The sequence below is a fragment of the Callospermophilus lateralis genome, chromosome 18, assembly GCF_048772815.1.
Source record: "Callospermophilus lateralis isolate mCalLat2 chromosome 18, mCalLat2.hap1, whole genome shotgun sequence".
Classification (NCBI taxonomy): domain Eukaryota; kingdom Metazoa; phylum Chordata; class Mammalia; order Rodentia; family Sciuridae; genus Callospermophilus; species Callospermophilus lateralis.
Genome location: NC_135322.1, coordinates 33,724,686 through 33,796,774, shown reverse-complemented (window position 1 = coordinate 33,796,774; position 72,089 = coordinate 33,724,686).

Here is a 72,089-nt window from a genome sequence, read left to right as displayed (position 1 = left end):
TTTTTAGGGGACTCTATCAGAAAAAATAATAGAACACAAACATGTCCCTGGGCCACACTTGGAAGAATAGAGCTTTTAAAAACTATGACATTTATAATTCCATGACTGTGGAGATGTGTTTGTGTTGTTTGCTGCTATGAACGCAGTACCAGGCAAGAAAACAGGTAGTGCTCAGGATTTATTTGTTAAATGAACCAATAGTTTTATGCTGTGATAGTGAGCCATTGGGTTTCAGAAAGTGTAGTAGCTCATTTTGCTGTTTTTAGAATCACTCTGGCTGCATTATGCAGGTTGGATTAGAGCAGAAACGCTCACGTATGAGTCGATGGTTGTGGTTAAAGAGAAGGATGATAAAAGCCAATATTAATCCCCAAATAGATATAAGCAAAAGGATATGAGAAAAGGAAGAATATAGAATAACAGAAGCCTAGGCGGAAATGTAGATTTTTTTTTTTTTTTTGAGAAGAAGATTTACTTTGAGAGAGCTTTGTGTTTGAAGTGCCTGTGAAATATCACAGTGCAGGTAACCAAGGGACAATTGTTCTGGAGGCAGGCCAGAAGTCTGGGTGGGTGAATATAGATCTGTTTCTGGAAACAGTTATAGGCTTCATGGAGTCATTTAATCTTCCTCATGAGACAACTAACTGGAGTTTAAAATATAGAGAGAAGCAAATGAGGAAGAATAGCAAACTCCGATATCTGGATATCATGTCAATTGCACCTTGACAGACCTCTTTTCTCGCTTATAAAAAAAGGATGTTGGTTCAGGCTATATCTTTGTTCTTTCCAAATTTCATGTTCTCTGACTATTTAACTCAGGATTTAGAAAGCTAATGTCCTCAGAGACAAGGTTAAGTTTTTCTAAGTTGGAAAGGTAGCCAGGAAGGGACCCTGAAAATTTGGAAAGTATATGCTCTACTGGGGGGGGCACCCACTCCTTTTCTCTAGATAGCTATTGCCACATGAAAATCTAAACATGAGAACATGGTAAGGAGAGGAAGGTGCCATGTTTGATCCTCTTGGTTCAATTCTTTTTCAGCTATAGAAGACAGAGTCACATGTGTTCCTAGTCACTGTGTGATGACAACCTCCCATCATTCCGCCTCACGTTCTTCACCAAAGTGGTAGGATATACTGGTTTGCACATAAGTGAAGTCTAAAGATGCACGCAAGTTTGTGTCCCTTCAGGAACCATCAACCAGTGGGGTTGGGGGCTCTCGAATGAATTCTCTAGCCTCTCCTCTTTCTGTAACATCTGTATTATTTCCAGAGGTTAGGGAGGAATCTTTTTCCTCATGGCCTTCAGTTTATAAATTTCAGGAAGTCACCATGGGGGTTTTAAAATGACGCATCTCCTTTGGTTGAGATGGAATGCACAACCTCAGCACATGTCCTGTGATAGCAGGACCATCCTAGAGAAGAAGTAAGACCTTGAGGCATGGAGTTGGGACATTTGGGTTAATGTATCTATAAAATTTGTACCTGTGGATTTCCCTAAACCCTCTTGGGCAATAGAGACAGGCTATTTTCTCTGGTTAGAGGAGAATAGTTTTCCCCTCCAGCTGTTCTCCTGAGATGAGAAACCTTTCCTGAGATGGGTTTTGCTCAAAATGATGCTGTTTTCCTCATTATCTATCTCTCCCGGATTCATTGTTTTCATACCACTAACTGGACCATTTACATATCTAATCATATGTAAATTGAGTGAAAACAATCCTTTTCCAGAGAATCATAGCTTACTCACTAAAGGAATTTAAGACCAAGCTAATCCATACCAGCAGGAAAAATTCAAGAAATATATAGGGGAGAGAATCTTGATGGAGTTGCAGCAGGTGAGACAGAATACAAAGCTTGTATAAGAATGACTTTATTGATGTAAGAAACTTTTTTGTGGTTTAGGGTTTAGCGTTCTGGTAAAGACCCCTGGACAGGTCCTACAAAGCTTCTGGAAGGCTACTTGAAGCTTGGGCATGATGATTGACTACAATAAATAAGGTATGGGAGAGTATTGTGGAATGGGTAATAAGGCTGAGGGAAGAAAAAGTGTTGGGATGGAGTACCACTGAACACTCTGTTCTTCCTGCAGGAGGGATCAGAAGTCATGGCTTTCGGTGGGCAATTAGTAATGCTCTAGTGAGGGGGCACCAGCAGGGCTGAAAAGTTCAATAGTGGCTAACTGCTACAGATCAGGTGACACTGCCGTGTAACTGGGCTCCAGAGACGCACAAGCTAGCTGGCAGCACTTTACACTGGAGGAAAGGTGGTCATAATGACCACACTTGGCAGCAAGGGCTGGGATGACAACCAGAGTTCTCTGACTCACAGGGATCTGCCAGAATGACTGATAGATGATAATGTTCTTCGAGGTGAGATGATAGATGATAGATGATAGGAAGCTGACGAGGGGATTGCTTGTTTTGTATAATGGGAAGTAATTGAGAAGTGATGAGCAGGTACATCAGCTCCAGCCATGGAAAACTGCAGTTCTTTCCTTGATCTCTAGATTTGAGTCAGCAAATATGACTCAGGGCTTATTGGTTGACGAGAGGATGGTTCATCTTAAAGAAAGACCCTGAAATGCAACCATAGTGGCATTTTGTTTATTCAATATTTCCTTATTCCTTCCCACTAAAGGTTGTTGCAATTTATCAGAGTCAGTATAAAAAAAGAGAAAAGAAGGATTATCCATAGCTTAATCAGATCTATCACAGTTAACTAATTAATATTGCTATTGTATATGGAGTCAGAGATCATAGTAATGCTTGGGGAATAGAAACACCAGCAGGGCCTCTTGGTTAGAGTAAGAGGCTGGGAGGATAGATACTGAGACCTTGGCTCAAGTCTAACTTATACTGGATACAGTTGTCCATGGATCTACCCAATCTTGGAGCACATAGGTGGATGTATCTACTCAGCTATTGGTATAACTCTTGCATCAGTCTCTGATTTATAGAATAAGAGCCTATAAGAAGGAAAGGGAAAAACAGGAAAACATCCAAGTGAAAACCTATAAAACATTCCATCCTCCAGTCAAGATAGCACATCAGAAGAAATATCACATGGTAGGAGGAACTACAGTTCTTAGCTAGTGCATCTGACAGGCCCAAAGGGGTGAACCGTAGCTGACGATTAGTATTATGCCACATCTCCATGCTCTGCTTTTGATTTGAGCTGCAACTGTGGTGGCCAATTCCGGCTCACTTACCACTGACAACATCTCACTTTAAACTTGGGCTATACATCTTTCTCTTTTTAGCTAAAGATTGCTCTCCAGTCATGGGAGTCCGAACAGCCTACATGAAAATCTACCCAAGACTGTAAAAGCATGCAACAGATTGAGGAACTTAATGTTCAGGGGAGATGGACTCAAATATATAAATGTTTTAACTTCTTGTCCTTCAAGCCACTCGTTCCAGAAAGTATCATGTTTGTATGCCAGAAATCCTAGTGCAAGCAAGTCTCTGTTGCTTCTTCTGGAATGACTCTGATACCAGCTTTCCTTCTTGCCTGGTTCATATTCTGGCTTCTTCTGATTTCTGAGATTAACTTCCACGTGAGTGGCTTCCACCCACGTCTTTGTTTCAGGGTTGATTTTAGGGAAAATCAAGCAATGACATAGGCCTGTCGCTATCACATCTTCCTTTTAGATTTATTTTTTTTAATGAGAACCTGGAAATCTGAAGTTCTGTGAGAAAATCCTGCGTTTTAAATGGGGAAACAACTGACTAATTAAGAAAATCTCTGATGTTGGATAATCATAATATATCTGTTACTCCTTCTTTGAATTTACCAGCATGCAATTCTTTTCCATATAAAAAGTCTATAATGTCTAGAATTGAGACTGAGCAGCCCAAGTGATTAAGCTGATAGAATGGAATAAAGGGAATTGTGTCCATGGTCTTCTCTTCCTTTCAAGCAAGAAGGGAGCCAAAACCATGTACAATGTGATGCTTTGAAGTACGTATGCATTGTAAATGCTTACCACAAACCAGCTCACCTATTCAGCACCTCACTCTGCTATCTTTTTTTTTTTGGATGAGAATATTTAGGATCTATTTTTCTTAACAACTTTCTTCATAGTCACCATGCCCTGCATTAAATGCCAGAACCATTTATTAAAGAGACCACACTTCCCTCCCTTGTGTATCTTGGTGCCCTTGTCAAATACCCCTTGTCTGTGTTTATTGCTGCAGTGTCAGTTCTGTTCTGTTGGCTCATGTGTTGTTTTTATGCCGATGTCATCCTGCTTTGATGACGATAGCTTGGTAACATATTCAGAAATCATGAAGGGTGATATTTCCAGCTCATTTTTTTTTCCTTCCTCAAGATTGATCTGGCTCTCTAGGGCCCTTAATGGTTCCATTTTAAATTTTAGAATTTTTTTTTTCAGTTTGTGAAATGCTATTGGAATTTTGATAAGGATTCCACTGAAGCTACATATCACTTTTGGTGTAGGATGGACTCTAAAAGAGCATTAATCTCCTCGTCCATGAACACAGGATATTGCTTCATTTATTTTGTGCCTTCAGTGTACAGATCTCTCTCTTCCTTGGTTAAATATTATTTCCTAATATTTTATTGTTTGGGATGTTATCATAAAAGGGGTTGTTTTTCTTTATTTGTGTTTTAGAGTGTTCATTGTTGGTGTGTAGAAATGAAGCTGATTTTTATATCCTGCAAACTTGCTGAATTTATTAGTTCTAACAGCTTTTTTGGAGTCTCTAGGGTTTTCTGTGTATAAAACCATGTCATCTGCAAACATAGTTTCACTTTTCCAATTTGGATGTATTTTATTTCTTTTTCTTGCTTTCTTGCTCTCACTAGGACTTCTAGTATTAAGGTGAGTGGAACTGGAGAGAGTGGGCCTCCTTGTCTTGTTCCTGATCTTAGGGAAAAAGCTTTCAGCTTTTCACCATTGCGTAAGATGCTGTGGGCCTGTCATATGTGACCTTTATTATATTGAGGTACATTTCTTCTGCACCCTGTTTGTTCAGAGCTTTTCATCATGAGGGATGTTGGGTTTTTATCAAATGCATTTTCTGAATTTCCTGAGATAATGATATGATTTTTATGCTTTTGTCTGTCAATATTTAACATTTATTGATACACATATGTTGAGCCATTTTGTATCCCAAGGGTAAATCCCATTTGATCACGGTGATCTTAAGTGCTATTTAATTTGGTTTGCTACTATTTTGCTGAGGATTTATGCATCTACATTCATCAGGCATATTAGCTTCTAATTTTCTTTTCTTATAGTATTGTTTTAGTAATGAGATAATGCCAGATTTATAAAATGAGTTTGGAATTATTCCCTTCTCTTCAGTTTCCTGGAAGTTTAAGAAGCATTGATATTAATTCTTTAAGTTTGGTAGAATTCAACAACGAAGCTATCCATTCCTGGACTTTCCTTCGGTGGGGGGTTTTGATTCCAGATTCAATTTCTTTGCTCATTATTGGTCAGCTCAGAGGTCCTGTGTCTTCATAATTCACTCTTATATGTTGTGTGTGTCTAGGAGTTTATCCATTTCTCATAGGTGATCCAATCCATTAGCATACAGTTGTTCACTGTAGTCCTTTATCATTTGTATTTCTGTGGTAAGAAGTTGTAATGTCCCCTTCATTTATAATTTTGAGTCTTCGTCTTGATTAGTCCAGCTATAGATTTGTTGATTTTGTTTATCTTTACAAAAATAAAAACCTAATATCTTAGTTTTTAAAATCATTTCTATTGTTTTTCTAGTCTCTATTTCATTCATTGTCTAATCTTTTTATTTATTATAATTAGATATACATGTTAGTAGAATGCACTTTGATATATCATACATAGATGGAGTATAATTTCTCATTCTTCTGGTTGGGCATGACATAGAATCCCACTGGTCATGTACTCATATATGTACATAGGGTAATAATGTCTGACTCATTCTACTATCCTTCCTGCCCATCATCTCCCTCCCCTCCCCTCCCTTCACTCCCCTCTACCTAATATAAAGTAACTGCGTTCTTCCCTAGCCTCCCTGTCCTTATTGTTGAATAGTATCCAGATATCAGAGAAAACATTTGGCCTTTGGTTTTTTGGGATTGGCTTATTTCACTTAACATGACATTCTCCAGCTCCATCCATTTACTGGCAAATGCCATAATTTCATTCTTCTTTAGCTGAGTAATGTTCTATTGTGTATATAAACCACAGTTTCTTTACCCATTCATTTGTTGAAGGGCATCTGGGTTGGTTCCATAGTTTAACTATTGTGAATTGTGCTGCTATAAACATTGATGTGGCTGTGTCACTCTAACATGCTTCGTAAGTCCTTTGAGTATAAACCGAGGAGTGGAACAGCTGGGTCAAATGGTGGTTCCATTCCAAGTTTTCTGAGAAATCTCCATACTACTTTAATGGGCTAAGGAACTGAACAGACACTTCACAGAAGAAGAAATACAATGTTCAGCATCTTTGGTAATTAGAGAGATGCATATCAAAATTACTCTAAGATTTCATCTCATTCCAGTCAGAAGGGCAATAAACAAGAATACAAGCAACAGTAAATGTTGGTGAGGATGTGGGGGGAAAGGTACACTCATTCTCTAATCTTTAAAGTTCCCTTCTTCCTGCTTCCTCTGGGCTTAGTGTTTCTTTTTATACTTTTTCAAGTGTTAGGCTGTTTAAGTTATTCCTTTTTCTTAAAGTGAGTGTTGGTGACTTTGAACTCCTCATAGAACTTCTACCATTCCCCATAACTGTTAGTGTGATGTTTCCATTTTTGTTTGTTTCAAAGTGTTTTTTAAATCTTGCTTTCGATTTCTTCTTTGTCCCATTGATTTTCAGATGTGTTGTTTAACTCTCCTGTATTTGTAAATTTTCCAGCTTTCCTTCTGTTATTGACTCCTAGCTTCATAGCACTATTGTCAGGAAAGACACTTGATATGTCAATCTTCAATTGTTCAAGACTTGTGGCCTAACATGGTCTATTCTGAAAATGTCATGTGTGCGCTCAAGAAGAAGCGGCATTCTGCTTCTGCTGCATGGAATACTCTGTATATGTCTGTTAGAGCTTCTGGCCTATAGTGTCGTCCAAATCTGCTATTTCCTTATTGATTTCTGTCTAAATGATCTATCATTCTTGAGGGTGAAGTATTAACAGCCCTTGCTATTATTGTATTTCTGCCTACTTCTCTTTTCAGTATTATATTTGCTTTATATATTCGGGTACTCCAATGTTAGGCGCATAAATATTTACAGTTGTTACATCTTCTTGATGAATTAACCTGAAAAAAAATGTTTTTAGATTTGCATATTAGTTATGACTTGGTTCTGTGTACAGAGAGAATGAACCATTCAATTTTAGTCTGATCTCAACGGTAATCATACAATAAAATATCAATTAATATACAATGAAATCTTCTGTGTCCTGGAGCCCAAATGTTCCCTGAGCTTGAATGTAAACATTTAGTATGGGGGGTTGGGCACCTTGTCCACTGACACTTCCGGTCTGGCCCAGAGATCAAGCCACTGGCTGATTATCATTGTCATGACTACTTTAGAGAGTAAAAAAACATGCAGTTGGTACATGAGTCTTCAATACCCATGTCCCCTGGGAGAGTCTTGCTTGGTCATGTGTATCTAAGCACACAACCTTGGTTACCCGGGAAACCAAGGCCAAGAGAGTCTGGATGCTTTTTCTATGGCCCTCATGTTTAGCAGAGATATTGCCAGAGCAGCTCAGCTGTGAGCATCTTGTAGATGAGGGATTCATGTAGATTCCTCCACAAATTTGTGTGATGAGTGTCATCAGGGCCAGTTTGTCGTTACAAACACTGCTGAGCACTGGAACACATTGCTATTACTCTGAAGGTCTTGCGTCTAGTATCCAAAGTGAAGTAAACACTCATTCATTCAAAGATTTATTCAGTGCCAACTACGTGACAGGCAGGGTGCTAGGATCCAGGAGTAAAATGGTAGATGAGACATGCTTTGGTCCCCGATCTCATGACTTTATATTCTTTTGGGAAAGATAGATGTTAATGCATTTAATAACTAAATAAACAAGACAAGTTCAGGTACGGTAAGGGTTGGAAAGGATATGAAATGTGGAAGGAGGTGCTGGGCCTGTGTAAGGATATAAGAAAAGCCACTGCATCAAGGGAAGGCAGGGGGACCTCTGAGATATTAGATCAAGGTCTCTTGGTGCCAGGAGGGAGCCAGCCTCATTAACATGTGCAGGAGGAGCCTTCCAGACAGAGGGACTGTGTAGGACCTCAGGGCAGCCATGAAGAGTCCCAAAAGTGTAGAGGGCCTCTGCTACTTTAAGCAGATCCACTTTCCCACCTGAGATCAGACTGGAACTAGAGAGGAATTGGAGTGTTAGAAGAATTGGCAGACGGATCCCCGGGCCAGAGGGGAAAACCGCCAGGTCCCAGGGCTGTGTCTGCCCTCTGTCAGCTTTGGGCATGCCAATCTCTCTGGACCCTAGTCTCCTCATCTAGAACCCAGTTTTCCTATCCAGAAATGAGGACTTGGAATAGCTCAGTGGTTTCCTTTTGCATATATATATATATATATATATATATATATATATATATATATACAATTGAAACTTTGATTTAAAAGAAAGTTCATGTGCGGATACGAAACCTATTTGGCCAACCTTGGATAAAATGATAGTTAAGGAGGCTTCCTCCCCTCCAGCCCTGGAATTCTAGGGTTCCCAGGGTTCATGCCCCTTCTCAGATTCAAGAGGTCCTGTTCGTTTCTTCAAAGCCTTCCTGTCTAATTGTGACCCTAAATCTTGTTCAGTTGAGGCATGGCATCCCAGGGCTCCCTAGATGCCCCCATCTTGCTTATAAGGGGCCTGTTTGAAAAGCATCAGGTTTGCAAAGTCAAACTGAAAGGAGCTCTTTTAGTTCCAAGCACCAGGGAGACCAGGCCCCAGAGGAAAATTATGCCAAAAACCAGAGTTTTGCAGAGTCCAGGGCCCAGAACTACTGATGGGCAGAACTGGAGCCTCAGAGTCATCACCTGGATTAAACCAGGGAGTGGGAGTAGGCACCATTCCCTCAACAGTGTGAGGCGCATGTGCAGCTGGAGAAACCTCGCTATCCCTTCTCTTCTTGGACACCCCAGGGCAGCAGAAGTGGAGGTGAGGCATCTCCAATTTCTGGGCCTGCTCTTTCCTGCTTTTATCGCTGTCTGCTCTCTGACTTTGCAGGTATCAGCCAAGGAGAACACTGCCACAGGTTGCACTTAAGTGGGGCCTGCAGTTGTGCTGCATTGGCAACTTTGCTTTGCAAAGCACCTGGGAGAAAACTCCTCATCACTCCCTAGGACCCACGAGCTCCTAGGGGAGTGATGAAGAGCCCATTAAATGCTAAATGTGAAATATCGTGTAACTACATTTTCGAATTAGTTTCTCTGAGCACAGGGGGTGCAGAAATCTGATTATGTAAATAATGCATAAATCCCCAACGTAAAAGGTAAACTTTCATCTTCCTCAGTAACTCAGGTTGAGCTTTGGGCTGAGGATGTGAAGAGAAAGCTGATTTCTCGAAGCACGTTTGCTTGTTTCTTTTTAATTGCAATTGAGGAGAAGCAGAGCCGTCTGGTGCAGGATGACAGTGCGCTGGAGGGGGTGTCCAGAGCTCTGGGTCCCCCTCCTGGCCTAGCCCTTTGTGATCTTGTATAAGCCCTTTATTTTTCCAGGCCTCGGTTTCCTTATCTGATTCAGACAGGAAGCTAAGCCCCAATTTTCCTGGGGGTGTGCTGAAGAATGAGGCAATGGAAGAAGAGCTACTCTGCTCAAGGTGTGATACCACTCTCAACTGTTCGTTACCAGTCTGCATTACAGAAAGTTCGAGTAAGCATTTAGAAAACTTTATAGCAATTTGATATTGCAGTGACATCCAAATATGCAATCAGAGGACCGGCTCAGTTTATTCAATAGGTTATAGGGCAATCTGGGCGTTGTCAAATTCACACGATGACTCCCACCTGGCATGAGCCACACGCCAGTGGTCTGCGATGGATCAAGAATAAAACCAGCAAACGAACAATTAAAAAATAAAACTGGTCCTTTAACCCAAATACTTCATAAAACAACCACTTAAGACGTGCCCCCATATTACTCTGTAACCAAATAAGGTACGGCAGCTGTGCTGTTTATTTTCTCTGTGACCCCAGGGAAGTCACTTTCCTCTTTGGGCCCCGATATCCTACACTGTATCTACCCGAGGTTTTCTTGTTTGTGCAAAGATAAGTAGAAAACTAGGATTCTTCTTAAAAGTCTCCAAAATTGCTTGTTGGATTAGGCGAGGAGTTGGGAGTCGTGATTGATCGCAACAACGGCCCAATCCTCCACTCTTCCCTGTGTGCATGCTCTCTGTAATGTCACTTTATGGTTCTTTCCATGTAGAAGTAGAACCTGTTCCTCCCCCCCCCAATACAGGATAGTCTTGTGACAGTGCAGCAGAAGTGACGGGTTTTCAGTTCCCAGCAGAGACCCCAAGAGGATCGCACTGGCTCCCTTGCACCCGCCCAGCTGCGGTGTGAGCCAGTGAAGTACTCCTGCCCCGGTGGATGCCATCACAGATCACCTGACCCTCAGACAACTGAGCAGCCCACTTCAGTTCATGAGTGAGCTCAGCGAAGACCAGAAGAGCCATCCACCTTAGTCTAGGGGTCCAACTGGCTGACAGAATCATATGTTAAATAAATGCAAATCTGGGGTTGTTTGCTATGCAACAGAAGTTTGTTGATCCATGGATACAACGTGAGGCTGGTTGTCCCCTGATGTGCTGCTTGGCTTTCAAGCCAAATGAAAATAGAGGCTGCGTGATTTGATCGTACTCTGGTCTTCTTTCCAGCTTGAAGGTTGCTTCTGGTTTTCTGATCCCACTGAATAAGTTGCTCTTTCTGAATGTGCCTCCCCTGACCCGAGACCAGTGATCCTTCAACATTATAAATAATAGACCTCTTTGGGAACCTAATGAAAGCTGAGACTCTATACCTCAGGGAAAATGTGCAACTGCACAGATTATACTCCCCGTTCAACTTCAAGACCCTGGAGTTTAAGCTCCTGTGTCCAAGGTAAGAGTTCTAGCTATAGACCCAGGCACTCTCCCCATCTCCTCTCAAATCACTCTTCTCCTCTGTTGTTGAAATTCTCCAAAATTCTTAGCATCTCAGTTAAGGAAACTGAGCTTCATACCAAAGCATGCTATTTTATAAGATCACTCAGCCAGTAATGGGCAGCAGGGAGATCCTTAGTGCCAGCCCACCATGCATGTTCAGGGTAGCAGATCCAGATGGAGAATGCTAATCCTGTGTGAGGTGCATCAGGGAGACCTGTGTGGCTACATGGACAGCAGGAAGAGTGGTCAGAACTAAGGTCAATAAGCTGGAATGCCTAAGAAGTGTAGGGTCTTTCTCTTGGAAGCCTATGTCCCAGAGAAGACCAGGGGAGACCACGTGCAGGATTTTAAATTTGACCTCACTTCACATAATTCCATTATTAATTGCCTCAGTCTCTATATATCTTCCACTTCTCCCTTTTCCCAAAAAGGAAGGGATCTCAGAGTCTTTCACACGGTCCAAACTTAGAATGATTTGCACTTCATTTTAAACATGCCAGTCTATACCTTTCACAGCAAAACACAATCGTAGCATTTTGTTTTTTAAAATAACCAAGAAAGATGAGTCTGACTTGGAGATTTGATGTGCTTTGAAAAAATTCAACAAGCATTTATTGAGCACCTACCAGGTCCAATGTCTTATCCCAGGACCTGAGATTGGTGAGCATGAGAGAGGACTCCCATAAAATATTCTCTATGCATTTAGATACTTTGAAAAATGCATTGCCTGAATGGCACTATGTGTCCATGTGTGCACATAACCAAGGGAAGCCATATTCATCTTTAAAAAAAAATACCCAGGTGAATTGAGTATCTTGAATCTTTAAGAAGTGTGGTGGGAGCTGAGAACAATCTCACTCACCGTGTAGGCTCTTCTTTAACACCTAGAGATGAGCTTCATGTTCTTTTCTTTCCTACCCTTTCCCACCATAGGAGGAAACTTACCCTCATTTGTATCTACTTTCCACGGGGCTTGAAAATGTGGGAGCCCACATGTCACTCTTTTCCATTGTGCTGTGAGCTCCTCTGGGCAGAGGCATCTTATTTCCCTTCTGAGTACCATCTCCCCATCCCGGCTTCCAACGTCCACACCACAGGAGGCTGGTAAAGACAGATTGAATGGAGCTGGAAAACCGCAAAACACACAGAAAATGCAAAGTGTCCAAACAGCAGGGCTTTGGAGGCCTTCCGAGGCATGTGTTTGGAAAACTTTATCATGTCACATGACTTTTGTCTCTCTTAATAACACAGATGACCATTAAGAGAAAATATGAATCTTGGACACTGTAGTGCTAGACACACAGCAACTACCTAAAGCACTGATCTGTTATTATTACTCTTATTGCTATTGTTATAATAATATCACTCCCTCAGGCAGGAACGCTTCTGTGGAAGAGGAATCTAAAGCCATTAGAGATATCCTCTCTGATTTCTGGGGTCCAGAGGGCTGCATTGCCCATTCATTCACTTAGAGAAATTCTCCACCCCCCGGCCGCCCCTTCTTTTTTAATCCAAGAAAAATGTAGAATATCCTTGCCCGACATTGTTTGTCTTGGACTAGCCTGGGAGCCACGGGCTTCAATAAGCACATTTCTCTCCTCTAGGATTCAAGGTAACAGCGCACGTGCCTGCACGGTTACCATGGCTCCAATGGATTGTCTGGCATTCTGTGAGAGCATTTCCATCCTCAGATCCCTTGTATTTAAACATTGCTCTATTATCTGCTTGGGAGCTGGAGAAGAGGGCATGGCTGAGCATTGAGAGTCTTGGTAATGGAAATGAAGAGTCTGGGGACACTGCTCTGAGACCAACACACACAGCTCATTTGGTGCCCACTAATTCTGATATCGCAGGTCATTAATTTCTTATGGGCTACCCCATAGATAGATACGTCTGTTTCAAGTGTGGGTCAAAGCTGATGTTCATTTCTTATAGAAATGGATGCATGATATCTTAGTTAAGAATCTTTTGATTGAAAAGTATTACAAACCAATGCAAACCAGCTTAAATAGAAAAAGGAATTTGCAGAAAAGAAAGAGCTGGAGCAGGAATCTTGGAGGATGCTGAGTTATTGTTTTTGACTGTTCAACGTTCATTCTTCTTCTAACATCAGTCCTATTTCCTTTACAAAGGTATTATTTCCCTCTGGTGGGATCATAAGTGGGGTCCTCAGTTCAGGGAAGGCTGCATCACCCTAACTATGTTAATTAGAGGTTTGCTCCCTGGAATTTGAGTCTTGATTAGAAATTTAAAGAGGCCCAGACAGTTGGGATTCACCTCTTCTGGCTGTAGTGCCACAAGTAGACTAGCTTGTTCTTGCAATAAGATGAATCCTGAAGTTACCATTTCTTAAAGTTCCAGGGCTACCGTTAGCACAAAGAAAATTCTGAGCTTTTCCTTTTTTATTTTATTTTATTTTTTTAGCTTTCCCAGCTAAATACTTGTTCCAATATATAACTACAGTCTTTCTGCTGTCAATAAAAGAAGTCTGACCAATACATAGGCCACCTTGCTAGAAAGTCGCCTTTGACTTGAGTCAGCTTACCACCCTTACTTTCCACGTCTCACAACCCGAATCTTTCAAGAGAGAATCTGGTGCATGTTGAGTCAGGTGTTCCCTGGCTCTGATCAGGTGTCTCTAAGGGGCTGGGTCATATATTAGGAACATGCCCACTAGGGGCTATTTCCTGTGGGGGTAATGCAGTTCTTAAAGAGGACAGGCCTAGCAGACTAGACAGTCACTTCCTGCAAAGCAAATGAACTATGAACAGGAAACCCCTGCTGGCCAGGGAGGGTGTCACGTTGTGTCAAAGCAAACCTGCTTTTAGGAACCAGGAGTGAGCAAGTGCCATCATTAAGGCAGATATTGATTAAATCTAAAGAAGGTGGCTGATCCTGAAACCCACATTCCGAGCAGCAGTATGGTCTTGGATTAAAGCAGTTGAGAGGCTCTGGTTTGAGCCATATTTTCAGTGGTAAGAATGACTGTATTTTCAATCTGTCCAAACAGTAAGTCCAGCCTTTGAGAGTACCTACCAGATAAAAGAGATGATGCTCCAGTATCAGATCTCAGAACTTTGTTCTCCTTTTCCTAAAACTGTTTCTTTCCTTCTTTTATATGCCAACCCAGCCTACAATAGCAAGTATGAATTATCTAGAATTTGGGTTAATTTTCCATGCTCTGTAGGCAAGAATAGTCACAAGTTAGTGGCTGGATTATTAAGGCAAGGAGCCTTGCAAAATCCAAAATTCCAAGGATGTTTGCCTTCTCTGGTTTGTTTTACTCAAATATTTGCTCCTGCTCTCCAACAAATAAAATTTCTCTGCATGCTTGACTTGCACATCTTTAAGAGGCTACATTTCTAATATCTTTGGAATCAAAGGCCATACAAGCAGCTAATCAAAGTAGAAGCCCCATTTGCCTTTGAAGGGAATGTCCTGGGCATCCTTTCTCAGCTCAATTGGAACTGAAATTTCCAGCTCTTCTTATTTTCCTAGATAAATAAATATGATATGCAAAGATACAATCTTGAGGTCATTTTTGACTCTCTTTTCCCAAAGGATGCTAAGTCAACTTGAGCTACATCACTGGTTGGTGGCTGAAGGTTGTCAATATTGTACTGTAGGGACCCCAATTCCCTGTATTTTTAATGTTCCTGATCAGAAAACAGTGCTCCATTTATGTATTGTGACTGAGCTGCATAGTAACATGTTCAAAATCCTTAAAATATTAACATTCCTCAGCTAAAAATCTTCCTACTTTCAGAAGGAGTCAAATAACTAATTCTATTTTGTGGCGAGTCCTAAGCAATTTGAGGAGATAAAGGAAATCCAGTTCCTGCACTAAAGAGCCACCAGGAGTGGAACATTTACTAGGATCAGGCCCAGGTTTTAACTTGAGCAAGATAGGATGTTGTGGGGAAGTGGGGGGGGGGGGGTCAGACACAGCGCCTGGGTGTATGGGTGAGGAGGGAAAGACCTTGGTCTAGAGGAAAAAAAGTCTTTCTGGAGGAGACAGAGATTTCTGGATTTTTGATATGTGTTTTGAAAAATAATCAAATTGATACTTCATAAATAAGATTCATCAAATATTGATGGATTTGGCCGGGCACAGTGGTGTATACCTGTAGTCCCGGAGGCTTGGGAGGCTGAAGCAGGAGGGTCACAAGTTCAAAGCCAGCCTCAGCAATTTAGGAAGCCCTAAGAAACTTAGTGAGACTCTAAGTAAAATTTAAAAAAAAAAAAAAAAAAAAAAAAAAAAAGCTGGGGATGTGGCTCAGTGGTTGAGCTCAAACACTGGTACCAAACAAACAAACAACAAAAAACTATGGATTTATTTTGTCCCCTCAGGCTGCTATAACAAAGTCCTTCAGCCTGGGTGACTTAACACAAAACGAGTTTGTCACAGTTTAGGAGGCTGGGAAGTTGAAGGTCAAGGTGCTGGTGGTGTCTAGTGAGAGCTTCTAACTGGGATGGGGGGACACAGCTGCTCTCGGTCCTCTTTCATTAGGGCACTGATCTCATTCGTGAGGGCTCTTCCCTTGTGTCCCTATCACTTTCTAACACCATCACCTTGCGGGGGCTAAGATTGCAATGTTAATTTTGGGGAGAAAACACGTTCAGTCTACACACACCTACACATCAGGGGACCCAGAAAACCCCTTCTCCATGGTGACAACTGGTTGTCTGCCACTCTCTTGGGCTGCAGCACACATTGACCCTTCCTGCCTGGCCCCTCTAGGACTTAGGGACTCCCTAGTGCCTAAAGGGAATCTCAGGGTTTCCTCCTCCTCACCTTTCAGGCAAGAGAACAGCTAACTAATGATGGCTCAAGGTCAAAGGACAATGTTGGAGCCAGAGTGTCTGGTAATGTAATGGTTTGAATGTGAGTGTGGCTCCAAAATTCATACTGTTGGAATTTAAACCTCGAGGGGGATATACTAAAAAGTAGGGCTGCTTGAGGGTAATCAGGTCACAAGGGCTTTTGTGAGATTAATACCCAGTAGAGGAGGTTTCAGAGATGCCTGTCCCTTCCACATCTTCTGCAGCGTAAGAACACAGTAAATACATGCCCCTCCCCGATTCTGCCCCGTGAGGATGCAGTGGGTCCCACCTTGGACTCAGAGAGCAGCCCTCACCAGACAGTGCTGGTGCCTTGTCCTGGGCCCTCCCAGCTTCTGCCTCTGACTGGAGGAATTCCTCATCTTAAATCAGAATGTCTGAGTGCCTGTTTTCATGAGCAGGCCAGTGGTAAGATCAGGCAGATGGAGGTGAACGATCTTTAATTATTATATTAAAAACTTAAAAGTACACTTAACCAAGAGCTTCTCTCTCTCTCTCTCTCTCTCTCTCTCTTTTTTCTTTTTCTTTTTTTTTCCTTTTTGGTGCTATTTATCTTTTTGCAGTACCAGGAACTGAACCCAGGCCACATCCTCAGGCTGAACATATTGGTTTATTTTTGAGAACAAATGAATATGGGCCTTCTGTGAAATCACTGTCCTTGGAAAAAATGTTCATACCAATTCTGCCAACTGACCTGCTCCCTCCAATAATAACATCATACCCAAGCCCCTGAAAAAGTGCAGGTTTCTGGTCTCTCCCCTGGGTCAGAATCTCTGCAGGTCCCCTGGAGACCTACAGGCTCACTGAATTTAAGGACTCTCAGCTGCCTGGGCTCCTTTCTCCAAGGCATACCTCTGTCCAGACAGCACCTTCTTGTACTTGAGAAGGTCACCCTTGCTCTTTGCTCCACTCCAGCCGAGCTCTGCAGACTGATGAATTATTAAAGCCATTTTACAGGATCAGAAGGAATCTTCAAGAGCATGACCTTCAGCTCCTTATTTATCAGGAATGGGGAAACTGAGGCTCAGGAAGGGGACTGGCTTGACCCAGGGTACACAACTGGCCCTGGACCTTGCCTCCCCACCCTCTGTGCTGAGGGTCCCTTACTCTCTCTTGCCCTTTCTTTTCTCCTTTCTGGGGCAGATGCACCCTTCCTCACCCCAGCAAGATGGACTGAGAGTCCTATGCTTTTCTTTGGGGTTGGTATTTATAGAGACAGAAGAACACTCACAACAGAGTTCAGAAAGGCACGTGGCCTGTCTTGCACTTAAGGGGAGAGTTGTCACCTTGAGGGCATGCAGCCACAACATTTGCATTTGGGTTAAGGAGCCGACTCCACCTTCATCTGAACATTGAGCATTTCACCCACCTGGTCTCCCCCACGTCCCTCTGTGAGCCCTAAGCACCTCGATTCCTTTGCTCTGAGCAGCCTCTGCTTCAAACCTTTAAAAAAAAAACCCAAGAAACATCTTCAGGTGCTACTTCCTCCTGGCTTTGGGGTGGTTTCCTCCTCCCCCCTCTCACTTTTCCTCAGCTGTCTTCAAAACAGCCAGGAGAAGCCTCTATTTGGCTCTGACAACAACATCTCCCAGTGCAGATTTCGCCTTGTGTTTTACTTCTGTCATTGATCAATAGACTCAAATGCCAGGCCTCCATCACAGCTGCAGACTTTGATTGCCCAAACTGTCTTGGCCCAGCGGAGCTTGTCTGCTCGAGTTCTGAGGCTGAGAAATGTCACAGAAGGGAGGGGCCAGGAGCCTCTGTCAGCGTGCAGGGGAGGAGGGCCGGGACAGCTCATTCAGGCTCTCTGCAGGCATCCCTCAGGCCCGAGGTTACCTGGGCTGGAACTGGTCCTGTCTGGGCCCCTTGGTGGGCACAGTACGGGCACCGAGTGTGCGAGGCATTGCCAGGGTCTGTGGCCACCAAGCATCATTAACCTGTTTTTGTACCTTCCTCAAGTAAAATGGACACCCATAAGGAGTCCTCTGGATCCAGATGCCAGCTGGGACAATCACCAGCAGAATGCTCTTTGGCCTGTGCTGTGGTTTTGATATGTTTTCTCCCAAAAGCTCATATATTAGAGTCTTGGTCTCCAGTGGTGATTTTTGGGAAGTGGTTGAACTCTTAGGAAGTGGGGCCTAGTAGGTGGTCCTTTAAGTCATTAGGGGTTGTGCCCTTGAGGGGAATTGTGAAACCTCAGCCTTTTCTCCTCTCTCTCTCTCTCTCTCTCTCTCTCTCTCTCTCTCTCTTTTCTGGCTCATGAGGTGAGTGGTTTGCTCTACTTTTCATTTGTGCCATAAGGAGGCCCAAATCCATGCAACCACTTGGTCTTGGACTGGAGCCTCCAAGACCGAGAGCCATAATAAACCTTTTCTCTTTTATAAGTTAATTGCCTCAGCTACTTCATTATAGTGATGGAAAGCTGACTCCTCCATCCTGTCACTCATCTCCTCTGGGCCTCCGTTACCATAGCTCTAAAACACCATCCGCTCCTCACTGAAGTCTGATAAATTAACAAAGTAGATGCAAACGTGCTTGGGAAAGTGCAGAGCGCCCCAGGAGTGGGAAGTGTGCCATTCTTATCCTTGTTGAATACTAGTTAAACAAGGACTTTTTTCAAATGTCTGTACCCTTAATTGTCTCTCTCTACAAAAAAAGAATCCAGAGCTGTGTTGTTTGCAGAACAATTCTCACTTACTAATGTACTGTGAAAGTTAAAATTATAGGTAGATGTGGAAGAAAGAACTAGGCTCTTGCTAAATTATTCACAAATGCTCCTGTTCAACAATCACCTTTCAGTGATCTTCACCTCCATCTGCCCCTGGGTCTTAAAGCTCCCCTCCCACAAAAAACCCACTCGTGGAAGAGTTAGGACTTTGAGGGAAGGCAAGGGGCCACAGGTGGGGCCACCCACCTCATTTTCCTGGTTGGGCTATGGGTGTGGCCTTTCCCTTGTCCTATCCGCTGCCCAAAAGAAGCCGTCAGCTCTCAGCACACGGGGTCGGTGATTTCTACTCAAGTTTCATTAGAAGAAAACTCCATCACGGAGAACCATGAAGCCTGGTGTGGTGTCATGGGCTGGGCTCCGAGACTGGCTTTCCTCCTCAGGAAATGGCTCCGTGTCTGTTTGAGGGCAGAGCCACAACGCAGGTGAACCATTTCTCTCTGAGCACATACCCACCAGTTTTCTAACCACCAAAGCTGATGGTAGGACCCCTGGGCCTGGGAGTGGAAATAATCCATCTGGATGGGTGGGTTTGCTCGGAATCAGAGACTGTTTCTTTCACAGGGGAGAGGGGCTATTACTGAATAGCTGAGTAGCTCCAGCCCCTTTTTTTGCTAGGAGGTTGCAGGCTCAACCTGTTGTTAGGTCCCCTGATGTTTCAAGACAAGGCTAGAATGTGAGTTATGATGTAACCAGGCTTCCAAAACAAAAAACAAAACCCCAAGCATGTATACGGGACTCCAGTTTACCCCTTTTGGTCTAAGGTTACACTGGGGAAGGGAATGGGTAGGGGTCTAGAAGGTCAAGAAGTCCAATATCTTGCCTTGGAGCTTCCCAGATACCTGGACCAGGCAGCCCACCTTTGGCACAGACTGTGTGTTTCCCCCAGGCTGCCTCCTTGAGTTCACCAGAAACTCCTCATTCCCCTCCACACGGCAGGACCCTTGCCTAGAGTACCTGGGGCCCACGTTGTACCCTACACTGGCACTGTCTGCACACACAGACCGCACTGTGAACCTTCTGTGCAGCCAGAAACGAACACTGTAAATCACCCTGGTGGCCGGGGAAGGGGGATACGGTTATGATTTCCCGCAGCTTCCTGATCATTTACACCTAGGTCAGTGGAGCTGCAGCCTTTGGTAAGGAAACTTATCTATGCATCAAAAAAAGAAATTAGAAAGAAGACTCAAAAATCAATTCAAGTTGTTTCAGTGGTTCTCTTCAGGAGTGAGCGCATTGAGGGCTGCACAGGGGACTCAGGCGATGTTCACAAGCTATCCAGACTTGCCTCCATCTTACTCTAGAACCCAGCCTCTGGGGAGAGGGCCCAAACTTGAAGTTAGAGCCAATTCAGAAAATCGGAGCTAAGTTTTTCTTTTTTAATCATTTAGAGCCCATGGTTGTGTGAGAGCAGCCTTCACATCCCCTGTGGTCACAAAGCCTAGCCAGCATCAGGAAGGTACTCTCAGGGCGCTGGGAACCCACTGGATGCTAAGGACGCCCCGAGGGGGACTGTGGGCAGGGGCTGGAACAACAGCTGCCAAGTGTGTGTCAATCTGGAGATTGAAAAGCCAAGACCAGGGCCACTCCACACCTCCGACCCCTTTCTCCTCCCCCATCTTCGGACATACACTAGTCCAGATGGAGCCAAAGGCTCACTCTTCTATTCAGTTCTCTCCACTTCCCTCTGTCCCTCCCGGGGGCACGTTTTGTTAGAGCAGCACCCACCCCTTGACAGCTACCTTGCTCAACTGTAAAGAAATCTTGCCTGTGCGCCGGTCTGGGGTCTCCAGACCTCCAGGAGCCCCCCAAGATGCTCAGGTGTTCACCCACTAGCATCTGGACCTTTCCCCTCCACGTTGGCCACACTGCCCGGCTCGCCCATTACCTGACTGGTTTCTGCCAACCATTTCCCCAGAAGGATCCAGGCTCCCAGGTCTCCTTCACCTTTGCAGCTCCTCGCCTCCCCCACCCACTGCCTGGTACCCGACTCTGGGGCGTTGCTAGGCGATATTAGGATTCCGATTCCGTGTTTCCAGGCTGCTCACGTGGGTGGGGTCAATTCTCTCCTCCACCCAAACCTGGGGGTTTGAGTTAAGTAGCAGGTCCACCAGGAAACTGGACTCGGCTCCACCCTCCAGGAGGACTGGTCATAGGCCAGTTTACAGTTTAAACACATATTTGGGGGAATTTTAGGAAGGGGATCAGCCAGAGTTTGGCGGAGACATTCTTCTATCTTTGAGCAGATGTTTCTACAATTGGGGTTTCTTGAAACTTGCTTCACAGTCACTTGGGAACTTGTTAAACCATCGTACCTCGTGCCACACCTTGAGTCCGATTTGGTAATTAGACACAATCACTGCTTAAATTCTTCCAGGATGCCATTCTTCCTTTCATCCAACATCAATTTCTCTGAAGGCAAATTAATCTAACCCAGCGTTTCCTGAACCTTCCTTGACTTCGGACTACCCTGGTAAGGCTGATTAAAAGTGTGTCTACATGACCAATACGATTCTGCAAGACTTACACTCAGAAGAATGAGTTTATATCCCATCTATGTGTGATATATCAAAATGCATAAATGCATTCTACTATCATGTATAACTAATTAAAACAAATAAAAAATTTAAAAAAGTAGAAATAATCTCCAGGAGAGGTGGCACCTGTCAGCCCAGCAGCTCGAGAGGCTGAGGCAGGAGGATTGGCAAGTTCAAGGCCAGCTTAAGCAACTTAAAGAGACCCTGTCTCAAAATAAAATACTAAAAGGCTGGAGGTGCAGCTAAGTGGTACAGTGCCCCTGGGCTCAATCCTTAACACTGCAAACAAAACAACAAAACAAAATAGCCTTAGTTCCATCCCAGCCCCAGGGAATCTGAATTTCTAAACAAAGCTCCCGGGGGGAGGTGGATCTCACACACACACACACACACACACACACACACACACACACTTGTATATATGTAGTTTCTATATGTGTGATATTGGAGATTTAACCTAGGGTCATGCACATTCTGGGCAAGGGCTCTACCACTGAGCTACACCTCCAGCCCTAGAATATCCCAGTGGAATCTAATCAGCAAAGCTGGGAAATACTGATCTAATAAAAGTAACCTTTTCCCTCAATATTTTCTTATGAAAATTTCCGAACATACAGAAAAATTCAGAAGTTTCATGAATGTGAGTGAGCTCACTGTCTGGATTTTACCACTGACATTTAACTACTCTTATTTATTTTGTATTTATTCACTTATCCGTTCCTCTTTCCATACATCAATCCACCTTTGTTCTGGGGATTTTAACGTAAATCACAGGCACTAATACACTTTCCTATAAATTCTGCAGCAGTCCTGTTATTAGCTAGAGTCCCATCTTTGTTTATGGTCTCCCCCCACCCACCCCTTTGGAGGTTAGATTTACACAGAACAAAGGTCACAAATCTCAAGCTCATATTTGGAAATGGGAGTAGTTTTGAGGAGTGCATACAGCTACATATCCAAACCCTCTCAAAATACAGAGAATTTCATCACTCTAGAAAGTCCCCTCCACCTCTTCCCAGGCTATCTGTGCTCCCACCTCTCAAAAATAATTTTCTGAATTTTTCTCCACCATCATTTAGTTTTGCCTTCATGAAAGCAACTTTTAAAGGATGCAAATGAAAATTTTTTTCCGACAAACTCATATCAAAATCCCCAACATTTGAATGACCAAAGTGCAGATGCTGCAGTTAGAGCCATGTGGGATTGAGTCCTGGTGCCTTGGGTCCCCTCAGCACCACTGAGATGTCTCTGGTACCTGGCTGTTCAAGGGACCCTCTGAAACTGCTGCCCTGGAGTCCTGTCATGGCAATAATCGTCTTCCTTCAGTCCTTTCAATGTTGCTTTGTTTTAGGAAAACTTGCTTTCCTTCCAAGTGGAAAGAAGCATATAGGTTCTGGGCTAGCGCTTGCTGTAATAATTCTACCGAAGAAGAAAAAGAAAATAGCTTCAGTTATTGTTTGTTTGTTTGTTTGTTTGGGGCGAAAGTTTTTCCGTCCAAATTCAGGCACACGGGTAACACGGTTTCATTTCACAATTCTCAATAAAGCTACCTGAACTCTGTATCAGCATCCTCCGGCTACTTCCCCACCACACAGCCTGTAATATAAGCCTGTAATTTTCACTGTGCAGCAGGGGCAGGCTTTATGGGCTGGGGGATGCTGAGAGTCTCATCTCACTGCCTGGTTGCCACAGGCTAATCGTGTGTGGAAAGGAGCTCACCCGCAAAATGTCAGAGAGAATGAGAACTGCCCCCGCCCCTCCGTCACCCCATCTGGAACCTTAGATGAGAGAAGCAAGTGGTCTCCTAACCCTTCAGGGTAGAACCTCCAGCTCTGAGCTGGAGGCCAGACTTTTCAGCTTTCATTTCAACTTCCCAAACTCCCTGTCCTGGGGAGGTTACTGTTCCCAGTTTTCTACTTTCAAAGTTGCTTCAGCAAAGGAAGCTCCTAAATCGCAAATGGAAACCGGGGAACAGAGGTGAGGTCAGAGTAGGAGTCCCATCCGGATCTGGACCCAAGTTAGGGTGGCCACATAACTTAGGGTCCAAACCAGAGCCATTGTGAGAATGTGAGGGAATGCTATAATTATTGTTCTAAGTAACTGGCAAAACTGGGACAGAGTACCACTCCTGGGAGCCCAAGGATGCAGCCAGATTTGTTCCGGGTCAGACCGGGTTCCTGGTCTTGTTTGCATCTTGGTGGCTTTTCTCTTTGCTTAATTGGTCAGCCTAAGTCATGTTCCCAACTTCTGGCTTTGTTGATATGAATAGATTTGTTTGCTGAGAGGCAGGCTGCCATAGTTGTGCTTGAAAGTATAGTATTTCAAATTAAATGGAACTTGGATCAAGTGCTAGGTCTATATTATTAACCATAACATCCAAGAAAAGTCCCTTTGGTTCTCTGAACCTCAGTTTCCCCTTGTCTAATATAGAGATAGGTACACATCTCACAGAACTATGGCTAAATGAAATATGACAGTGCCTAGCAATTAATATGTGCTCAATAATTGTTACTTGCTACATTGGGAGACCAACCCCTAGTACTTCTCTCTCTTCCTCTCTCTCCTGTTCTCTTGAACTGTGTTGCTAGTGTTGACACACAAAGCAAGTTTTCAGTGATCTTACATAGGATTATTATGTAGGAGATTGGATACATTGTGACCTTCGCTCCTTATATTCTCCATCCCTCAGTCTCATGCCAGATCACTGTCATTCATTTAAGGCAGCCAGTTATTGCTTCCAGAGCTGAAGTGGGGACTTTCTTGACCCTAAACAGTGTGATTTTAATCAGCCACAGCAGAAGTCATAACCATTATAGGGACATCACTGTTTATTTTTGGACAGTGGTGTTACTAGTTAAGGTGGTCACGTGGGGAAAAAAATGAATGGATCAATGAATGGAACACTCTTCTGCTAAGAAGAATTGTCTTTTGTTAGCCTGTAGAAGATGTTATGCTTGATTATAATTATTCATTCATGGAGGTGTTGACTGAGCCTGAATCCCTGGAGTGAAATTCAAATGTGTTTTCTATGAGTCAGACATTTAACAGGTGTGAGACTCAGTCCTCGGAGGCCTGAGTGCAGGAACTATGTCTAACTCTTGTTTGCTCTGAACCCTGAGTTCCTATCTTCATAGGTCAGTGGGGAATTCAGTCTCAGCCAGGACAGAAAATATCCCACGCCTCAGAGTTTGCTGAATAGCTGGAACTTTACTCATTGAAGTTGTCATCCATACTGTTTGCCAAATAATCTTTTCCCCTTTCCCCTTTCTGGACTTTGGTATGATATCATTCCCCCAGTCCCTTGTGGTCGACTGGCACCTGCTGACTAGTTCTAACCCAGGAACTTTGTGTGGAAGTGACAAAGCTGGGGAGGGATTCTGAGAATCAGTTACTTTTCTGATTTTTGGTCCATGAGACAAAGTTTAGAAACCTGTCTGCACCTCGTGCTCCTAGAGCAGGAAAACACAACAAGGAAAACTTGGTCTTGAACTAAAATTCTGGCTCTGTAAGAAATCTTCCGTGGAACTTAGGGCAAGCAACCTAACATCCCAGAATCATTTTTTCCTCTAATAAAAGGGATCCAGAGCTGGGTGAGATCTTGTGCATAAATATTCTCGCAGAGCCCCTGAGATGTAGGAGGGGCTCGACAAGTATGGGTTACCTGTTGCCAGCCGTTGTGGTCTCCCAGTTGTCTCTCGGATGTCTTCAGAGAGATGTGGGTTTGCTGGGCTCTAGACTGATGATCTCTCCCTCAACGTCTGCTGGGTTCTGTTGCAGAGTCATGTCAGGACACAGAACCAAGTAAGACATTTATTGGGAAGGAAGCCAGTAGCTGCTGAAAATGCACTAGTTCTCCGCATCAGGTTTGCTCTGCAATGAACTGTTAAATGTCAAGTGAATGTTTTCCTCTAACTTTGAGACCTTACCGAGATCATCTTTCTGTGATCCCAGGGAGAAGGATTGGCAGTCCTGATTCACTAACAGGCTGAATGTTAGGACTTAGAGGAGGAGAGTTAACCATGTCTGTGTGTTAAGACAAACTCAAATCTCTAGCTTTGAAGAGCTGTACGGGTAATTTTATTAGAAATATGCATGTGGGGGATGGGGTGCTGGCTCAGTGGTAGAGCACTTGCCTGGCACGTGTGAGGCACTGGGTTTGATTCTCAGCTCCACATATAAACAAATAAAAATAAAGTTCTATCAACAACTAAAAAATAAGATTAAAAAATATGTTTGTATATGTATACATACATTCAATAATATTTATCAAGAATCTACTAAGTATCAGGTACGGCTCCAGAATCTAAGGGTAAAAATAAGCAAAAGAGATAACTATCTCTGTCAATAGGGAACTTTCTAGTGCAGAGACAGAAAATAAGCAAGGTAAATAAAATAGGAAGGTGGATCACAATTGATGTTAAGGAGGAAGACTAAAGCATGAAAGAGGAATAAGAAATTCCAAGGTGAGTCTGAAATTTTAGATTCAGTAGCCTGGGAAAGACCCATGGCAGAAAACATTTGAATATCTGGAAACAGTGATACCTGGATGCCAGCGGAAGTGCCCCCTGCCCTGGCCCCTCTCAGACCACCATTCCTCCATTATGGTTTGCATATGAGGGGCCTCCCAAACCTCCAGCAGGAAGATTCACAGGTGAAATGGTTATGAGAGCTGCTACCAAATCAGTCTGTTCTAGTTTGATGGACTAACTGGGTGGTAGCTGTAGGCAGATGGGGCATGAGAGGAGGTGAGTCCTACTGGGCATGCTCTGGAGGGTTTCATCTTCCCTGTGGCCCCTTCCCCTTGTTCTGTCTGACTCCTGGCTGCCGCCAGTGGAGCAGCAATCCTCTACCATGCCCTTCTGCCATGAGTTATGTTTCCCCTGGGGTCCAGAGCAATGGAGCTGGCCCACCACGGACTGAACCTGTGAAACCATGAGCCAAACAAACTTTTCCTCCTCTAAGTTGTCCTTGTCAAATATTTTGCTCACAATAATGAAAAGCTCACTTACTACAGATAAACTCAAAAGGATGATGATGATGATGATGATGATATTCATATGAATAGTATCAGGAACAGCCAGGGAAAGAGTGAGCAGAGAGGGATCCACTGAGGATGGAGTGGTGGGAGTACGGCATGTAGAGGGGACCTGTCAAATTGGGACCGTGCTTGTTCACTGGCTCGCTCATTCAACAAAGATTGATCTCTACTGATGCTATATATTTAGCTTGTAATCAGATTTTAAACATGTGTTTAGAAATATGACTAAGGAGGCAAACAAAAAGAATTAGAACTAAGTGCTTTATGCTGCGTTAGGCCCTGTCCATGGGTCTACAAGTCCTCAACTCAGAGACTCTAACATGAGGGAGTGCACAGTCTAACTGGGGAAGGGATCCGGATACGTACTAATAACTCACACAGTTGTGCTGCCTGTCAAGTTCTAGTCTAAAGTTTTGCCGATATTAAGTCATTTAGTTCTTACCACAACTCATGAGGTAAGAACCATTGTTATCCTGGTTTACGGATGAGGAAAGAAAGGAACAGAGAGTTTAGTTGCTTCCCTGAAGTCACTCACCCATCATCTGGCAGAGCCAGGAATTTGCCTTTGTGCAATCCCACTCCCAAATCTATGATCTCCATTACTAAACTGCCTTTGTATAAGCAAATAAAGTGAATGATTATTATACAGAATAATAAGTGCAAGATTCAACTTGTACATTTAAATTTTTTTTTTTTTTAGTTTTAGATGGACACACGATATCTTTCTTTATTTTTATGTGGTGCTGAGGATCAAACTCAGTGTCCCCCCCACGCAAGGCAAGCTCTCTACCCGTGAGCCCCAGCCCCAGCCCCAGCCCCAGCCTTGTACTTTTTTAACATCACTCATTTTGGCAGAGACTAACTGGACTGTGATGAAGTTCCAAGGATTCGCATGTGAGGAGGCTCACTTCTCACGGGCTCAGCCTGCGGGGCTGGGGAAGACCCAGCTTGCCAGGGAGAGAGGAGTTTGGAGTTTGAAGCCCGCCCGGCAGAAGCAGGAGAGGGAAGCAGCAGGGTCCCTTTTCACACATCAACTCTGTCCCCCGTGGGGACTTGAAGTGTGTCTAGGAGGAGCTGTGAACTGTGTTCGTTTCTGATAAGCACCTTTGTTCCTTGAGTTGACTATTTTTAAACTTTTCAAGCTGCGCTAACTTCAGGTGTGACATTTCATAGCAGTTGCCCAGTTTTCTCTTAGATAAGTGAGGGGTAAGAGATAAATGAATGGGGGAAGAGAACCTGAGAAAGTTTATTTAGATTAGAGGAATGGCAAGCTGAAAGTTTTGGAATGGTACTTCAGCCATCTGGTATACCTCTGATGGGGCTTCAGTGCCTCAGAGAGTGGAAGTAGGGTGAGGAGGAGTGTGACATCTTTTATATCCTCTTTCCTCAACTCAATAAATATTGTTGTGAATACTGACTCTTCATTCGAGTTTATGCTGGGTTTTTTTCCTTCACGATGCTTATGGTTATACTACTGAGTTAGAAATTTGGGATGTATATTCGTTTCCTGTACATCTTGTTTTCCTGATCAGTTTTGGGAGATCAAAGATGACTTTCTGAGACTATATTTATGTTGTCAAAAGAAACAGCGTTTTCCAAATTTCAAGAGTTGTCTTATTTATAAATAAATATTGTATTTATAAACAAATACAACTCACTGTCTTGTATCTTAGTAATTATGGACAGACAAAATTTAGGAGTTGGTATAAAGGGAGCTCATCTGGAAGGAAGAGAAGGAGGACTTCACGGGGAAACATGGAAGAAGGGCAGCAATGGTCAAAAGCTTGGGTTCTGGCTCTTTCCCTGTGGATAGGGGTTGTGGAGAGGCAAGTCAAACCAGAAATACATTCACATGTTTGAAGAACTTGTGGTTCTGGGAAATTGCTTCTTGGTTCTTGGGGCTGTGAGAGAAACCTTCAAGCTCACCATGGAACTGGGACAACATGCTTTTGTGTAGGTTTCCAAGGGGATCATGCATGAATCAAGAGGGTTGTCGTCGGCACCACCTCTCAGGTCTCCCTGACCCTGGTGAGTCATGGAGGAAGCACAAAGAGCCCCAAGCCCATCGAAGGGGAGGAAGCTGGTTGTCGAGTTGTGCATGGGGTTCTGTCAGGAGGGAAGTCTTGGTCCTTTGGGGCGGGGGAGTCTGTACATTTTGCCACCATGACTTCAGTTGTGTGAGTCAGACATGGCCATTTCAAAACCAAGCAGGCCAGATTCTCCTCCCCTCAAAGTCAAACCCACCCTTGGTCTTGAAATTCCTGCTGCATTTTCACTAGGCAACCACGCAAAATCTCCCTCAATCAGCATCAGCCTTTGATGCACAACAGCCAGAGAAGGTGGAGGAGAAAGGGCCCTCATTCAGTGTGGACTTTCCTTAAGGTTTATCCTGTAACACTAATAACCCTTTTGATGCTGAGGTATCCATTAGAAAGTTTCTATTCCTTACATCCCATCTCCATTCAGTAGGATGGGAGTCAGAGGAAATTTAGCCTCAGAATATTTTTAAATGCCACATTTTTTGCATATCTGAGTGCAGCATCTGAATTGTTGTTCTTATCCTTTAATCTAACTGAAGGGGTCAGAGGTGAAACAGAGAGTAAGGCAGAGAAAGTGTTGTAGAAGCCAAATGAGTGGGGCAGACCAAGGGCATCTTGGGAGGACTGAGAGCGGATCTGTGTGTCTAGTAAGCTGAAGGCAGGCCTGGAGGAGAAAGAGCTGAGCTGCCCGGAGGGTTGGTGGGAGGGTGGACAAGGCACATTCCATCTGCCCTCATGACCTCATGATTAGAAGCTGGGACATTTCTATCTGCCCAGATACACACACACACACACACACACACACACACACACACACACATATGTATATATTTATTTTTTTATTTAAAAAAAATAAAAATGTTTCAGCTGGCCTCTGAGTGTTTTGAATGCCTCCAGATGATTTCTCCCCTTTCCTGGTACTAAGAAGGGGTCATCTTTACTAGCTGATCTCTGAGCTTGGGACAAAAGATACCTGGACACACCACTTCACTGCTCCCTTCTGACATCCATGGGTTCACCATGAAACACCCCTTCTCAGCAACGGCAGGTAAACGTATCTCAGGCACTTGACACCCATGAAGGAGAAGAAGGTGGTGGGTGCTGGAGGGCTGGGGGTGGAGTCAGGGGCTGTGGAGAGCCCTCACATTTAGCATGTGGGCTGTGAAGGGGACAAGCTTCCTCCTGTGGACTTGTATAGTTTTATTTTAGAGCCTTCTGGGGTTATGTCTTGAGAACTCTGGACAGGCCTTTGGTGATGAGAATTGTTTTGAAGAAGCATTGACACTCTGGTCTCATGTGATCTTCCCATCAACCCTAGGAGGTAAAGAATAACATCTGTCAATCTCCGGAGGGTCAGGAAAGCGAGGTAGAGCAGGGATTTCCTCAGTGGTCCCTGGACTCTTATCTCCATTTTCTAAATCATAGAAAAATGTCAAACTTGGAGAAGGATACAGAAGATTCTTCTTAACATATATGCAATCAGCTCCAGAGAGGACAGATGTCTGCCCAGGTTTTAAAAAAAATGCATCATAGACACAAAGTTCACCTTTTCAAATCTTCAACAACTCTCTTTCTCTCTCTCCCTCCTCAGAGAGGACAACTATTATGAAGTTAGTGTTTGTTCTTCCTGTTCATATCTCTATCATTTGTGAATTCATAAACAAGGGTACAGTATTAATTTACATGTTTTAAGACTTTTAAGTAAATGATGGCATGCATAATTTCTTTCTGCAATTTGCTTTCTTCTCCCCACAATTTCTTTGTGATCTCTCAATGTTAAATCATGTAGTTAGACTCATAGACTGAACTGCATCCTCCTCCAATTCATCTGTTGAAGTCCTAGCCTCCTGTACCTCAGAATGTGACTATATTAGAACACAGGGTCTTTAAAGAGGCAATTAATTTAAAATAAGGTTGATAAGGTAGGATCTAATCAATATGACAGGTATCCTTCTAAAAAGAGGAAATTTGGACTTAGGTATACACAAAAGGATGACCAGGAAAAGATCAGGGAGAAGAGGCCTGGACCAGATCCCTCCTTCACAGACCTCAGAAGAAACCAACCCTATCAACGCCCTCATCTCAGACTCCCAGTCTTCGTAACTGTAAGAAATAAATTTCCATTGTCTAATGCACTCAGTCTGGTAACTTGTTATTGCAGCCTGAGCAAACTAATACAGACTCCACTCCACAAGGAAATAGTAATTGAGATACAGGGTCTGGTCATGTACCAGTATGTTGCTTCTCCCTGGGTTTTAGGAGGAAGCCTTACTACCACTGTCTTGTTAAGGTGGAGTTTTGGGCACTGTCACAGTTACTGGAGAAAAAGTTTTGTGACAAGGGATTGTTCCCAGTACCCCATAATTATCTTTAGGAAATCAATCTCCTATGATGAATAACAATGCCTGACACTAGAGACCACACATCATTGCCACTCCCAGTGAGCGTGAAGTGCTCAAAGGAAAAGGAAGCACTTGGGAGGTATTGTTTATAACGGGGAAAAGTTGGAAATATCCTGAATGCCCACAGAAGAGGATCTTTAAAAGTAAAATCCATTGAATAAAACAAAGTGCAGAATATTTACACCAATACAACTATTAAAATGATATATAATGACTTGGGAAGATATTGAAGAACAGAAATGATATTACTTGGATACAAAGGATATTTGTTTTAAAAGCAAGTGTACTGTAACTCCATTTCTATTTTAAAAACCTTTAAAAGGAATAAACTAAATTATTATATATAGGAAAATGATTTACTGGGTTACCTCTAGTAGGTTGACATTGCTCATATTTTCTTATCGGGTATCTCTTATCTATCTATCCATCTGTCTATCTATCTATCCATCCATCCATTCATCCACTCTGTATTTTAGATCCTCACCATGTAGTAAGAGAACTAAACTGGATGATCTTTAAGTTCCTTGTCAATTGTGACATTGCAAGACAACTATTCTGAAGAATGGGATATTAGTTTTACCCGGTGACATAAAATGTGATTATTAAAAGAACACTTGCATGCTTAAAAAAATTTAAAAAGCTGTTGGAGAACCTGGGGATGGCTGCTACACCCACACAGCCCATGATCTGTTGCTGTTTTGATTGTAAAGAGAAAATGATAGTTCACGGCCGCTAAACACATTATATACTTGGTCCTGGGCCCAGTGTTTTACATGGCTCATTTTATTTAACCCTCCCAATTACCCTCTGACGTAGGTGCTACCACTGAATACATTTTTCAGATGAGGAATCCGTGACTATAAAGGGGTCCGAATCAATGCCCAGTCAGTAACCCAAGAGAGAAAAGGGTGCATTTGAGGGCGATCTGGACCCACAACCTTAATCTTACTTTCTGCTGCTCCCTAGTGGAGCACTTCCCTTCCCGGGGAGGGGCCTGGGAAAACGTGGCCTCATTGGAGGAAATAAGGAGGCCAAGGTGAGTCTCTCAAGTCACTAAGCAATTGTAGGGAATGACCAAAGTGAGTCTTTCTAGGGCACATCAAGCTACTTGCAAACCCAACAACTGCCTTTGGTGAGAAATGAGTCCTGAGTCTCATCCCTAGGAAAGGTCAAGGTGGTGTTCTGGGAGACTGGAGTTCAGGAAGAATTGCTAGTAGTAATGGAGGAGAACTATATTTCTAGGTATTTGCTTTTCCTTAAAAGTATTATGTAAAGTTTCATATGGGAAATGAGTTAATTAATCTTGCTGTTACTTTAAAAAGTTTTGGAAGTGGGAGGCGTTAGATTGGGGCTGTGCTATTCGCCACTTCTGTCCTGATCTGCATCCCTGGGCAAGGTGTCCTGGTTCTCCAGCCAGCTGACCCAATCTGGGGTCAGCCAAAGGCAGCACTCAGGTGAATCAGCTGGCAGGAGGAAGACAGACACAGGGCATGCCCCTCCACTGCAGTCAGCTGTCACATCTCCTCTGAGTGCCAACTCTCGCTGGATGATCTACCACATTGCTAGCTTCTGCTGGGGTGACCCAAGATCTGGGCTCCTGGTGACCCCATATGCCCCAATGTTCTCCCTGCCTGGTGGTGGTAGATTCTTCCCGGCATTGCTAACCTTGCCATCCTTTGTGTTCTTCTTCCATGACTTGAGTAAAGAATTAAGTTCCTTCTGTTTGATATCAGAATTAATCTTGCTGACTTTTTTTCCTGCTTGGACTCTGCCTGGTGTGTTCCCTAGGTCATTAATTTCTAAGGTGTTCTACACTGTAGAGTAAAGCATGTCACACAGCAGAAGGAACTGCAAGGAAGCTTCCATGATAACATAAAGGTGGGTGATATTTAATTTGGCTACCAAAGAATGAAGGTGCTTCAGTGGTTCTAGGGGCAGTTGGATTAGAGAATATCTTTTAACGTCCTTCAGCACAGTAGGATAATTATGGTGACAGTGATGCATGGTCTATTTCCAAATAGATAATAGAGACGATTTTGAATATACCCACCACAAAGAAATGATATGTGCCCAAGGCAAGGGGTATGCCAATAATCTGGATCTGATCATCACACATTGTATATATGCATTGAATGTTGCACTCTACCCATAAATATGTGCAATTATCATGTGGCAATCAAAAAATATATATTTTAAAAAGAAAAACAATAAGGGAGTTGGGGGAGAGCAGCATTATGGGAAAGGTTCTGTATAAACAATGATATGATGAATAAGAATTCTGGTCTTATAAATAATGTGAATGAAATAAAAAAAAATATAATGAAAAGTGTTGAACATTGTGCATAGAAATTTCTCTTAAGTTGCGTTTGAGGGTGGGGATTTACATTGAGTATCAGAAAATTAAAGGGAGTAGAAGCTGGGCATGGTGGTGCATGCCTATAATCCCAGCTTCTTGAGAGGTCAAGGCAGGAGAATTGCAAATTCAAGGTCACCCTCCCCAACTTAGGGAGACCCCGTCTCAAAATATAAAAAATGCAACGTATTAGAGATGTAAATCATCAGATGTAGCTCAGTGGTAAACTATTTGCATGATGTCCTGGGTTTGATGCCCAATAACAAAAAAAAAAAAAAAAGAAAAGAAAGAGATAAAGAAAGAAAAAAGACAGTGGATATGTCTAGAAAGCAAGATTGGAGGTAGTTGGAAGAGATAAACCAGGAAGGGTGTATTGGGGTCTGTCTAAATGCCAGAATAATGATGTGGGTTTCATCTTAAGGCAACCATAATCACCAAAGACTTCTAGGGTCTGGCACATGCAAGCTGTTTAATTGATATTGTTAAATAAATGAGGAACTGCTGAAAATTTTGGTGAAAGGGAAGCATGCTCTGGCCCAGTTGCTCCAGCAGAACTCGCGGACTGGCTTGGAGCAGGGGAAGGGATCGGTTTGAAGTTTTTGCAATCCATTGTGGCTTTGGTAAAGACAAGAGTGGCTCAGAATTGTAGTTATTAAAAAAAAAATGGAATTTCAGATCTCAGATGTGGGGCACTGTTATGGCTCGGATCTGGAATGTTCCCAAGGCTCCTGGAAAGCTTGGTTCCCCCTGCATCCCTGTTCCGAGGTAGAAGCTTTTGAGTGGTGATTGGATCATGACAGCGCTAACCTCATCAATGGAAGAATTCCTAGCTGATCATACTGTTGCGAGGTGGTAGAAACTGTACGGGGTGGGGCACGAGTTAAAAGTAGGGAGCTCTTGGAGACACAGCTCTTAGGGATCACATCTTGTCCCTGGCCTCTTCCTCTTCCTCTTCCTCTCCGCTTTCTGGTTGGCAGGAGTTGAGCAGCTCTCCTCCGCCATGCCCTTCCACCATGATGCTCAGCCTTACCCCACACCCAAAGCAAGGGAGCCAAGGGATCATGAACTAAAATCTCTGAAGCACTGGGGCACAAATAAATCCTCCCCTCTTTAAGTTGACTTCCTCAGATATTTGGTCACAGTGATGAAAAGCAAACACAGAATTGATGGGAAGGGTGGCATTCAATGCTTCTGAGGCCCTGCACCCAAGAGATTGGGTGGATAAAAATACCACTATGAATATACCCATGTCAATCAATCAGGGACCCCAGGAGAGCAGGGATGAGGAGATGGGGCAGATGCATTTCTTGGGGTGTGTGACAATTATTTAATAAGCACCCTTGGATTTTCTGGCCTTTTCTCTCCTGTTATTGTAAAGACATTCATTTTTTCTTCAAACCCAATAAATTATTCTCTGTCAGCAAGCTGTGGGGGGGGGGGAGGGGAGGGGATGAAGAAAGATCCGGGTTTGCTCTTGGCTTTTCCTCTGTCTAGTCCAAACACTGGAAATGTCAAGTTTGCTCACTAATTAAACATGTCTGTCTTGGACCGCACTTGTATCTTTCACTGAGAAGGTGTAGATTTCCAGGGAGACATTACACATTCATGTTTCCAAATACAGCATTTTGAAATCTCCCCGTGTGACACAAATACCAACTTGGTCCAAGTGTCTCCTGGGAGAAAAGACACCTGAGTCAGGCAGCCTGCATCTGGGGAGAGTAAAGATGTGGTCATTGTGTACCCTGTAATTCATTTCCTGGGAGAGCTGTTCTGGGAGCCTGTGTAGGGCCCTTGCTGGGCTTTTCTGGATTTCTCCAAGTCCTAAAACAGTTATCTGCTAGGACTGGGTCATGGGACATCTTTCATGGTCAGGTTGAAACTGTCCCCACCAGTACCCTTGGTGTCTGGGTGGCAAGGAACTGATAGCTTCCAAGCATTTCTGTGGCCATAAATTTTCTGACTTCTAAAATTCTATGAGAGAAGGGTCACCATATTCCCTATGTTCCATTAAGAAAAAACAGGGGTTTGGTTTTAAAATCTTTATAGAATGAGATTCTTTATTACATATTTTCTGGGTACTGCTTATAGGCCTAACTCTGGGTTAAGTATTGCAAGTACAAATGTAAACCAAATTGGCATAGTCCCTGCCCAGAGAGTAAGTAAATAACCAGGTATTGGGGAACCAGAGAGGTGAGAGAATGTTATGGTTTGGATGTGAGGTATGCCCCAAAAGCTCACATGTAAGACAAAGCAAAAAGGTTTTGAGGAGAAATGATCGGGTTACAGCCTCAACCTCATCAGTGGGTTGATCCCTGATGGGATTAACTGAAGTGGTGGGGTGTGGCTGGAGGAGGTGAGTACTGGGGCACAGCTATGGAGTATGTAGCTTGTATCTGGAGAGTGGAGTCTCTCTCTCTCTCTCTCTCTCTCTCTCTCTCTCTCTCTCTCTCTCTCTGCTTTCTGATCATTATGTGAGCTGCTTCCCTCTGCCACATTCTTCCACCACGATGTTCAGCCTCACCTCAAGCTCTGAAGAATGCAGCGGCCTAAGACCTCTGAAACTGCGAGCCCTCAAATAAACTTTTGCTCCTCTACATTTGTTCTCGTCAGATCTTTTAGTCACAGCAGCGAAAAAGCTGACTCAAACAGGTAACTGGCCAAGGACAGGTCACTGCTGGTCAAGTGGCCATATCTGCCTGACTTAAAATCCCTGTTCAGTCTTTTTGGGCAGTAAAACATGGACCTTAAAAATGTGACGTGAAAATGTGAATGTCTTCTGAAGCTGGAGGGGAAAGGGTCTGAGTTGTATGTTACACTGTGCCCAGAGACCCAGGCACGGGATCTTCCTGGAGGAGGCTTTCTAGGGGACTCCTTGGTCCTCTCTCCCTATACCCTTGGTGACTAAGTGACAAGGCTATGGAAAGACACAGTTTTCAACCATCTTTGCTGGACGTGTTTTTAAATCTCTGAATCTCAGCTCCCTTATCTAAACATGGTCATTTTGACAAGTCACTAGACCGTGAGTTTCCAATCTCTGGGATTCCATGGAGCTATAATATTTTCTAAAGTACATATGTATGTGGTGAGGAAGGCATGAGTTCAGTTTAGGACATCATAACCTGGAGATGCTTTTAGAAACGTCTTAGCTTGTCTTGTGCTGCTATAACATGATACCTGATGTCAGATAATATGTAAAAAAAAAAAAAAAAGAAGTTTATTGGGTTTATGATTATAGTTGTTCCAAAATCCAAACAGCATGCGTTAGCTTTTTCACTGCTGTGACTAAATGACCCAATTAGAACAATTTTAGAGGAGGAAAAGTGTATTTGGGGGCTCATGGTTTCAGAGGTCTCAGTCCATAGACAGCAGGCTTCATTCCCTAGGGCTCAAGGAGAGGAAGATTGTTATGGAGGGAACCAGCTCACATGGTCAGAAAGGAGAGAGAGAGAAAGAGAGAGAGAGAGAGAGAGAGAGAGAGAGACTGACCCCACTCTCCAGATACAAAATAAATACCCCCAGCCACGTCCCCCAGTGACCACCTCCTCTAGCCACACCCCACTTGCCTCCAGTTACCACTCAGCTAATCCCAGGGATTAACCAACTGATTAGGTTAAGGCTATAACCCGATCATTTCTCCTTCAAACCTTCTTGGGTTGTCTCACACGTGAGCTTTTGGGGCACCTCACATCCAAATCATAATACAGTTGTATTCTGCTACCGTACAACAGTTACTATTATGGTATTATGTAAAAATGTGGATGTGTAACCGATGTGATTCTGAAATCTTTGTAATGTTTTGAATAACCAATAAAAAAATAAAATAAAAAAAATAAAACAAAAAAAAAAAACAAATCATAATACAGCATGAGGACAGCTGCAGTGAGGGTCCCCAACTGTACCCCAACATGGTAGAGGAGCGGAAAGGGAACTGGCCATGTGCAGAAGGGGTCATGGGTGTGGGGTGGTATCCCATTATAACAACCCACTCCCGAGAGAACCCACCCACTCCACAAGGGAAGCGTTGGTCTTTTCTGAGGGGAGCGGCCCCCTGACTCAGTTTACCTGCTGCTATATCCACCTCCTAGAGGTTCCACCATCTCAGCCTCAGCACACTGGGGACCAGGCTGTTAGCCCACAGACATCTGGAGGACACCCTCAAACCACATCCAAGCCCACAGCTGACATGAAAGATGTTGTTTAGGAAAAAAACCCAGCAAAAACCTTACTGTGTCCTAAGATAATCTCTTTTTAAAGGATGATTTTTACATGCAGTAAGGAAAGGAGGAGTCGCATAATTTACAATACAAAATCAAACGCAGTTCTTTAATGGACTTATTTTGGCTGTTCTAAACTCTCTTTGTTGTCAGGTTTCTCATTTCTCTGTGGACTGGGGGTGGGGGAATCACATTATGGATGAGCCCCCTCTTTGGACCCAGGCCCAGCAGCTGGGAAGACGGTCCCTGGGCCCCTTTCAACTGTGCAAGTTCTCTGCCTGAGATGTCCGTGCGGCCGTCTGGGGTCTGAAGCTCTTCTCCCTGGAAGCAAACACATCCTGGCTCCGTTCCCTTCCAGGGTCTCGTCTGGAAGCCTTGGTTTGGTCTGTGATGGTGGAAATGGCAGCTTCCTGCCAGAGCAGCTCACTCCAAGTCCTGCCAGATGGGGGCTGTATCTCCACCAGGTCTGGCAGTTCGTTCCCTCATAACATCAGTCCCCACTGATAGATTCGTCCCTGTCACACTATTTACTGAAACTAGGCCACTTAATTAAAAGCGGGAGCTTTTGCATAAACTCCAACAGTGGCTTTATAAATTCCAAGCATTGTAAAGGGACCAGATGGAAGAACGGGCCAATTACCATGGAAATCCATGTTCACACCCTTTCCAACGTTCTCCCCCATCGTGGAGGCGCCTGCCGTCCTTGGGGAGGGTGGCTGCTGCTTCCACTGTCGGCTCGCCATTGGCATGGAAAGGGGTCAACTGTGGCACAGATTTGCTTTCCTCAGATATTTGTGACTTGCTTTCCTCAGATATTTACATCAGAAAGCCAAGGGTTTGGACGACTTATTAGACAGGAGTCAAGTTAGCCACGTGGATGAAGGGGGTTAAGATGGGGCAGATGCCCTGTGAGAGGATGGGATTAGGGCACAAGATGTGGAAGAAGCATGAAGGAAACCAAGTAGATGTTCAGGACATGATTAGGCAAAGCCCCAGGGAACTGGGCAGCATCTGCCAGACCAGCCTTTGGTCTGTCACCATGGATTCCATTGGACCTTCCACAGGGAACTTCCACTGGCTCCTGCAGAGTCATTCTGAGCCTTCTGCACTCTGCTCCACGCCCAGAGGCTGAGCTCTATGAACTGCATCACCAGTTCCCAGCTGCTGGCTTCTGGTTGAGCTTGGTCAAGAGGATCTGCCAGTGGAGATAGGAGGGTGGGAGGGGAAAAATTTCAGGGTATTTATTGCACCCAGGGTTCTCTCCCTGCCAGGTCACTGTGGGCTGCCCCTGAAGGCCACGTCTCCCATCAAGTGGTCATTCCTCTGCATCCCTCTGTCTGGTTTGGGAAACTGCTCATTCCCCTTGATTCTTCAGGCCCATAGCTCTGGGGCCCTAGGGCTAGTGACTCCCTGGTGTGGTTAGCCCTGAATTCTGTGTCATCCTCTAATGGTTTCTTTAAGCCTCATAAACTAGTTCCTTATTAATACTCCTCAAATTACCCAGTCGGAGTGAGCAGTTTCTTCAGCACCAGGACTCTGACAGAAGTAGGGGTCTTCAGGAGGGTCAGGGATGAGCCAGACACAGCCCCTCCCCTCCAGGAGTTTACCTTGGAGTTGCACAAATAGAAAATGAAAAGACTTTCCTCCTAAGCCAAGTCTGCTCTGAGGCACACTAGAGGCGATTCTGTGGTTCAAAGAAAGGGTCAAATGGGTTGAAGCATCAAAGGAGGCTTCTGAGAGAAAGGGGTGATTTGAGTTGTGCCTCGGTAGAGCCAGCGTCTCAGGAAGAGGGAAAGAGGGAGTTGGCACGGCGGATGGGAGAACAGCCTGGGCAAAGAAGAGGGGTCAGGGCGCTCTGGGGCACTAGACTCCAACACTGGCCCTCGGTGACCTGATAGGAAAGTGGGGGAGGCAGAGACGTTTGAAGGGGTGGAGGAAGCATGATTATCCTGGGACCTGGTCCGAACGACAGAACCAGGGGATACTCAGATCTCTCCCTCGTCTGTCCAAGATGTAGGTGCTGCTTCTCTTGGGCTCATTGCCTGAAAGAGTTGGCAGCCATGGCGGAACTGTGACTTTCCCTTGTTCTTGAACTCCCAGATCAGATATCTGGTGGTAAGAAGTCTTCTGGGGTAGCCAGTCTCCAAGATGGCCCCGGGGATGCCCACCTCTTGGAATTCAGGCTTGTGTCTGCTTTCCCATCAAGTGGGGGGAGGTTGGACGGAGTGACCTTGGTCTGAAGAAAATAATAAGGTAGGGAGAATGTGTGTGTGTGTGTATGTGTATATATGTGCGTGCGTGTGTGTGTGTGTGTGTGTGTGTGTGTGATAAAAGGCGACACAGCATCTCTCTCCCGCTCCATGCCCAGCCTCCCCCAACTCTATAGGAGCTAGATGCCCTGCTGTGAGGATGTCCCAGTCCTATGGAGAGACCTGACTGCCCAGGAGCTGAAGTTTCAGGCCAGTTGCTGCATGCACAAGCTTGGAAGCAAACCCTCCAGCTGCAGTTGTTCTTCAGATGACCAAACCCCCAGCTTGACTGCAGCCTTGAGAGTCCCTGAGCCAGAACCACCCCAGGAAGTCACTTCCAGATTCCCAACCCGTAGAAACTGAGAAAGCAAACGTCTGTGGTTTTCAATTGCTCATTTGTGATGCAGAAATAGATAACCAACACACCTTCCCTGACCACGAACATTGAACCAGCGCCTCCTGCTCCATACAGTACTTCCTGTCACTGTTGTGCCATGTCCTAACCCTGGCCTGTTAGGGCCCACGCCACCTGGCTCTTGTTTTCTCCACGATCCCTCTGTCTCACTCTGCCCCTCACTAATCCAGCCACATAGACCTCCTGGCTCTGCCACATGCATCCACCTTTGCTTCTTTGCACTTAGTGCCCTCTCTTTCTAGAACATTTTTTTTTACAGTTATAGGCATGGCTTGTTTTCTGACTTCCATCAGATTTTGGCTCATAGGTAATTTCTCAGGGAGCCCTTCCCTGACCACACTATTTTAAACTATAACCACACCCCCCAGCTCCATCCTAGCCTCTTCCCTGATTTATTTTTCCCCATAGTACATGGCAACAGGTGATATAGTATATTTTAAATTTAATTTCAATTGATAGATTAAAAACACAAAAACTGTACATATTAGTAGGGGGCCACACAGCATTTCCACCCACGTATACATTGTGTCATGTTTAAATCAGGCTAAAGAGGTCTGTCTCCTCAAAAAGTTACCATTTCTTTATGATAAAAACATTCAAAATCCTTTCTAGTATTTTGAAATGTACATATGCTGTGGTTTTCTGTGGCACATTAGGACTCCTTGCTCCCATCCAGCTATTATTTAGTACTCATTGGTTAATCTCTCCCTGTCCCTCCCTAACCTGCTTCTCTCCCTGGTCTCTGGCAATTGCGATTCTTGTCCCAACATTTTTAAATTCCATGTATGAGTAGGAATAAGTGACATTTGTCTTTCTCTGCTTGTCTTTTTTTTTTTTTTTTTCACTCAATATAATGTCCTCCAGTTTCATCAAAGCCAGCCTCAGCAACAGCGAGGCACTAAGCAACTCAGTGAGACCCTGTCTCTAAATAAAATACAAAATAGGGCTGGGGATGTGGCTCAGTGGTCAAGTGCCTCTGGGTTCAATCCCCAGTACCAAAAAAAACAAAAAACAAAACAAAACAAAAAAACCCCAGAGAGTAGAGGCGGAAGAGGAAATCAGCAAGATTCAAAACACGAGAAGTAGCCAGTGAGAAGAAATGGGGGGTTACATGGAAAGAATATGGGCAGCCCCCAGCAGCTGAATGCCCTGCACAGACAGCCAGCAAGGAAGCAGGGACGTCAGTCCTACAACCATGGGCATTGCATAGTGCCGGCTGTCTGCATGAGCTTGGAAGAAGATTCTTCCCAGTGCTTTCTGATGAGAGCCCAGCTCACTGACACATTGATTTTGGTGAGCCCACCTTGGTAATCAATGAATGTTGTTTGAAGTTACTGAATTTGTGGTGATATATAATGGCAGCAAGAGAAAACTAATATAGACTCTTTTAAATATTGGATATTATGTAGCTAGTTTGCTTAGTGTGAGTTTGGAGCTGCTGTCTGTCTTAGAGCCCCAGTTCATACAATAGTGCCTGACACAGTATGTGAAAAAAAAAAATTAAATAATGGACCCTACTCTGCAGTGGGGTAGAAGCATCTGTAGGCTTATCTGGAGGGTCACTGGACCTGGAGACTCTCAGGAGTCAGAGCCAGTTGCATTGAGTTCTGGCCTCAGTGTCCTACAGCAGGAAACCTAGGACTGAGCTACACATGGAGGGCGCATGCCACTTGTTAAAGAGCTGGGCTCTGTGTGCAAAGTGCTCCTTCTCCCACTATCTAGAAATCAGGCTGGCTACACTGACCAGAGAGTATGAGGCAGGCTTTGGTATTAAGTCAAAACACAGTGTTTTATTACCAGCATGACCTTGGGTAACCAGGCTTTGCTTCTCTGGGCTTTAGTTTCCTCATCTGTTAAAAGTAGATAATCATAGGACCCACCTCTGAAGATTTGCTTGTGAAGATTAAGAAGCTGTGCACATAGAGGACTTTGCTCACAATAGGTGGTCACTAAGGGTGAGTCCTTACTATTTTGCCTCATGTTGAATATAGTACGTTGGTGTATTCTGGGAAAGCTTTGCAGGAATTTTAAAGTGAGCTTCCCTGGCAGCGGATGCAGATCTGGTCAGCACCGTCAGTTTAGCTCATGCCAGGAATTCTTCCAACCCAGCTCAGTCTTCGCTTCACATTCACACCAAAGGGGACCAGCCCCTTCCAGCCACAGTCATCCAGGGACCAGATTTACCCAAAGAAAATGTAACTGATTTTAATGGAAACAAAATGGTTACAAAGATGACAAAGTTGATTCATTTGGAAGTGATGGAATCAAATAGGTAGATTTTATACACACACACATATGTACACAAAAACACACGTTTATTTTCTCACATACACCTCACTGAAAAGGTTAAAGACAGTTAAACTATCATGGGAATGGATACAAAATATTGCATGGGGAGTTAGAGGCAAGAAATACAAGGAAACATAATGCACTGTAAATTAAAGTCATTTATAAAGTGTATCTGGCATCCAGATAGGAAGGAAAAAATGATTAGTCAGCAAAAGTGGGGTGTCCTTTTATTTATTTACAGAGTATTGCCATGGGACCAGAGAGGATGTATTTATTAAGGGTTTGCCGGTATACAAATACAAATATATTATTGCTGGGCACTGAGAATACCTAGCTAAATTATTTGCCTTGAAATGATTTTATTTGTTAGCTTTGAGCCCAGAAATCCCCTCTGCAATTCCTTAGAAAGTCTGTTCTCCCACAAGGTGTGGATCTCTCCAGCTCTGGGGCTGGCCCTGCTCACCTCTGTGGACACACAACATGGAAAATTTCCTCCTAGAGGTCACCGCAGCCTCCCTCTACTGGCATGGTGTCGCCGCCCTCTCACAGTGTGGCCTGTGTGTGTGAGGGCTGCTGGCTCCTGGTGTTTAAGGACCCCAAGGAGCTGTGGGTTTGGTACAATCCTTCCAAAGGAAGGAGTGTGTGATAGCTTGGGTCCAAGTGGGGGCTTTTTGTGATGTTAAAAAAGCAATAAACAAATCTGGAAGAAAAAAGCAGAGAAACCAGAGGAGAAGATAGGTACATATTAGAGAAGACAAGGTCTCAGGTGGAAAGGAATGAAAGGTGCTGTTGATGAGAGGAGAGGGGGAAAGAGACAAGAACTGGTGGGCAGAGACTTGAGAGAGGGCTCAGGAGGATTTGGAAAGGATAAAATGAGATTGTTTATGTAAAATACTTGGCACCTAGGAAATGCTTAAAAATGGATATTATTATTATTATTATTATTATTATTATTATTATTATTATTATTTAACACAGATGGTAGCAATAACTCATACCTTTTAAAATCTCTCATTATCTAGCAGCTTGCCTGAACTTTAGAAGCATGCAGGATGTTTATTGTCATTAAGATCATGCTTTCTAAAGCAGTACTACCTGTTCAAAGATTGGACCCCAACTAAGGCCCCCAGGGACAGTTACACAAAACAAAAACTTAAAACCAACACCAGCTGCAGATATTTAAAGGAGATCTCTCCTGAGAGCTAGGAGAAAAGCAACATGACACTAGCAGATGTGAGGTGATGTGAAAATTAGTCAGTCCATTTTCCCACTACGTAATAAGAACAGGACTATTGCATCTCTGCGTGCACAAAAGTCATCCGTGAGCTTTCCAATGGGTAGTACAGAAGGACCCTGGAAAGCACCTGAGTGGAAATACGCAAGCTTAAGATTCTAAAGACACATTTCCACAACAAAGAAATAGCAACCAAGAAAAAAAAAAAAGAAAGAAAGAAAAGAAAGACTTGCTGGCATCCCTAGAAATGATTAAAGCTGATTAAATGATTAAAGGTTTCCCAAATCCCAGATGAATTGACATCTAATTTGTTTCTGCCTGACCAGTTTTCTTTTTCCTTTCTGCCAACAACATCATCCCCGCCTTTCCTTACAGAACCTCACCTCTCTTATTTTTATTGCACATGTTTCAAATGCAACGGACTCTGCCCCAGCCCCAGAGGGAGGCCTGTGGCCCAGGCCTGGCCAGTCAGTGCCCGGTGCTCTGATGGAAGCAACTGGCTGAGGGATGAGCAAGTGACCCACGTGGAGTCAGTGAGCTTCAGTTATGGGACTTCTGGTGAAATTGCTGAAACTACACAATCCCCCTTTCTAAAGGGGTTGTCTGCAGGGGTGGGGGACCATAAAAAAGGAGAGGCTACTTGAGAATGGACACGACACAAGGACAACTGGAACTGAGAGACAGAGTGAGGTCAGACACGGACACTGTCATCTGAGGTCCCTGGGTCCAGCAGAGCTTGAAACCAGTCATCCTACTGGAGATAGACCGATGATAGATGATTGATTGATTGCCATGGAGAGAGATGGATATAGATACAGAGATAGATGATAGATTAGAGCTGGGTTATATAGATAGTTATAAAAGATAAATCAGTGCATGATACAGAGAGATAGATGATCAGAAGGTATATATATATATATATATATATATATATATATATATATACACACATATGATCTATAGGTATAAATACATATATTTGTATATATATTTGTATATATATATATATCTGTATAGATAGATGATAGCTATATGGATAGATATCTTATGCTGACTTGTGTTGAATTTATATCATTTGTAAGTGAAAAAATCTTAACTAACATTATCCATTCTTTTCCTGTTATACCACTCTGCCTCTTTAATGTCGCCCTTTTAGGAAATATTATAGTAACCACTAAGCACTTGAGCGTGTCTCCTCAGGGGAGCAGCCCCCATGTAAATGCAGCACCTGTGCTTGAAGGAGATGCTCATGATCTGTCCCATGCAGACAGACTTGGGGAGGAGAAAGGGTGCCGAGGAGCGGGGACGGGGAGTGCCTGTGACCAGTGACATAAGCAGACCTCCCTGCATGCCCAGCTCCCTGGCACTTCTGCAATGAGGGCTCTCGGGTGTCAGCTCAGGTGTCAGCTCTGCCACAACAGCCTCCGTCAGAGAAGGAATCTCAGCATTGGAACCACCTCTGGGGTGGCTGCTAGTGTCACGACTGAGATCCTGAGGAAGGACAGCAGCAGCGCAGGCAAAAGCAAGAAGCCTAAAGCCGCAAGATCCCAGGTCCAAGTTGGGGCACTTGTTTTCTTATTGAAGCTTGGAAAACTGCAGAGATTCAAAATAAGATTCAAGATACCTCCCTTCAAAAGGGGCTTTTCTGACGCCAAGGTGGTGGGTAGTAGCCAGACAAATGACATTCTGTGCTTAATTGATGTCTTGGCCACCATGGTGAGCACTGGGCCTCGCTATCCTAACAGAAACTCCACAGGATCCCTGTGAAGTAGGTAATAACGTGCATCTTGTGCAGATGAGACAACTAAGCTTGATCAAGTTTAATGGTTTTCCCAAGGTCATTCAACAAATGAGTGGCCAAGCCGGAATCAGAACTTGCAGTGTGACTCCAGGGCAGTACGTACTATTTCCTGATGCAGTCAAAGATACAGAAAGGCCCTGGAACATGCAGCCAGCAAGAAATCAAATGTTCAGAGTGGGCTGGAATGTGTTTGGGTTAACTTTGTCTATTTTCTGGTAGGTTTCTGTTATTAACACAACCACCCTTTTTTAAAAAAAAAACTTTTGATTTCCTGGGATAATTTACTATCTTAGACTAGGCAGGTGAATTGTTTTAATAAACAACCTGAAAATCTCAGTGGCCTAATGCACTAAAATTTTATTTCTCACTCATAATACACTGTGGGTGTTTGCTTGGTGGCCTTGCTGTGGTGATCCTGGGGCATGTAATCCTCCTATCTTGCAATGTTACCACCCTCTGTGGTCCTGGAGTACCCTGCTGCATCCTTTAAAATTCAGGGCAGACAGGAGGAGAGAGTGCGGATTGTACAAGCCGAGGTTTTATGGGCCAGGAAAAGAAGTATACAACTCCACTTTATATGCACATTTTATGCATGTTTCCTTGGCCAGAACTCAATTGCATGGCCACACATGACTGCAAAAAGCGGTGGTGGGAGGGGGCGGGGCGGTGTAAGCTACCCAGAAGAAAATGTTTTGTTGAACAAATAGATATCACTGCCCAAATAACCAAGCTTTTCTGGTTTATAGTCTTAGGTGATTTTCCTAAGCTTTTGTTTCCTATCTGAACAGACCAGGGAATGAATCAGGGCAAAAATTGTCTTTGGCTCAGGCCTCCAGATGGATACTTTGAATAAGATGTACGAGAAAGAAGAAAATAAACCTTCATTCCATTGAGACATCTGATACTCTCCTCTGTATGGACACAGTGGTGTGCCACCTGGCTTGCTTCTTCAGGACCAAGTCACTCATTCCCCAGATTCTGGGGAATAATCTGTCATTGGCTGAGATCTCAGCTGAGTATGAAGATGACCATCTCCCTCAAGGTCCTGGTCTCCTCACAGGGACAGCTCCCCGACAATGACTTGATGAAGTGAGAGGATAAACACCCACTTCCCTTGACTTAAGGCAGGACAAGGAGGTCAATTCCAGCTCCAGAGAACTTGTAGGATCCACTGAGAACTTTGCTAGGATTGTATCACAGTTCAATCCTATTTCTTCCAACTCCCCACCATATGTGGTCCTGAAGACAGTCCTCCATCAACTTCCCCTGGGGACACTCCATCTCAGAGAGTTTCCCTGGAAACCAACTGAAGACAATTGGTGCCAAGAGCATTTTAAAGAAGCCGACCCGGAGATGGGGGTTGGGGGGGCTGCATCACCTGCTAACAAGCCTGCAATGAGGGCACCACCCTGGATAGGGTGTAGAATGGATACATCAGGGTTCCCTAGTGGTGTGATTATTAACTTTCACCAGTGGTGAAAAGGAGAGTGATAATGGCAGAACATACCAGAAAGGATGCTATCTCAGAAAGTAGAAGAAGTAATTCAAATGCAGCCCCCTAGGGAAGCACATGATCCAGTCCTGGCCAGGCTCTTGTGATAATCCATTCACTGGAAAAATACAAAGCTAAGAGTGCTTAATTATAAAGTCTAAGTTGAAAGCCATATGGCATCTTTGGCTCAATGTAAAGAGTCTCTCATAAAAAAAAAAACAACAAAAAAAAAAACCTAAGTACCAGGCCCCATATTTAATCATCAGAATATCAAGGTCCAAAGGTGGTTGATTCTCAACTTCTGCAGATCAGCTCTACAAAGGTCAGGGTTAGGTAGGAACGGGACACTGAGTTAGGAGTATCTGGATTGATGCATTCAGAGGTCTTGAAACTACAAATCTATTAGAATAATCTGGGACTGAAAGACGTGGTCTACTCTTTGCCATTAAAGGTTAATGCCACCTGGGTATCAAAGCCCATCTTAGCTTGGGTTTCTATAACAAACTACCACAGGCTGGGTGGCTAAAAGAACAGAGATTTATTTTCTTACACTTGTGGAGGCTGAAAGTCCAAGATAAGGAACCAGCCTTGTTGGGTTCTGGTGAAGACTCTCTTCTTGGTTTGCAAATGGCCACTTTCTCACTATGATCTCACAGGGGGCAGAGGGAAGGAGGAAGGGGGCAGAAAGAAACAGAAAGAGAGGGATTTAGTTTCCTCTTTATATAATGATATCAATACTATCAGATTAGGGCCCCTGCCTTACGACTTTATTTAACCTGAATCACTGCAGGGGGAGGACTTCAACAGATGAATTTTTGGGGACACAATTCAATTCATAGCACCTTCCCCTTTGCTTGGTGACTATGTAGATGTTCCCTACTTAACACGAACACTTACATGGTCCCTCTCAAGATCTCTACTCACCCCATCCTTCAGCTGGCAGACAGACAACTAGGGTTAGGTGACAAAGGAAATGAGAGTCAGGTCAGGAAGCCTGGACCTCTGGAAGGAGCTGCAGGACCTAGCAAACATGTTCCTGCAGGGGACAGGGGGGTGTGAATGAGATGGAGACTGAGGGTCCTAGATCAAAAGAAGAGTTGGATAAGGGAGAAATTAATGAGGGTTCACAAAAGACAGTCACCCACTGACAGGGTGGCTCTTGGAAGCACAGAGCAAATGAGGGTCCAGGTTAAGGCAAAATGGCAGAATGTCTAGTGCAGTCCAGATGGAAGGGGTCAAAAGGCTTAGGGACGTTGGCAAGCTAGAGTGACCCGATTAAACAAGCCCCACACCCCATCAGTCAACTGAATTCTTCAGCAGGGGAGGGAAAAAAAATTGTTTATCAAAGTGATAAGGAATCCCTAAGTGAGCTGGGCACAAATATTATTGAGTCGTTCAGTCATGGCTGACCTCTGGGGCCCAGGAAAATGGTAGAAAATGCTATTTCTGAGCCGGGCTCCTTGATAGCAGTGGGGATGATAGAACATCCAAACAACAGAAGTGACGGGGTAGTGCCCCACCAGGCAGAAGCCAGATGATTGCAATCACTGTAAAAATGGGCAGGATCAGAGGGGAAAGGAAGAGGGCTTGGCCTTCAGAGAACTGGGGAGATGCTTCATGGATTCCACCATTCCTAGGGTTGTACTAGATGCACACTCAACAACTGTGTGGGGCTGGGGATGCAGCTCAGTGGTAGAGTCCTTGCCCATCCTGGGTGAGGTCCTGGGTTTGCTTCACAACCTTGAAACAAACAAGCAGACAAAAAAGAACTGTATTGCCCAATCTATACAAGCCAAAGAAAATCATTAATGGATAACCAGGAGGCTGGGAGCAGTTGTCTCAATAAAAAGTTATCATCTATATACCAGGTTTGCATCTAACTAGATTTTAGACCCATAAATGACTTGAGAGGCCAGGTCCCCAGGAAAAAGGATCCTGCAACACTACAGAAAATACGTGTGGAATAATTTACCCAGCTCTTCTGTAAAAGGATCTATGGTCAGGTAATGGTATGCTGAGGAAAAAGGAACATCCAAATTCTGATGTTGGACACAAGTTGAAGTTGACATGGCTCCAAGGACTCAAAGGACCACTATGACCCCTCTATGGGGATATTTGCTGGCTAAATACTAAACTGAGTTCTGTCTTACGTGTAGACCATATTGGTCTAGTGGGTTCACGGTCCCATACAGGAATTATTTTCCAAATTCCCAAATGTACACCGGGGTCTGACATGTTTGGTAATTAGAAGAATCACTGCACTGCTTCCCAGGCTTACAAGGCAAAAGTTGTTCTTGTGGAGAGGTCAAACAGAGGCTTCTGAAACATACCCCTCAAGATGACAAATCAAAAGACTATCACAAACCCAGTGAATGGCAGGAATCAGTTAAAGCCTGTTAACTGTTAAAGTATAAAGGATGCGAGTCAGGTGGTCCCCATCAGATTCTGATTGACAGTTCTTGCTCCTATAAAAACCAGACAAATCCCCGAGGGTGAAAATGCATAATGGAAACCTCAACCAGGAGCAATCGCAAGTGCAGCTGCTATCTTTGCCAAGCTTAACTTCAGATCCATTGAATGACCACACTCTTTCCCCATTCCAGTAGGTAAGAAGAATCAGAAACAGTTCATATTCACTTGGGGGCAAGGAAAACCATTTACTCTTGCTCCCATGTTGACTCTTCCACTTACTGTTATATCATCTGAAGGGATGCAGTTCATCCAGACACCCAGGGAATATCATATTGGCCCACTATGTTGATGACATCACGGTTATCCTACCAGGTGAACAAGAAGTGGCAAAACATTGGAGGCATAGGCACTGAAAAGGGTGGTAAATAAATCCTACAAAGATTTAGGACTTATAATAGTGATGAAAGTGTTGGAGTCCAGAGATGTGAATTATGCTTGGATATCCCATCCAACTATAGTGAAAAATATTAACTCCTTCACTTCTTACCATGAAGAAAGCATAAATCCTAATTGGTTCCTTTGGGTCCCGAGACAGCCAACTCCATCCTGGGAATGATGCTATGACCCATTTATTACCACTTATTAGGTAACATGAAAGGTTGCTAAATCTGAGTGGAGCCAAGATCAGGAAAGGGATCTTCAGAAGTTATAGGATGCAGTGTAAGAAGCCCTGCCAGTTGGGCCCCATGACTTAGCAGACCTAAGGTACTAGAGGTGTTGGAATGGCTCTGCGATTTCATATGAACTTTATGTCAAGTTCTAGAACAAGTCCATGACATCTGGAACAGAGAATGAAACACCATCCCAAAATTAAAATAAAAAATGTCAGGCCTCTGGTAGAGATGGAGCCCCACCATGAGCTATAGAGTAGCAGGACTGATCCTCATGAACCAGATTGTCAGACCCAACAGCTGCAAGGTGAAGTAGTCCCAGGAGTAATCTATCGTACAATTGAAGTGATCCATCCATCCATGATCCGGGACAGAGGCATGAGAAAGCTGCATAAGGGTGACCCAGACCCTTACACATCCTCCACCAACAACAGTTGGCACGGGCAGCTTTCCTGCAGGTCAGGTGTGTAGCCACATGGAAGACTCCTTGCAGCCAGTGGACAGAAGAGGAAAAGGCTATGCTGTACTTACTTAGTGGGTCAGTGGGAGTCTAAACAGAGTGCTGCTAAGCACACCCACCTGGGATGTTCACTTGAGACAGAAGTGAGGGGCACATATGGCCTGGTTTATCACTCTGAGTGGACAGAGAAGTGGCTTGCATTAAAAAGGTCTGTATGGACTGATGGACAGAGGCAATGGCTGGGCCAGAGATCTGGAAGCAGAAAAACTGGAAGGTTGAGTTAAGGAAATTGAGGGAAGAGACATGTGGCTGTAAATATGTAAATGCAAAGTGAGAATGTTCATAAGGGAGCATCATCCACTGTGGACGAGCCACTTAGTAGCCACCCATCACCTGCTCTCTGCAACCAGCCCAGCCCAGTCTTACCTTGAGACAGGAAAATCAAATTTGTGGCTCCAAAGCTCTGTGTAGGCATTCAGCACCTTCCTCTGTCTAATCCCACTGACTTCATTCTCCTGTAGGTGTTGGTCCTGAGGAGACTCCCCTCTCCACTTCCTGCATGCCTCTCTCTCTTTCTCGTCTACTAGCCAGAAAACCTGACCCAAGGCAGTTTCAGCTGTCAATCAATTCTGTGAAATCCACCTTTGCACGTCAGGAAGTGGAAGTCACTTTCTTAGGAGAGACAGGAAACCTTCCCCCTCATGACATTTCCCTTCTTTCTCTTCTTCTTTTGAGGTCAACATCTCATAGGACTTCACCTGCTAGCCTAGAACATGCAGGCATTCCTGAAAGTCTAAGACCCAAGGAGAAGGAGCTAAGAGATACCCTCAGTGCTAACATCAGTGGAACAAAATAATAGGAACTTCCATAAAGCCAATATACCATCTGGGGAAAGGTGAAAGCAAATTTTCAAAGTGGAAAAAAAAAGAATGGCATATTATTCAGAGGCTCTGGAAAAAACATTAAATAAATTCTGGAGTACATGGGAATAATAAAGACGTGATTGGATGCTAAATCAATATTTTGATTCACCCCCACCTAGGATCTTTTCCATCTCAGTTCTGATGGAAAATATTCATTATCTTCAAATGTTCTAATTTGAGCTCCAGGGCTCAGATAACTTTTTGTTCATTCTTTGTACCTTCATTTCCCCATTTCCCTCATGGGAGAGAAGGGGATTCTGGCATAGATAAGATCACTCCAAAGATAGATCTATCTATCTTTCTTTCTTTCTTTCTTTCTTTCTTTCTATCAGGATACAAGGTGAGCAAGGGTCAGAGATTTGACTTGAGAGTTGAGATTATCCATCTCTATGTTCTGGTGGGTTTGGGAACCCTTCTGCTCACAGATCAGGGAGAGTATTTTTTACCCCACAGTGATTCCTGGTAGATCTTTAGAGCTAGAAAATGCTGAATAAACCCACTAGACTTTTGTCACAAGAGTCCCTTGGGGACCTGGGCAGCTGTGGCTGCCCCTGGACTTTACATTGGTTTAACCTGGGACAGCAGTGACCTATAGAAGTAGAGGCACAGAGCGTTCAGGGATTCTTTTTCTTCTTGTCTAATCAGGGACATTAGTTATGAAGAGTCAGCCTTTTTCAGCATAAATGCCATTAGGTGCTATGTGGTGCTTTGAGATGCCTTGCAGTGTAATCAGGTAGGCAAGTACCCATGTCTTTATTTTATTTATGTTTTAATTTAAATTTTTAATATGAAAGGGAAAGAATTGCCTCATGTAACTAAAGCGTCCAGAGCCCTGGGCTGCAGCCAAGGTTGGATCCAGGTTCTCTAGTGATGCCACAGGAAGTTGCCTGCACCCCAGCTCAGTGCTGCTTGGCTCTGTGCTAGTCATACCCAGATGAGCCTCTCCCATGTGGAAACCCTCTGTTTCCATGGCCCACGGTGCCTACGGCTACTGGCTGTCTCCTGTTGCTTCCTACACCTGCCCAATTTCTGTTCTTTGGCTCCTTTTGAATAGCTCCGATCCTGTTCTTTCCCATTCTAGAGCTCAGAACTTCTCTTGACTTCACACTCTAACCCCAGTGACCCTCAGACCAGGTCTGATAGGTCCCTAGGGTATCTGTTTAACTGTGTTCCTTTGTTTTAAATAATATAAGTGGGACATTAATGATTGTAATTTCTTTTTGCAGGAGAAATTCCACCTTGTTCTTTCACCATGTTTGCTCAATTCAGGGAGAAATCCATATTCTCATACAGCATTATTCAAAGTGAGAATGGAAGGCAGATGGCTGGATTTTGAAGATGTGAAGGGGTGGCTGGTATTATACGGGTGCTGCCCTGGTCTCTGCTCTTCCAGTGGTGTGCCCTTTCCTATGCGGAAGCGATCATTGTCCGCTGGCTGCCAGATCAATGGGTGACATTGTGCAGGGATTGGTATTTGTTTAAGAGAAATCTCTCCGACTGACCCAATTCCTGTAATGCATAAAAAAATGACAGAAGTAATATTTTTGTTCTTGTTTCACTTTCATTCATCTTATTTGATCAGAGCTGAGCAAAACTGACATCTCATCAAACTCCAAAGTGTGTTTCCGCACTAGGTTCATCGGAGGGTGGCATTTAAAACACAGACATTGCAGGAACAAATGTATTTGCCAATCCCGTCCAGCAATGTAAACCTGACCTTTCTCCTGTAGATTTATTGACACTGGCCTGTTTTGTATCATATTTCATTATTGTGCGTGGAAGGATTGAAAGTTCTTCTCCTGGAAAACAACTCAGTTGGGGCTGGAGTGGCCAATATACCTTCTCTTCACAGAGAGAAAGAAGGAATTAGAAAGTCAGGTACTGACAGGATTAACACAATTCCTCTAAGAGTGTCTTTAATTAAAAACACCCGTTCCTAACAGTATGGGCTGGGAAGAAATTTCCATTTGGCATGTGGTGGGAGCAGAGGAAATTGCATCCAAGGTTACTTTCATTTCCTTGTTGGGGGATACATCACAGGTTCCCTGCGCCTGGGAGCCCTGAGATATGCCCCACCCACCAATGTAGACAACCTTTTCTGATAATGCTCCACACTGCCTGTCTTGTGACACACTTGGTGTCAGAACCACTACTTCACCAGGCCACACAGCTACAGAAACTATCCATTTGCATGTTTGTGCAACAAAGTATCTATTAGTTCAGAGATTTCCCTGGGCACTAGGAATAGAGCAGTGAACAATAGAAGCAGGATTCCTGTTTGCAGGAGTTTCAAGTCTTGAGGGAGAAGACAGTTTATAAATAAGTAAATGTTAGAAAGTGATGACTATCCAATATCGTACACAAAAAGGAAAAGTAATAGAGAAAGGCTGTGGGGTGGCTGGGGCTGATGGGGAGTGTCCTTTACACAGGCTCTTCAGGGACACTCCCCTGAAGAAGAGATGTGATTAATGGATGGAGCTGAGTGATGTGGGAGCTAGACCAGAGTCTGTTTGGGGTAGAGCATATTGCGAGTGCAAAGGCCCCGAGGTGGAAATGTGCTTGGCATCTTTGAGAAACAGAGAGAAAGCTAGTACAGTTGAAGCTTCAGGAACTTCTGGATGAGCCCAAGAGGTGAACAGCGCAGATTGGACAAGCCTATCTTAGGAGGTTAAAAAGGTCACAAAGGGGAAAGGTGGAGGTTGTTAGTCAGGTGAATGACAGAGGATTATTTACACATATCAGTAGTCACTGTGGCTGAGGGTAGGGACTAAACTGTAAGGGGACATGGAGGATAATATCAGAAACCAGTTATGTGGTTGTCGGAGCCAGACCTAGCAAGAGGTGGTAGTGGCTTGGCATCCTGTGATCTACTGAGCTGAACATGTGTGTGTGTGTGTGTGTGTGTGTGTGTGTGTGTGTAAATCAGTTCTGCCCTCCCCCCTTCACCATGACCCACAGAAACAGTGGATCCACACTTCTTTGAGCACCTCAGGCACTAGGTGACAGCACCCATGATGTTCCTGTGCCCGTCTCTCCTCTGGACAGGACAGCTCCGTTTCTTCCAACCTCTCCTTCATTGGTTAAGATTTCTGGATTTCCCCCACCACCCTGACCACTCTTTCCCACTCTGTTCCAGTTCCTACGTGTTTCTCATTAAACACAGGGTCCAGCATTGAGCAAAACACCGGGCCTGGGGCTTGCCATTTTATATCCCATCTCAGTCCTACAGAGACTCCCCTCTGCCCACTACAAAACCCTGGGCATCAGGTAGAGTGGACTCCCTTGGCTGAGGAGAAGACATGACTGGAAGCCAGTGAGTGCGTCTCATCACCCCTGCACACGTGGGTCCAGGCAGGGCCACCTGGGCCTAGCTGAGTCCATGAGGTGCAAGGGACCCTGGCTGGGACTGCTGGCCGGAGACTCTCACTCTCTGTTGCTAATTCAATTAGAAATACGGAGTCTTGGGAGTATTCAGCAGAGAGAGAATACAGGTATGTCATTTGCAGATTGGGTCAGGCAATGTCTAAAATCTAATTCTGGATAAGTAGGTGAGTCAATATATTTCCCTTTTTCTGCTTACACCAGTGGGTTGGGTTTTTCTGACACTTGGAAAGAATCCCCGCTGACAGACCAATTGGAGAAGAGGAGGCCATCACCTCCCTTGAATGGGTCACTCTACCTCCATGGATGCAGCCTTAAGTTGTCAGGTTTGTCAGAAGCTCTACGGTTTCATCAATGTCTATTGTTCGAGCTCAGAGCCAATGAGAGCTCACTCTTTCCTATTCAGCAGTTTCCTTCTCACTTTCGGAGACATCCTCCGAGGGCTTATGTAAAGCCCTTTTATGAATTTAGTATTTATTAGGCCTCCCTCTTGCGCTTGACACGTAACCATTTTTGCTTGAAATGCAAACTCCCGAGAACCCAATATTATGACCCATTTGGGGTGGGGAACAGCAAAGAGAACCAATAAAACCTAACAGACCTAAGTCTAATCATGGCCCAAACACACCCCTTTGGCTGCCTAATGGCCCAAGGGGGAGGGGCTGTGAGATCTCGGTGCTTCTGCCTTCCACAGTCATTCCCGACCCTGGAAATCTCTCTGTTAAGCTGCACAGCGAGGCCTTTCTTCGCGGGCCTCTGAGAGTCCTGCCTGCGATGTGGGTTTTGCAGCTTAACTGGCTGAAGTTGAAGAGCCGGCAGCTCAGGGCTGGGCCACCTGCCACGAGGAAGAAGTCCAGCTCTCCACCCAGTGACAAAGTGAGGGTCATTGCAGATGGAGGGAGAAATCGGCCTTTTGACCTTAGAGGAGGCTTAGGAGAGACCTGGGGATGGTGCCAGGAACTGGCTTCCAGCGTCCCAGAATGGAGAACTAGAGGAGCCCTTGCGGGGAAACCAAAGCCTGGGGAGGACAGAAACTTGCTATTGGGGGGACCTAGTGAGTTAGTGCCGGAGGGACCCTGGAGGAGAGTCAAGGTCGTCTGTTACTCTTCTAGTCACCGCTTTTCTCAGGACTCCGACAGGGTAGCAGACGGTTAAGAGCCACGGATTTAGCTACTTGCCATTTGGGACATCTGATCCATGTTTGGGTTTCCTGGATTGGTGAGCTGGGCCATTCTAGAGAGGAGGAGACTCTGGGGATCAGAATGCTAGAGAGTTGATGGCAGGGGGCGGAGGTGGCTTCTGGCTCAGGAGACAGATCAATGCTCTAATCTTGACACCGGTGATTTGCTGAGCAGCTCAGAGCGAATCACATTCCCAAACCTCATTTTATCCATCTGTAAAACGTGCATAAATAATAGAGTGCTTAAGTGTTGAGCACTCCTCTATCACTTTCTGTTATGAGCTCACTTAGCCCTTGTGATATTTCTGTGAGCTGTTCGCCATTATCTCTCATCTAAAGATGGGGGACACTGAGGCACAGACAAGTAATTGGGACAAAGTAAGTCAATTCGAACCCAAGCAGTCTAGATTCAGAAACTACTCGTAACCTCTGTGGTCATTGCCAAAGGATAACAATCATCGACAATAAAATAAAATTGGTCAATGATAAAATGTAAATTGTAATAATGAAGTAATAATAATAATAATAATAGTAATAGTAATGATAATAATTCATCTCACATTTTTCTTAGGATTTTTTAAAAAAATTTTTTTTGTTTTAATTAGTTATACATGACAGTAGAAGGCACTTATGTACTTTGATGTATCATACATAGATGGGATATAATTTCTCATTTTTCTGAGTATATATATTGTAGAATCACATTGGTCCTACAGTCTCATACAAACATGAAGTAATGATGTCTGTTTCATTCTACTGTCTTTCTTCTTAGGAATTTTTTTTGATGAAATGACATAATAGTATTAACCAGGTCTTTTATTCTCAGATGCTTTGATATCTGGGCAACAATTCGCCTGGGGGAAAATGCTCTTTAAATAAAACCCAACCCATCCAGAGCCCATGCCCCTAGCCACCTCCTTGACCAGGTCCTCACTCTGTATTGCTGCCCTTCTGTCTTAATCATGCCAGGACTAGGTACCAGACAATTAGGGACAGTCCCATGCCCCAGAGGCAGCTGCAATACTTCAAACTAGTCCCTCCTAGACCTGCCGACCCTGCCTTGCTTCCTCTTCCCTGAAGAAACCACAATCAAGACGCTGGCCACAAGCCCCCTCACCGTCCACCTCCTGACCAGCCTGGAGCTTCCCAAGGTGGTCCCATGCCATGGCAGGCTTCCTCCTTTTGTCAACTGTGAGCAACACACTCTTTGCAGTGCAGTCATCTCCTGATCTGTTGGCCTCAGCATCCCTCAAATTTTCTATTAGTTCCCTGCATCTTAAAAGAGTAAGTGGAAGCTCTTTGACAAACAGAGCTGAAAGAAATCTAAGTTATTATCCATCTCCCCATGGAGAGAGAAATAGGCATGTGTCAGATCCTTGCCAGCTGGGCACCAGATGTTTTACATATATGATTTCACTGAATCCTCGTTGCTGTGAACACCAGGAGTTAAAATCCCCACTTTATAGATAGGAAAAACTGAGGCCCAGAAGATTCGGGGAAGGATCTTTGTGGAGTCACCCAGTTAGTAGATGGTAGTTGACTTCTGGTGTGTCTGATCTGAATGCTTCTCTCCTCTGTGCCACCCAAGAAGGCACTGGAAGGAGGTGCTGTGAATTTGGAATTCACAGAATTTTTGAAAACCAAAAATTTTCAAAAGCAGTCTTCTCCTTTTCTCGCCCATTGTCTCTACTTTCTTCTGTGTCTTAAGGAGATTCTTTTCTACTAAGCACTTTTTCCGTGTGCCTCATAACAGCCCCTGCTTCTTCGTTTATTAATTCATTCTCCAGCTCATTGTCAACACAGAGGGGAAAGTTTGGCTTCTAAATAACACACGCTTTAATTTTGCCATGGCCTGGATCGATATTCCCACTTGTTCCCAACTGGCAACTTGTGCTCTGCTGCCATTTCTACGGCCTCTGATTTCTTTCATTGCACTTCTCTTGGCAAAGACAGATGGCTAGGCTCGACTGACAGTCCTGGCCCAGGGACTGACCATTAGACAGGGTACCCCCACCTTCCATCTCCATGACAGGGCACTACTTCACAAGGGGCCATTCTCTTAAGTGTGAGCAGAAACGCTGGGTGTCAGAACTCTCAGAGTTAACCCTTTCAGGGGCAGAAGGCACGAAGGGAAGGAGGGCTCAGGTTTCCAGAAAAGAAAGAAAGGGATGTCCTGTGGAGTTGCCAAACATTTCTACTCACAATAGAGAAGCATAATATTTCGCACATAGAGGGTCATGGTCATAGCTGATAATTGGTGTGTTTATCTGCTCTGAATCCTCTCTGGGGTCTCAGCAGCCACCTCCTCCTCCTCCTCCTCTTGGGGGAACCATCCCCAATGATGTGACACCGGTGGGGTTGAGACCATCCCCTTTCCCAGTGTCAGAACTGAATAACTGAATGGGAGTATTGTGATTTCTCTGGGGTGGGCCCATGACCAACTCAAGTCAATGAGCATTAACCCTGAGGTTGCGAATGAGATCACTGGGGAAGCGGTGTCCTTCTGGGGGGAGGCCCAGCTGGTAGGAGGGAGTCATGGAGTTGCTGGTGACCATATTGCTACCACATGGGCATAGCTTGCCTGAGTACAAAGCCAATGTTGTGGGAAAACAGAGAGGAGGTGGGAGACCATCATTCCGTTGGCCTAGTTTAGACACCCAGAACCAGTTGAGCCTCAAATTAGATCCTCTGCTTGACTCTCAGTTGTGTGAGCCAATGCTGTCTCTTCTCTTTGTAAGCCAGTTTGAATCGAGTCCTGTCCCTTGCAGCCAAAATAGGCTGTATTAATGCACAGCAAGCCCCCCTCTGAGCGGCACAGAACAGACCCTACATTTGCTCTAGTCATGCTGGTCCTGGTCTGTCCTTTGTTGACTGTTCCGGTCTTGTCTCTTGAGGTTACCTTTATTGGAAATGCTCTCCTCCTCTCCTGTTTTGCTTGGATGACTTCTATTCAATCTCTGCTCAGATAACCTGCCCACCAGACCAATGCAAGCCCTTCTGTTACACACTCTATACACTTTATCTTTCCTTCTGAGCATTTAGCACAGTTTGTAATTATGCATTTATTTTGGTAATTTTTCTCATTTTCCATTTTCCACACTAGAATGACAAACCCATGAGGGCCGAGATTCTGTTTTGTTCCTTAATAGATGGATCCCCAAACTCTTGGCATAGTGCCTGACTCACAGTGGGTCCTCAATGAATCTTTATTGAAGCATTGTATATGTGAAATAAGCACTTTCCCTCTGTGGGCACCACACAGTAGTGAGGGACACTGGACAACATGGGTGTGGGGCCAGCGAAGAAAATCCAGTGGGTGTCTCAATACTTAAGTCCCCCACCAAAAAAGTAGAACTCAGGACTAGGGGAACTACTACCATCAAATATCCAAAGGGTGTCCACTTGGATGGAGGGAGGCAATCCTGCTTCTGTTCTCCTCACAGACAATAGGCACAGGAGCAAGGAGGCAGCATTAATTTGGTATGAAAAACATCTTAGTCTATGTTTTGTTGCCATAATAAAATACCACAGACCAGGGAATTTATTTCTCGCAGTTCTGGAGACTGGGAAGTCCAATGTCAAGTTGCTGGCATCTGTTGAGGGCCCTCTTACTGTACCACTCACAGAAAAGGCGAGAAGATAAGACAGGGCAAGAGAGAGAAAGAGGTCCAACTTGCACCTCAAGCCTGTTTATGTCAGCATTCAAGAGGTTAAAAGCTCTGATGACTAGCCCCCCACCCAAATCTGTCCCACTTGGGATTGAGTTTGCAACATGTGAACAACGGGGGGGGGCACATTCAAACCATTACATTCTGCCCTGGCTCCCAAAATTCATGTCCTTCTCACATTCAAAATACATTCCCTCCCTCCCGATAGCTCCAAAAGGCTTAACTTGTTCCAGCATCAACACAGAAGCCCAAAGTCTCATCTAGATCAAATATGAGTGAGACTCCAGGCATAAACCTCTGCAGCAAATTTATTTCCAACCATGAGCCTGTGAACTTAGCAAGTAATGTGCTCCCCAAACACAATGGTGGGGCATAGACAAGACATTCCCATTCTAAAAAGAAGAAATAGGCAAGAAGAAAACTAAATGATTCCCAGAGTCAAAACCCAACAGAGAAAACAAAATTAAGTCATAAAACTCAAGAATAATCTTTGACTCCATGTCTGGCATCCTGGATACACTGGGCAAGGGGGTGTTGAGTCCCTAAGGTTTCAGGCCCTATGGATTTTCTGGGCTCAGTCCACCTAGAAGCTCTTATAGATTGGAGTCTCGTGCCTACAGCTTTCCCAGACTGGAGTTGTACATTGGTGGCTTATAATTCTACAGTGTTGGGGACTCTAGTCAAAACTCTGGGGCATTCCTTAGTGAGAACTCTGTGGTGGCCTATTTCCTAAAGCTCCACTAGGCTTTATTCGGGGTGGGGGGGCTATGCAATGGTTCCACCCCACCCTGGTGATAAGTCTTCGCCTGGGTCACCAGGCAGTCCACATATCCTTTGAAATCTAGAGCTGCTACCATGTCCTCACTGCTCTTGCAATTTTTGCGCCTGCAGAACAGCACCCTGTGGATCCTGCCAGGTTTACAGCTTGTACTTCCAGAGCTGAGGGTCTGACTGCACCTGGCCCACTTGAGCCACAGCTAGGGTGGCCAAGAGGCACTGTGCTGGAATTTGGAGAGTAGAGTCCAGAGGTAGACTTGGACAGCACATGCTGAGATTTCTCTGGGGCCTTTCTGGAAACCCTGCCCTCAATATACCAGCATGCTTCTGAAATGCAGTCAGTCTTTCCTCCACTATCTGGATGAATAGAACATGGCTTCCTTCTATCCATATTAATCTTCCTAGCAGAGTCCCTTGGGCACATCTTTAGCATTTTCTTCCCACCAGGCTTAACCTGCCCCATTCTTTTAAATTTTCCAATTTTTTTCTGTTCTTCTTCTGCTTAATTATAAATTCCACTTTCAAATTATGTCTCTATTCTCTCATTTTACTTTCAGAGGCCAAAAGAAACCTTAAAGCTTCTTGAACACTTGGTTGCTTCGCTATTTCTCCTGTTTTGTCTTCCACCAAGTTCTAGACGTGGACAATTTCACAATGTTCTTTACTCTGGTTTCCAATACCTTGTTCCGCGCTCCCATCTGAGACTTCATCAGAATGGCCTTGACTGCCTATGTTCCTCCAGTATTCTGCTCTTGGCCACATAAATGGTGCCTATAATCCCTAAGATTTGGACTCTCCCTGGAGCCCTCTTCATTATGGCCCCACATGCTCCATTTACAGTGGTCTAGGCTTTGTCTAATCTGCTCCTCCAAACTCTTTCCATCTCTACCCATCACCAGCCCAAAGCTGCATCCATGTTTTCAGGTATTCGTTTTAGCAACAAATAGCCTCACTTCTTGGTACCAAGTTTCTGTCTTAGTGTATTTTGTGCTGCTATAATAGCACAAAATACCTGTGACTGAGTAATTTATAAAGTAAAAAGACTTATTTCTCACAATTTTGGAGACTAGGAAGTTGAAGTTTAAAGTCAAGGGCTCACAAATGGCAGGGGTCTTCTTGCTGTGCCATCCCATGGCAAAAGGGCAGCAGGACAAAAGAGCATGTAAGAGACGGAGAGCAAGCGATCCAACTCACAGACTCCAGCACTTTTATAATCAGCATTAATCCATGAATGAGGGTGGAGCCTGTGACCTAAACACCTCTCCCTAGGCCCCACCTTCCAACCCTGCTGCTGGGGATCAAGTTTCCAATGCATTGACTTTACATACATATAATAGCAAGGAAGGAATAGGTAGGGGCCAACTGAGAATTTTAAAGATAGATGGAAATCTATACGATTTTATACATTTATTAAAGTTTTCATAAGGAAACTTTGGGTTTTGTGGGCTTTTGGCTATATTTTCAAAACTCAGAATCAACCAGATTCTTTATGTCACAGGATTGCTTTAGGATCATCATGTAGATTCAACTTCTATCCTCTATAGGATGACCCAGTGGTGGGGTTCTCCTGGCGTGGACCCTGTAATGAGGCCCCACTACCTTGTCTAAAGTGTGGGTTCTCCTCCACTCTTTCTCGGTGCCCCTGGAGCAGGCTGCCGTGTCTTCAGAGCCTGCTGACTGGTCTCTCCATGGTCAACAAGCCACAGGGTGTCAATATGTACCTTATAGCTAATATTGCACAGAAATAGGATTTTTGATGAGAGGTGTAGTTGCTAATAAAGATGGGCCTGCTGGCAAACTAGCTAATATCTTGACTTCCGTCAGGCCCTTGCCACTTCCACACAGATGACTCCAATGAGGTAAATTACTTTTCCACCAGTATAAACATGACTGCAATCAATACAGTTAGTAAATAACATGCTTTTCAGAAGAAGAGAAAATACCAATATTAAATACAACTATATCGACATGAAGCCGGTTGGTTGGTCTGAGGGTGTGTGTGTGTGTGTGTGTGTGTGTGTGTGTGTGTGTGTGGTGTGTCTGTGATCCTCAAAAAAAGAACCTCAGAGTTGAGCATCCGCCCATGCCCCAAGGTGGCTGAGGACACACGCTCTGCACTGACCTAGATGTAGGTTCTGGGGAAAGCAAAGTGAGAATCATGCAAACAGAGTTAACTTTTTCTAGAAAAATATTTTTTAGTGACTCTGATCTCCTTTGGTTGGAGGCTTGAGTTCCCTACTTATCTTTCCTTAGGCTGCAGAATCCTTTGTCAAATGTCGCTGCTTTGGTTTCATTTACATCACCTACTAGGAGGGAATAATCTCCCCCATGGTTGTACCCCCTAGGTGAATCTGAAAGGATCTGATGACAACATTGGCGCAACCTTGACCAGGAAGGGAGGTCTTTCTATCTTGGCTGCCCTTGACTTTGTAGAACTACTGGAATAGGCGGGGCTCCCACTCAGACTTTCCACCAGCCCCTTGGGATTAAATTAAGCCAGAGCAAAAACTGCTGAAGAAAGGTGACTGGAAGAATAGAAAATGTAATCACATCAACACTATCCAATATTTATTGAATACTCATTATGGATCGGCCCTGGGTTAAGCATTTTGTATCAATTATCTCATTTAATTCTTGGAACCATTATGTACTCTTAAGATCTCTAATTTACAGAGCAGTAAAGACAGAGCTGAATGAGAATAGAACGGTGAGTGTTCTTTTAGAAGGGTGCAGGAATGGCCTCTCTGAGAAACTGCGTTTGAGCTAAGAAGTGAATCAGAGGTGGGCTGTGAACCCTGTGGATAGTCATCTGAGAGAGGGTGTTCCAGACAGAGGGTGAGCATGTGCTAAGGTCTGGATTTGGGGCTTGTTCAGTGTGCTTGACATACACCAGAGGGACAGTGTGTCCGCCAAGGTCAGGGCTGGAGGAAAAGTTGTAGGATGTGCCAGAGAGACTTATCTGAAGATCACCAAGGTGAGATTTTTGGGCTTTTGAGGACTATGGCAAGAAGTTGAATTTTATTCTAGTGTGAATGTGGTGGCTATAAAAATTAAATAATGGGTTCAAAGTGGTTTATGAGCTATAAAACATTCCACATGTTATTTTAATCGTTCATTAGTTCATTCATTCATCACTCCCTCCCCATGTCGGTCCCTACCCAGGAGGAGGCTTTATCCAAGGGGATCAGATTCAAAGCAGGTGGAGCTATTTCCTGGATTCCATATAGGCTGCTAATGGACCAACCCTGTCCTCTAAAACTTGTGTGTTGAGAATTGATTAGGTGGGAGAAGACCAGAATAAGGCAGTCCCTCGGAACCACCTTCTGATTCCTTCCCCAGTGACTCAGACGTTATCAGAAGACTGTTTCCTTGCATGGGGAGCTGTGTAATGGGCCATGGCAAGATGAGCCATGACCACTCTGAAGATGAGTTGGAGTAGTTCCAGGGAGAGAGTTTCATTTTTAGTCACCCAGAGATTCCTTCTGGGTGAAAGTTAGTGTAGCCTTGAAGAAAATATCATTAAATATCCTTCTCCTGCACTCACAGGAAAAATGCAAAACACTGAATTTCCAAACTTGCTAAGCAGAGATGGAGGATTTGCATAGTCGCACGTCGGTTTCCAGGCCCTAAATTTGGATTCACTCTATGCGTATACATAAGGAATAAAGCAATAAAGCACACAAAAGCAGGAAGTAATTCACAGCTGATGTGTCTGAGACATGTCCACGCTAGGATGCAATTACTGGGCAGTCACCCAAATCTGGAATCCTCTATACCTAAAAAGTAGGGGACAAGAATATGCTTTCATATATTCTTGGTCTAAGACTTGTATTTTTTTGCCAATTTGATGGATTTAATAGTTTTTTACTATTGTCTTAATTTTAGTTTTCTTTGTCACGATTAAAGCACTTTTAAAAAAAGAAAAGGATGGGGAGCCATCCAAGATGTTGTGGGCGTGGTGGTTAAGAGGGTGCATGCTGGTCTCAGATTGTCTGGGAGTGAGCTCTAACTCTGCCATTTCTAAGATGGGTGACCTTGCACAGCTTATTCACAGTCTCGTTAATGCTCAGTTTCCATGGCTATAAAACGAGGATGATACCTCACAGGGTTGTTAGGAGACTCAATGAGATAATAGATACGTGACATTTAGCATGGTATCTAGTTTTCACTAAATGTCCAATGAGTGCTGTTATTATGTATTATTAATTAGAAGGCATAAGACAAAAACTGAATTCTTCAGCCAAATCAAGGACCAACACAAATTCAAATATCTGGATATTTGAAGACAATTAAAATAATTTGTGGATTTATTTCCAGTGCAATTCAGGTGCTTAGAAATGTTTAGGCATCAATCCAGAGAAGTAACCACATTGGTCCATTGTCTGCCTTCCCCAAAGGGGAATCTTTGAACATACTGTTGATACAGGGGATAATTTAACTCTTATCTTAATCCAAGTCTGCAAAAATCTTACGGTTGAAATGTAATGTTCCTAATTACATTTCATTATAACTTTATTTTTCTTTTGCCTAACAAAATCCTGGATCAGTCTCTGTTCATTTGGAAAGGCCTTGTGGTTCATTCAAGGAAAGGGGTGGGGGTGCTTCCCTTTCCTCTCCAAAGCCACCCATCCTCAGGCCCTGAGAGGGCTGAATCCTGCACACAGTTGCAGCTCCTGACACGCCCCTCCATCCTGTACCACCCCCAGAGCAGCCCCACTCAAACTAAGGTCCCTTCTGATCTCTCCTAAGGTAGAAATTGCAATCTAGGACTTCACCTACCTGGTCAAAACCTAGGGGCCCAGGCAAGTTAAGTGAGCCATGGTTGTCCTTGCTAAGTCCCATGGAATCTTCTCAGATCAGTTTCTACCTAAAACTTCTTCTTCGTCCTTCAGCCACTAGCTCCCGGAAACCTCATTTCAAGTTATAAAAATAGTTGCATATCATTCTACAAACAAACTCTGAATCCAGTTTGGGCTCAGTGGATCCTGTCTTAACCCTACCCTTGGCATGAAGGGCCAATTCAGGAAAGGTAAAGGAAGAAGAGCAGGGAAAAGTTAAAAATCACTGTATATAATTTAATTCTGCTAACTTGTATTGATGCCTACTGCATGCCATGCCCTGTCCTGAGCCCTAGAGTGAATAAACCCTGACACTGGCCTTAAAGAGAACAAGTCAAGTCCGGGAGACAAAAGATTCATCCAGTAAGGACCAGGACAACCATTATGTGCATGGTAGAGGGGGCAGGGGTGTCGGAAGGCATCTCCTGGGACGTGGCCTTGGAACTGACTTTGCAGGATTGAATAGGAATTGCTCACATGGAAAGGGAGGTAAGGAAGGGAATCAACAGGCTGGGGTCTTGCTACTCAAAGTGTGGTCCCTGGACCACCAGCAGCAGCAACACCTGGGAGCTTTTGGAAATGCACAATCTCAAGTCCCATCCTAGGTCTGCCAAATCATCACCTGCATTTTCACAAAGTGTCCGATGATTCCTGAGCCCATTAAAACCCGAGATCACTGGTCTAGGAGTGAATGCTCAGAGCAGAGAGAGGAAAGAAAGACACTGGGCCTGCCTAGGGAATTGTAAGCACTTAGACCAGTTGGGGAACCAGCCAGGGTCAGAGGCAGAGGGAACTAGAGAGGCAGATCTCATGCCCACGCTGCCTCTGCAAGAATACAAGACTCTCCTTAACCTAAGGTCCTCTGCTAGGAGCCCCTAGACCTTTCCAGTAGCAGAAGAGACTCCATCCACGATCAAGTGGGGAATTGGCAGCTCGACTCTGGCCTCTGTCCCACCTGTGGCCAGAACTGACCTGGGTTTGCATTTCCTCCTCCAGGCTGAGGTCCAAGAGAGCCGATTCAGCTGTTTACCTCTGCCCACATCACAGCGCTGCTCTGATGAAAGTTCATACAGACCAATCAATCAGGCCGATTTCAATTAATCCTAATTGTCCTGTTGGGATTCCTTGCCAATAACCAAGATGTGGTGAGTCCCTGGCCTGACTTCATCTTAGCTTTCAGAATTCCCGTGGACGCTGGAGGCAGCTCTGTCCTGTCTTGAACTCAGCCGTTCTCTCTGTGTGGGTGTGCTTATGTGTGCACGTGCACAGGCGTGTGTGCATGTGTGTGCACAGGAGTGTGTGTGCATATATGTGTGCGCACATCTGTGTAGCACACAGTGTAGCTCCCAACCCACAACTTCCTTCTTCCTAGGGTGCCTTTTCGTGGAGTAAGGGAAGCTCCATCAGGCAGATTGGTAATGTGAGAGGGAGGGGAGGACCTTACTTCAAAGAACTTATGGGCAGTCACTTGACCTGTCAGGTCTCCTTTTCCTCACCTCTAGGCAGCCATATAGATGCTTTCCTTATCCCTTGATCACATGCCCATTCCCCCAACTTTTCTTCCTATGGTCTTTGCACAATGCTGTTCCCTTTGCCGGGTGTGCCCCCTCCCTTCCAGTGTCCCACTGGAAGAACTGTCAGCTCCAGCTGTGCCTCCTCCCTGAAACCTGCTTGACCCTTCTGGGCAGAGCTCATGGTGCTCCCCTCTCCCTTTCCGTAGTCATAATTCAGGCCTCTACCTGAATGTTTCCCAGGCTCCCCTGAGGCTGGGATTTGTGGGAAGACTCCTCACATATTTATTTATTTATTTTGGTGAAAAAGTCTGGCAAGGAAATAAGAGTCAGCTGGGCACAGTGGTGCCTGCCTGTAATCTCAGCAGCTCAGGAGGCTGAGGCAGGAGGATTGCAAGTTCAAAGGCAGCCTCAACAATTTGGCAAGACTCTGTCTGAAAATAAAAAATAAAAATGGGCTGGGGATGTGGCTCGGTTAGGTTAAGCATGCGTGAGTTCAATCTTTCGATCCAAAAAAAAAAAAAAAGAATTAATTTAAAGAATGCAAATAGCCTCAAATCTTTCCTCAATGCTGCCTGACCATCCACAAGTGAAAGGTGGGCAAAAAGATGTGAACGGGAATATTGGAAGAAGAGAAAAACTTAGGGAAATTGATAATTTTGCAAAGGCTGACCCAGCAAGGATAAATGTCTCTCCCTGGCATTTTTGAACCCCAGAAAGAGCCCCCCCCCTGAAGTCAGACCAATTTAGGGAGTATTTGCATTTCATTCCCAGCTAAACAAGACACTGTCCGTGTGGAACAATGAGATGCAAACGAGACATAAGAGCCACCAGGAGGGACAGGTGCCAACTCCAGCCACAAGCCCCCATCAGCAGCAATGTGGCAGTCAGAATTCAAGGGCAAGATGGCGGAGAGCTCTGATGCCCCTGGACTTGGAGCAAGGTTGTCTTAGGGAGCTCAGGGTGGCAGGAGAAGACAGGATGGGAGCCATTCGAGCTGGGTTCACGTCCAGGGTCCACTACCAGCCACGTGGTCTTGAGAAGCTGCTTGACTTTGCCAAAGCTTACTCCCTCGTCTAAACCGCTGATCTGTACAGTAGCTTCCTCCTTCCAGAGAGGGAAGCACGTAGCCTTGGGCCAGCTGTACCCCACGTGCTGTGATTATGCCTTCTGACGTGGCAGTCATCACTCCCAGAAACAGAAAAGGTGCCCAACAGGACCCAGGTGTATGTGAACCTTGCAGTGAGGGGCAGATGCCAAGCAGAATAAAAACCAAGACCATTCTAAGCAAAGACACCTCGGTCTTGCATGGCACCCTCCACTGGGTCTTCAGAGAGTCGAGGGCCCCTGCTGGTGCCTGTGGCTAGACGGCCCAGTTCTGGTTTAGCTGTGCTCTGGGAAACTTAGCAAGACTTGAGGCCTCTCTTTCCTCCTCTAAAGTGGTTTCATACACAACTATCTCATGAGGACTGAAAAATGTGGGATAGCAATGCACATGAGAGCGGCTTATAAATGTGTGAGCAGGAGATGGTTTCTTTACAGTGCTCTCAGGAGCGCGTGGGTGTGCTCTTTCTTGTTAAGATTCTTGTTGGACCGTGGATTGGGGGAAAAGTGGAAGCTTCTTGTGTTTTTTTCTATTCTTTACTTCTACTAGACACCAACGAGGCCTTACTGCCTCGTTCATTTGACATGTGTTCACTGAAGGCCAATGAAGAGTCATCTAGGGGCTGGGATGCAGTGTACTACTTTGGATGTGTTCCCTGCCCTGCGGGCCCCTAAGATCCATGCAGCATGCACCCTGGACATGACATCACCGTCTATGAAAGACGAGGCAACTCCAGCCCAGAGAGGTTCAACAACATCATGCTTCTTAAAGATAGTGGATGGTTAGATTCCAAGACCTTACAGAACTGTAGTAAAATGTTATATTAACAATCTAGTGTAGTGTGGATACCTACTGAGAAATTACCCTGGACTTGATTTTAGTCTGTTTTAGATTCCTTAAAATAAAGGACAGTAAACCCCAGCCATGTTGGACAATGATGCTGTCTTTTCCAGGGGGGAGAGATGAGGGAAAGGCTCCCCTATCAGAAAGTGCATGGGATCCACAGTGGGATCATGAGCTCTGAGTGTAGCAGAAGATGTCTGGGTGCAAAGAAAATCTATGGGCATCAGTCACAGAGGGCTTCCCTGTAAGGTGGCCAGCCAGGTAGAGACAGGTCAGGGAGATCCAATGACTTCCACTGCACTTAGAATAACATCCAAAGGCCCTACCCTGGACCATCTGCTATTCCCAGAAAGCAAGGAAGGACTGAAACAGACGTACCACACACCACACACCACACATGCACACACACGCGCACACACACCTCACGGTGATGTCTAAAGGACACAGGAGCCCAGTGGAAGAGTTCTCAGTGGCCATGTCTACAACAATTGAAACAACAAAATAAAGTAGTATTGAATTATAATTAAAAGTATAAAAAGGATAAAATAAATATTCAGAAACCTATGTGGGTATAAAAAATACATAGGGGAAACAGATAAATCCCCTGTGCAGGAAAAAAAAAATTCAAAAGCTCTCCTTTAATCTACAAGTGCCATGGTACCTAGCCCTGCCTACCTCTCGGACTCCACCTCCCGCCACTCTTCCTCTCAGCCTCACAGCATCTCTGGGGCCTTGGCACCTGCTATTCCCTTTACCTGGGACATTCTCTGATTCTCCATGTAGCTGGTGGCCTCTTATCGTGTGGGTCTCAGCTAAACTTCACCTCCACAGAAAAGGCTTCCCTGATCACCCAGGTCACTCTCTATTCCTTTGTTCTGTTTAATTTTCGTCACAGCACTTCTTTCAAAATGATCTTCTTTACTTTATTGTTGCTCATTTGCCTTTCCATCCTATTTAAAAAAAACTGAAGCATGAGAACAATAACCTTTGCTGTCTTCTTCACCTCTGAGTCACTGATGCCAAACAGGGCACTTGGTACATAATAGGTGCTCAATAAATATTTATGGAATAAATAAATGAATAAATTAACGTTATCAATCTTTGCATCCTTAGAGCCAGGCACACTTTTGAGCAGAAAAGATGTATTTTTCCCCCCCACGGATATGTTCAGTTTAACAAATGAATGGGTGAATAAGCAAAGAAAAAAAACCAATTGAGTATGAATAAGTGAATGAAAAATGTTTATAAGACCTTGGGCTGGCCTCCTATAATGCATTACTAGGGAATTCACCTGCCAGGTGAATTCTGCAAGATTGTCTTGTATGCTGGGCTAGAGAAATACACCCTGCTTGGAGTTTGTGGGTAATTTGGAGCTTGGCTTTTAGAGAGGCCTGTGAGCTTCTCCTGTCTAAACATTTAATGAGGCTTTTGGAACAGATAATTTGGAAAGGATGCTGCAGAGATGAGGGCCAGGGTGTAAAATTAGATGGATTTTCTTATTGAAATAACTTCCAGTCATCTTTCCCTATGTGGCATAATGATTAAAACTCATAAATTACCATTAACCACGAAGTGAGCAAGCAGTGAACTTGCGAGCATCTCCTCTCCCAGGTCTGGGTCTCCGGAGCCCTTGGGGGGAGGTTTGATGGCTGCAGCAAGGTCCTTTACCTGGAAGCCCAGAAGTCACATTAGGGAAGAACCTCAAAGGCCACATGGTCCCCAAATACAGAGTAGGTGTCTGCAGCTTCTGGAAGCTCTTCCTTCAGGGGAAGGCCCAGAGGAACTAAGTTTAAGGTCCCTTACCCTCAGGTGACATCTCCCAGCTTCTGTGGCTCTGGTGTGTATGGTGTGGAGCGTGGAGGGACTCCCTGCCCCCGTTAAGCATCAAAGCTGTAGTGCAATCCCATGGTGGCCATCTGGGGACCTAGAGAAAGACAAGAATGGCTTTCCTGTCCCAGTATAGCCCCAGCGGGGCTTAGAGTGGTGAGTCCCAAACTAGGTATTGAATCAACATTTTCCAAGGGTTTTTAAAATGGGAATTTCCAAGTCCCTCTCTGGACCAGTGAGTCAGCACCTCTCAGGAAGAGGCTGGGGAAAGCCATATTTTTCCACAGCTCCCTTAGCACATCCCTTGTTTTCCAACATCATCAAAATAGAAAGGAACAAAAGGAAAGGGGCAGCTGTTTCCAGGCACTGGACCCAGGACACTGCAGGTCTGTGACCCCTGAGGGCAGGTTTTGTGTCTGCTGAGTGGGGTGCCCTGGTCTGAGCTGAGTGGAGGTTGGAGCTGGGCTGCTGCAATGGCCTGAATTCTCAAGGGTACTGGAAGGAGAGCTGCAGAGAGGAGAAGACCCCCCGCCCCACCCCTGCCAAATTGCTGTGAGTGTGCGCTGTGGACCCTGGGTGGAAGCCTGGCCTTTGAAAAACTTGGTGAGGGCTGCTGGGAGCAGCTGCTGAGGGTTTGAGGACTAAATAGAAATATCAGCCACTCTGCAGGACTGGGAATCCCAGCTCAGCTAGGCCAGAAAAGCCTTGGTGTGCACCTCAGTTAAGGGCCAGGCATTAGGAATCATGACCACACCCCAGGTAAGATCACACCCCAGTGCAGGGTTTCTTGACCTCAGTCCAATTGACATTTTGGACAGATCATTTCTTTGTTGTGGGGGACTGCCCTGTGCATTGTAGGGTACTTAGCAGCATCCTTAACCCTCTACTCTCTAGATGCCAGAAGAACGACCCTCTTATGACATTACAAAATGTCTGTAGACATTGCAAGATGCCCTGGTGGGATTGGGGGCAAATCACCCTCAGCTGAAAACAACTGTCCTAGAATAAGGACTCCATCTTATGACTAATGATAAAACCAAATAGACCAGTCCTAACACAAATAAAATGAAAATGTCTACAAATGATTGAAATGCCTAAAAGAGCAAAACTTTCACCTTTTAAAGAAAAACAACATGATCCAAACTCTTAACAAAGTATCATTCACAATATCCAGCTTACAATAAAATATTACCAGACAAGTGAAGTAGAAAAATGTGACCCATGATCTAGACATTGGTAAGCAATATGAACAGACCCTTAGATGGCTCAGATATTGAAATTAACAAAGGGACTTGAAAAATAGCCATCACTAATATGCTCAAGAACATACAGATGAAGATAATGAGCAGTAGATGAGGGACTATCAGCAGAGAAATGGAAACTATAAAAAGGAATCAAATGAAAATTGTAATACTGAAAGTTATTCTATCTGCCATGAAAAATTCACTACATGGTGTTAACAGCAGATTAGAGACTACAGAATGAAGGGGCAGGGAATGTGAAGACCGGGCAATAGAAATTACTCAGTGTGACGAGTACAGAGAGTGTTTTAGAGAAATGTACAACTACTATTTATATAGTCAACTGACTTTAGACTAATGTGTTAAGGTCTTCAACAGAGAAAAAAGTTTTATCAGCAAATGGTATTAAAACAAGTGGGTAGTGATGTTAGAAAAACAAATCTGTATCCCATAAAAAATTAACTTGGGATAAACAAAGGGTTTAGGTATGAAATC